General features: G+C 33.9%; 4 protein-coding genes across 4 annotated transcripts; 3 read left to right on the top strand and 1 right to left on the bottom strand.

Annotated features, from left to right (window-relative positions):
* Positions 1-25,996: 25,996 nt before the first annotated feature.
* On the top strand, positions 25,997-28,795 carry LOC145572451 (DNA polymerase epsilon subunit B-like). Its single transcript, XM_081631430.1, has 6 exons — positions 25,997-26,077; positions 26,582-26,677; positions 26,760-26,890; positions 26,993-27,087; positions 27,173-27,272; positions 28,127-28,795. Exons 2-6 carry the CDS (start codon positions 26,612-26,614, stop codon positions 28,176-28,178), a joined length of 444 nt encoding a protein of 147 aa, XP_081487556.1. The 5' UTR covers positions 25,997-26,077; positions 26,582-26,611; the 3' UTR covers positions 28,179-28,795.
* A 2,102-nt stretch (positions 28,796-30,897) lies between these two features.
* On the top strand, positions 30,898-34,715 carry LOC145572450 (ACT domain-containing protein ACR10-like). The gene is made up of 6 exons (XM_081631429.1): positions 30,898-31,284; positions 31,713-31,934; positions 32,712-32,817; positions 33,084-33,417; positions 33,737-34,021; positions 34,150-34,715. Exons 1-6 carry the CDS (start codon positions 31,131-31,133, stop codon positions 34,285-34,287), a joined length of 1,239 nt encoding a protein of 412 aa, XP_081487555.1. The 5' UTR covers positions 30,898-31,130; the 3' UTR covers positions 34,288-34,715.
* Positions 34,716-39,613: 4,898 nt separating this feature from the next.
* LOC145570549 (glycine-rich RNA-binding protein RZ1C-like) lies at positions 39,614-46,491 on the bottom strand. Its single transcript, XM_081629672.1, has 3 exons — positions 46,369-46,491; positions 46,061-46,184; positions 39,614-40,704 (listed from the first exon to the last, which is right to left on the bottom strand). Exons 2-3 carry the CDS (start codon positions 46,169-46,171, stop codon positions 40,021-40,023), a joined length of 795 nt encoding a protein of 264 aa, XP_081485798.1. The 5' UTR covers positions 46,172-46,184; positions 46,369-46,491; the 3' UTR covers positions 39,614-40,020.
* Positions 46,492-63,134: 16,643 nt separating this feature from the next.
* LOC145572449 (uncharacterized) lies at positions 63,135-66,303 on the top strand. Its single transcript, XM_081631428.1, has 3 exons — positions 63,135-63,842; positions 64,399-64,696; positions 66,065-66,303. Exons 1-3 carry the CDS (start codon positions 63,186-63,188, stop codon positions 66,130-66,132), a joined length of 1,023 nt encoding a protein of 340 aa, XP_081487554.1. The 5' UTR covers positions 63,135-63,185; the 3' UTR covers positions 66,133-66,303.
* Positions 66,304-72,089: the final 5,786 nt, after the last annotated feature.

Raw genomic sequence — 72,089 nt, 5'->3', positions numbered from 1 at the left:
CAAAAGTTCTAAAGACACTACCTTAGGATACTCTATCCTAGAATCAACCAAACATACTCTCAAATCGTGCACACCATTACCATTTAAGAAGAAAAGCATTCAACTATACAAGTCCAAAAGTATTATGTCCAAAGCAAGAATAAAACAAAACACATTGCAAATTTTCCTTGATAGAAATAAAAATCTTTTTGGAGTTTTTCAAAATAAAGAGCATGGAAATGCATATACAAATTTTCATGGCATGTATGAATCAAAATCCCACCAAACATGATAGAATACCCTCCCCGAAGCTTGAATAAGACAACATGCTCAAACATAAATCAAATAATCCATGGGAGGGGAAAAAGAAGTAATCAAACGACCAATGCTAACATATGTCCAACAAGTCACCAACCATTAGAGGAAGAGCAAGGAAAGATATTACCGAATGTTAGGTGGGTGTAAATACCCACAAATGACCCAATTCAACCTTTCAAAGACAATTTCCTTTAGAATTGAATTTCTCTTTCCATATGCTAGCAAATGTGGAGTCATACTTCCTTGAATCTTGATTCAAACCAATGCACCAAAGTATATCAATTCATGTACCAAGCAAAAGGCACACAAACATTTCCATGAGAGAATCTATTCTAAAAGGAAAAGAAAATGAAAACAATAAAACACGGGTTACTTCCCGAGAAAGGCTTGCTTAAGGTCCAAGCTTGACCACTCTTGAAAATAATATTGCAACGAACGCAAGAGCTTATCAAATGCACTACTACACATTTCATACGATAAAAGGTAGGCAAATGATGGGAAGAGGATGTGCAACAACCTTAGTGCACCCCCATGAGGAGAGACAAGCCAAGAAAAGGAAGAAAAATCAAAAGCAAATTCAACAAAATAAGAAGAACAAGAACAAGAACAAGAAGAAAAAGAAAAGGAAAAAGAAAAATAAGGCAAACTCTCCTCAAAATTTTTTTGGGTGGCATAATCACCCTTTTCCTCAATAGAAGACGAATGAGGGACATGAAAATCATCATAGACAAGGGGGTCTCCAATAGGCTCACTAACAAAGGAAGAGAGGGACATAGGAATGTAGGGGATGTGGTTAAATCTCCTTGAAAAAGGGACATGAGAAGAGGGAATAGGGGCTATGATCTCACAAATGAACTCTTTTTCACCACCATGCCTCAAATCACTAATAAGAGCATGGAAATCAATCATAGAATCCTCAAAAGAAGAACACTCATAATCTCCATCTCCCTCAAACATCCAACTTCCAAGAGGAACTACATAATCCCTTCCATCACAACAATGAACAACAACTCCCTCAACATCCTTAAAGCCCAAAGTCTCAAAATCATGCATGAATGGATGCAAATTCATTTCAAACTCATCTCTCTCTCATGAAGCATCCTTAGTGAACTCATTCAAAAGGCTATGGGTTTTCTTTTGACTCTCAAAGAACATATTGGACATAACCTCAAACAAGTCCAAATACTCATGGATAGAAGAATCACAATCACGCACATGAGACTTATCAAGATGAGAAGGAGGGTTAGGGTTTTCGAAATCAACACTCTCTACATTCTCAACTCCTTCACCATCACTCAAATGCTCACTAATGGGATTCTCACACTCTCTTTGTTGCTCAATATCATCATCATCATCTTCAACACACACATTGGGTTAGAATTTTCACAAACAAGCATCAAAGATGACAATTGGCTTTCTAGCTCTCCACCTCTCCTTCTTTCCTCCTCAAAACGCTCCTCACTCTTTTTCATCATCTCCAATTGACTTCTCATATAATTAAGAATCGACTCCTTACTAGACCCAAGCTCATCACTAAGCTCAATATGCCTAATTTGAGATTCAAAAATAGCAACAAGAGATTCAAAAGGTGTAGAAGGTTAAGTTTCAATAAAAGATGAAGGATCACAACCAAGATTGGAAGAATTGACATTAAAATCATGAGCATATACATCACATTGGGGAGTGGGGGCACAATCAAACACATGAGATTTGTTATTAAGGGAACGAAACACATCACAAGAAGGCTTGGTAAATAATAAAGAAAATTTAAACACACCATTAGCATCAACTTGAGCATGTACTTCATCATCATGAACAAAAGAGGAAGCAAAGTTTAAATCGTATGTTCTAGGTTCGATCATGGGATCATATGACAATTCATGGGAATTCATGCTAACATTAGAAGAATTAAGACATTGCACATCAATATTAGATACATGATTACCCCTATTATAGACATGCCAAGAAAACAAAACATAAAAATCCCAAGCATCATCAATCGACAATGCTCTAAATTCACCATTATGCATGCATTCAACTTCATCCCTCGTTTGCTCATTCAAACCAAAATAACAAATTTCACAAGCTTCCCAAAGATTACAACAATTATAATCAAGAAATCCCTCAAGTCTATTGAAATATTCACAAAAAGGCTCATTGTTATATTGAGGAAATGAGAGACATGCCCTTTTTTTTCAAAACAAGCAAAAATCAAATAAAAGAAAAGTATATACAAAGACCTAGACTCAAGTAATCAAAAACACTCAAACATAGACACCGCTCCCCGGCAACGGCGCCATTTTGACAAGGGGAAAACTAGGTCGTTAACTAATCCTCCCTAAGTCAAACTAAATTTATAAACACTTAACAAACCTAAATACAAGTATAGAGGTAAGTCAACGGTCTAACCCAAAGGAACGGTTATGTTCAAGTGCTTTCAATTTGGGCGCCTAAGCTAGGTCGAAGCCAAAGGTAAAGAGGTAACACTAATAACTAACAAAACAAACAACCAAACAAATAAAGCACTAGGAATGGGGATCAACAAGTAATCATGACAATTGCAACAACTTGGGACAAACATGCAAATCAATGGTTTTGAAGACTAATGATAAGAGCTATCAATTGGAATCAAAGAGCTATCTCCTAATCGTTAAGCTAGATGTCGCTACGAATAACAAACTAAGAGAATCACAATCCATCCCAATCGATAATTGCAATTCCTAAATCAATTGGTCGTGTTATTAGCAATTACAATGCAATCCAGCATAATTCTTAAGGCCTAATCGAATTACGCACATGCAAACTTACATTAATCACTTTAATCTCAAAAATCAATCAACACAATTCCCAAATCAATCACATTCAATCAATCATACAAGTTTCACCTAATACCTAGCCAAACAACTACTCAAGAATCATCATCTATCAACAAACAACTAAAGAAATCAAGAATCAACAAAATATGAAGAACAATTACACTAATGAAGATCAAACATCAAAATCAAACCAAACAAACATGAAATTAAACAAAGCAATAAAATGATATAGAGTTAGAAATTCTCATTGATTGATTGTGGTGATCTTCAACACAATTGTCACCTTAAATCTTCAATCTCTCAAATCCCCAATGAAATTCCTCACTTTCTCTCTCTAAATTTACTCCTAAAACTAACCCTAGATCTAGATAGAGAAGCTCTCAACTAATCTAAAATTATGATCAAAATAATGTCTAAAAACGTCTTACAAAAATCGGCTGAAAAAGGGTATTTATAAGAGGTGTGAAAACAAAATCAAGCAAAGCTGGAAAACAGGAAGGAGCGCCCACGCAGGCAGAGGCGCGCGCCGTGCATGAGCCACGCGCGCCCGTGCACAAGGGATGCGCACCCGTGCTCTTCTAGGTTTCTTCTGACTTTCTCGCCGCTTCGTGCGTTCGCAATTGAGGTCTTCGAGTGCACGCATATGATGATGATAGACACTAAGCATGGAAGACTCAAATGGACTCCATGGTGGGTTCAACACCACCTTTTATGAGAGCACGGCTTGAGAACGCAAGAGCTAGAACTTGGAGCATCCACTTCCTCGCATCTTGAGCTTTCCCAATGCTATGAGCTTACTCCAAAAGAATCTTCCAACTTAGAAAACCACCAATATCGAGACCCGAACCTCATTTAATACCTACAACCACGAAAAGAAAAGAAATAAAGGAGAAAACACAAGGAAAACCGTAAAAACACAAAACAAGAGAGAAAAAGAAAATAAAGAGAAAATGCATAAAACTAAGCATTTATTAAGAAAGAAAGCTATGAAAAGAAGGTAAAAACAACCTAAATACTCATCAAATGAGTGCCATAAATGGCACTCATCAGCTAATACCTTGATACTTATAATCGTTTGAAACTTTTTTAAGGCTTTCTTCTATGCGCTCAAACTGTCGTTGCTTGCTAGGATCGTTAACTTGAAGAATGAGGGCTTTCATCATCTCAGTTAGGTTATTCATGTTTTGCTTCAACTCATCAACTTCTTGTTGGGAAGCCATTAGTACGAACTTTTTTCGGTGTCTGATGGGTTTGTCAAAGAGTAGTACTTGAACGAAGGTGTTGTCTTTGATTAAGCACCCTTCTCTCCTTGACCAAGTGCCGTGAAAAGGGAAGTCATGGATACTTATTGTTAATTGTTTGAGTCAAATTTGATTTAACATGCGTAGATGGGAAGAGATCATGGAAGAATGTGGGAGTGGTATGCATGGATAAAGCATGTAGAGAGTGGAAGATGATGTAGATAGAGAGATATGAAAAAATTAGGAATGAAGTGGACCCCCAACTCAAATGACGGAAAGAGGGACTCATGCATGAACCTAAAACATGGTCATGGTGTGAAAAGTGTATGTACAAAGTGTGTGAATACTTGTGAGTGTAAGTGATGTGTTCAAGACTTGTGTCATGACCATGTGACTAGACTATGTGCCTAGACTCGAACAAAAACTAAGTTAAGACCTCACGTATGTGCACTAAACTGGACAAGCTGTAGTATTTTAGTCATAACTTTTGATGTGTGACTCCGAATCGGACGAAACCAACGCCAAATGAAAGATAAAACTCTGGGCTACAGATCCAAAGGTTGTACGACTCATAATTCTTTCTAGAACTCTGGTTATGACCAAAACAAGTTGATGCTTGTGTAGTATACGGGAATAAAAATCCGGGTTGACTTAAAGGAACTATGACTCTATTTTAGACATATTTATTAGCTCAAATTAATTAATCAATTAATTAAGAAAAGTCTTTTAGTCATTTGTTAGTTTGTTTAAGCATATTCATAATCACAAGTCAAACCAAACGGTTAGTTTAATCACATGTAAGTATGCACAAGTAGTCAAATAAGTACAATATGATGCAATGAGTTTGCAACCTAACCATGGCTCTAGTTCTCTAAATTTCAAGGATAAGGGTTATTCAAATAGGGTCCATGGTTATGAGTCCGAATGCATCGCATGGAAGCCTTACCATTGGAAGGGTTGGCGCGTATGGATAGGACCCCACAAGTTAAACTTGTTTCCATGGTTTGGTGAATTCACAAACTCGGATGTACCCTTCGTTGCAATAAGCGTTCGATTGGGTATATGGAGCGTGAATTCCCATAGAGTTATAGCCATATGTAGAACACATATGGGTTTAAAAAAGAGGGAAAAACTCAATCAGGAAGTAAAATCGTGCAAACAATACTAGAACTGGTCAAAGCAAGAAGGCATAGTTCTGACTCGGTATTGGAAGAACTTGGCGCGAGACAACAGGGACCATCGCGAGACAATAGCCCTGTCGTGCCGCGATATTGCTATCGCACCGCGACAGAGCCATCACACTGCGATGGGCACTGTTTTCTCAGCGCCAGTTCCTACATGCCTCAGCAGCTTCCTGTATTCTTAGAATTTTCCAGTTTTTGCGGCGTTTTTTCGATTATAGTTGTGAAATATATTTCCCAAATTTCCTACGTGTAAAAATCCTATGTTTTTTACGCATTGCATATGGTCTATCCAATGCGGACCTTTTTATGCTTATGCCAATAATGTCAATCAAAATTACGCACATGACTACATAGAACTTTTCGAGTCTCATCCACTCATTCTAAATTATTGCTAAAATAAATTTTAGAAATTAAAATAGAAATCCTCCCCAGTGGAGTCGCCAAAAAACTGTAGGGAATATTTCAAGCATCCCACACTTGAACCCCACTGTGATCATACACTTAAGCATGGTGGCGTCCAAAGGGAAGGAAGCTAGAGCAAAAGAGTCGCCAACAAGTTTTAGGAACTTGTAAGCCGTTCATAGGGTGAAGGTTACACCCCCTTACGATCCATGAGATCGCTAACTCCATAGTGGTTCGGAACCATGACTGGATATTCGAGGATGAACATACAAATCCAACCTAAAAGAGATTGAACCTGCCTTAAAAATAGGCCTCTACTTTAATCTATGTTGGTTGAACATTAATGCACAAACAAAACTATTATTAGCAATCACTTAAATTAAAATCATATTAGCCTAAATAAAATTATTAATTATCTTATTAAGCATGATTTCAAGTGCAAATTCCCTTTAAACCTGCAAGAGATGGCGTGATCAAGCAATAACAATAATATCAAGCAATAAGATAACAATATTGGCACAACAAATCATCATCATCATAATAATATCATCAAAGAATAATAATAATATTAGCAAGATCCTAGGCATGGTACTAACAAGATTAATAACAAATCCTAGCATGTCACTAAACAATAATGATCAAAGCTTTAACCCTAACATGATACTAACATGATAGAAGAAAATAGGAAGCAACCTAAGTATGATACTAGAAAGCATTGAATAATATCCTAACATGATACTAGGAATTAAAATAATCTAACATGCTTTCTACAAAGATATAGAGCAATAAAATAAAACTATTATTAGCGATCACTTGAATTAAAATCATATTATCCTAAATAAAATTATTAATTATCTTATTAAGCGTGATTTCAAGTACAAATTCCCTTTAAACTTGCAAGAGAGGGCGTGATCAAGCAATAACAATATCAAGCAACATAATAATATTGATACAACAAATCATCATAATAATAATCTCAATCACATCGAAGCATAATAATACTAGCAAGATCCTAGGCATGATACTAACATGATTAATAACAAATCCTAGCATGTCACTAAACAATAAAGATCAAAACTTTAGCCCTAACATGATACTAACATGATAGAAGAAATAGAAAGCAACCTAAACATGATAAAAGCAATAAATAACATCCTAACATGATACTAGGAATCAAAATAATCTAAGCATGCTTTCTAAAGATATATAACAATAAGACTACTTACTTTGTTGCCTCGTATCTCTTTCTATCAAAACAATACACACGTTAGTAACTTCAATAAATAAATCAAACAATTAATTTAAATAATTGAAATAGGGATTTGGGACCAAACCCTAAAAATTATCTACCTTTCACGTCTAGGACGAAGGCAACTTTGAGCTTGGCTATGTGTGTATAAGTCTCGTGATGGAGGAACAGTGTATTTTGAAAAGGGAAGGCTTAGAAAGAGGGAGAAAGAATAAGCTTCTAGCTTGTAGAGAGAAGAGAATAGAATTATATAATTGTTGATGATTGTTGGTGATTGAAAACGAGGAAGGGCGTATTAATCAGATTAAAATCAGATTAAAATATTTTGTAGAATAAAAGTTATGGCCGAAATAGTGGAAGGGTGTCAGTTTTGGATAGAGTTTCGTATTTCTTTCATATCTTTTTCGTTATATCTCGGAATTAATATTATAATATATCATTGGAAAGATAATTTCAAAATCTATCCAACCATATAAGATCTGGATAAAAATTATGAGGTACAAAAATAATATCTGAACATATTCCATTTCGCACAGAACAAGGACTCTCAAAAGAGAAGTTTTATTCAATTTCAAATTCTTTTTGATCTTATCTTTTCAAAAAAAAAAAAAGGATAATTAAAATCTCTTAGAAACTTATAGAAGCTTCTAATTAATCCTAATTGGTTTAGGAATATAATTAAGATTAGTGGACCCTCCATATGATCATTGGGTCGCACATAAAACTCGTTTAGACCCATTTTTAGTATTTTGACCATAACTTCCTCATTATTCTTCGGAATTGGGCTTATAATATATCGTTGGAAAGTTCTTTTCAAGCCCCATCCAACTACATAACTATTGGACCCTGATTATGGACTATACTAAACTAGATTGGACGTTTTTCATAAATAGGATACGAAAAGAAGTATTTTCAAAAACAGAATGAATTATTTTTATTAAAACATTTTAGAAAACAGAAGAATTCACAAGACTCTTCACATTTCACCTTGCTCGATATTCAATGACCTAAAAGGTACTCATCACTGGGTTTGATTTTTGGGGAGACACAATCAGGTGTCTACACTAACCTAACTAGGTTAAAAAAAATTATAAGTCCATTCAAAAGGGTTAATTTCAAACTATTATTAAAAATAATGCACTTTGGGAATTTATCAAGATTTGTCTACTATAGTATATATATACTATACATATTAGTGGTTACATGAGGATTGCTACTACTAATATTTATGTTTTTTGTTTAGCATGCGTTCCTTTTTTTTTTTTTTAGAGTGCATGTATTAAAATTAGTCAATACAAGGACAAATATACATATTCCAAAAAAAAAGACAAATTTAGAAACAACCAGAATATTAGCTAATATAGATTTACACTACTTCTAACACTTAATATAAAGTTACATTAATATAACACTTTATAACGAAAACATAATTGGAAAAAACACTAAATATGAACTAATATTGTATTTAGGACTTAACTAGGTAATATAAGTGCACGAAATTCATCCCGAATACCAATGCTTTCCATGGTAACCGAATAACGATTGGTGGTAATTGTGTATGGACGCCTAATCCCACGACCAGGTCCCCGTTCATATCTGAATTGAGGATCAAAAAAGTGCCTCCATTCCCAATTAGCCCTATAAGGGCTATCATGCACAAAGAATGGAATAAGTCTACCTTATTCCCTACAAGTGAGCATGACTTTGGACAGGGTTCTCTCGGACATTAAACCCCAAATTTAATCAATTATGTCCTGATTTTTCCATAAGCACGCGTCTGCCGGATTGAACGGTTCAATCTTATGAAAATTACACAACTGAAAGTACAAACACTTTGGCAATTGTCACCTCCACTTAGGGTCGGCGGCCACAGCCAAAATAAACTTAACACAAGAGCATTGATTAACATCACTATGAGGGTAAGACTTTTCCATCATCTCCTTTTTGAAGGCTTCCCTTTTAAATTCCATCTTGTACCAAGGCTGAAAATTGAAACAAAATTAATTCTATTCTGATTGAATATTGATACAAATTTATATTATGTCAGGGGATAAGAGCATTGTGGAAAAAGTTAAAGTGTAACATTTCATTTCTAGCAGTGGCGGAGCCAGAAAATTTTCTCTAGGAGGGCCAAAAATCAAATACGAAGTACTCCCTCCATCCCTTAATACAAAGCCTCTTTCTATCATTTATTACTCACATAATAAAGAGAAAGAGACTTTTAATTTAGGAACGGAGGGAGTATGTGTTTATTTCAACTCAACGCATTTTCTAATTCTCATTGGACCATACATGTAAGAATTTAAGCCTCCTCAAATATATGCAAAGTTAAAGTAATAGCAAAAAAAATTTAACAAATAAAAGTGTTTTTTTAAAAAAAAAGAATTAAAAAATTGTCAGCAACTAGACTCGAACCACTGACTTTCATCATTAATGAATTGAACAATATAACCTAAACCAACAGAGCTACAAACCACATTACTCTTCTTAGTATGAAATTTAACTTTATATAAAATCAAGGCGGTGGCCATGGCAGCCCCTTGGATTCCGCCCCTTATACCACACTTAGTTTAATGTTTCAAAACACAACATTGAGTAACTATTGTTTTAAGTAAAAAAAAATAATGTTTAAAGATAAGAAATTTGGATTAATACCGATTTTCTCCATTCGAGAAGCGCATTATTGTCCTTTTGTTGGTCCCTTAGCTGACATCATCTTAATGTAATTCAAAAATTAGGAGGATAAATTAATAAATTAACATAATTGTGTGAGAAAAGTTAATATAGATTAAATGGTTAACCATTTTTACAAAAAAAAATAACTTTATGTACTACGTAGTATAAAGATAAAGCAAGTCTATTTTATTTAAATCTATTATGTCATTTTTTAAGACGGGTCTATTTTCCAATCGAATAATGAGGATAAATATCTTGATGCCTAAAAATTTTAAACGAAAATACACCTTTTTCCGCTTTCCTTGATATGATGATCCAACGTCTTCCTCATCCCCTAAAGCTCGTTTTCTCTTATGATCAACATCCTAGCACAAGAAGAAAGATGAAAATAGAAGAACCAATAAAGACATATTAAAAAAATTATTGGCAATAAATTGTAATATTGTTTTTTCCATTTGTACTTTAAAAAAATAATAAAAATACAAAGAAAATGAACAAAACCAATTCGATTGCATGCTTATCATCGTCTTCCTCGTTGGTATGTGTTGGTTGTATATTAAGTTCCTAAAATTCATTTTATGATGAACACACAAAAAAAAAAAAAAAAAAAAAAAAAAAAAAGTTCAGATATGACACCACAATATTTACAAAAAGATGAACTTCAGTATCGTAGATAATTCTCGATAAGAAATACTTACACTTTCACCCAAAAATTATTACAGTTTTGTTTTATTTTACTCTAGTTTCTTTATAAGTTCTATTTAAGGATCAAAATTTACTATGTTTTTCTAATCATTGATCATCGTTTGTTCCAAACTCAATCAATGAGGGGCATTTTGTAGACACCAAATTTTGATCCCCTATTTTCCTTTTTTTTTTTTTTACTTTCAATTAACTAATAAATTTTTTGTAATTTCATAATTCTAATAACAAATTTAATTTTGCTAACGACAACCACAATAATTAGACATAAGAGACAAATTCAAGTAGTGTTTATTTATAATTTTGGAGTATACAAAACCCTTACAATTTGTACTCCTAATTTACGAACAAAACACGAGGTTAATTTGAAGCACAACTCGAACCTTGTACACTCCGTGCCAGAAACTTCAAGTCGTCATTTATTCATGATTATGAAAATCATTAACGCCATTAGTAGCACCACTAACGCCATAATCAAAGATAAATATAAATTTAATACTCAAAAATGCTCGTCGAATGGAGATGGAGCTTGACGGTTTTGGTTGAAGGGAGCCATGGAAACCGAAGATGAAAAGGTAAGGGGTGTATTTTTGGGTAGATAAGGGGGTGAATAGTGATTTCGGATAAGGGAAATCTGTTGGGGTTTGGTAAGTCCGACTTACCGTGGAAACAAACCCAAAAACAAGACCGCACTCGCAATAAATAAAACCATAAACATAATTAACTTAATGAAAAGATTCAGATAATAATTATACCTTTGACGCGTATTTCGCCCGACCTCAAGGGGCTCTTACTTCGAAAGCTAGCCTCGAAATTACGACGACCTCTAACGGAAGTCCACCCACAACTCGAACTCCGACAAGGGTCCAATGCCTTGGAGTTAGCAAGGCCCGACCTAAACCCGAGTAATTGAGTTCAAAGGTTTTCACAAATAGTGATGCCTTTTCCAACTCTTACTCAAGTGAACAATCCCAAGCCATGCCTTGGCTATTTATAAGGAAAGCTTCCTTGTGAATTCCACTCATCTTTCAATGTGGGACTTTTTCATAAAAGATCCCACATGGAAAGATTGATGAATTCAACCCTTAGTTAAATAAACCAAGGAACAAGTAACAAGTGTCACATGGTTAGGTGTGGACCACTTTCTCACTTGGTCCCCAAGGCAACTCACATGCATTGTGAGCTAACCATGTGTCACCCAACCTTGAGCCCCAAGTTGGGTTCGGTTGGGCCACTTTCTTTTGGCCCGTGTCTATGACCCGTCAACCGGGTCCACGGCCCCCTTTTTCCACATGTCGCTGCCACCGTGGCACGTTGCCAACCTGGCACGCTGCCACTTGGTGGCTGCCAAAATGGCTGCTGCCACTTGGAGGCTGCCAACGTGGCTTCCACATGGCGCTGCCACGTGTACTACCACATGGCGTGCTGACATGTTTGCTGCCACGTGGCACACTCCTATTTGGCGCGCTTCCCTAGCCTTTTTCGTGGCTAGGGTTTTACTTGTTACTTGAAGCATTTTCCCGTCTGGCCAAATCCTAAATTTTGGCTCGACATTTGAGATTTGATTCCGACACTCCAAGCTCAAATTTCCGACGTCTAAATATTAATTACTTGGTCGACTCATTAATTACTTCCGAATTAATTCATCGCTTCGGCTCGTTAGTTTCTTGGGTGTGACCCGAAGGGTTCAGTCAAGATTAAGCTGTAATATTAATTATGCACTAGTAATACTGATTGGAAGCGGCCTCCACCCAAGCATTTCGATCACTTGACCTCACTGAAAAATTAGCTTTCTAATAATTCCGAACCCCCTATCAGAATAATACACTTGTTCGAAGGACACCATTCCTTTCAATCTCCCACTTGTCTTTCCGGACAAGTGAGCTTTTAGTGTATAGCCCTTTTCCTATGTCGCTTAATGCCTCTTCATGAACTATAAGGTAAGATTTATTTGTCATCCTTATTACGTCCAGAAGTGTTTCTCGATTCCAAGTCCGACTGTCAATAAACAGATGATTTCTAAAATCCATCTGAGCACGGCCAAGCATTTTACAGTCTCGCTCTTCGAGAGGCCTTGTAAACAACAAAGACATCTTCCCTATTTTTAATAGGGGGACATTTCCAGTCTTGTAATGTAGCTTCTCTTACTAAGAGGACCTAGCCGCCCGAGTGTTGCCGTTATAATCCCCTATTATGGCAGACGTTTGACAATCATCAAAGCAGACTAGTACTCAAACAAAAAAGCTCACAATACTCATGGTCGAGGAAAAAGGTTCCGATAGCAATAATGAGAAGTATACTTATGACGATTTTTAATCTCTTAAAGTATTCTCATAGGTCGATCCAGTACGGTTCTAAACCAATACCTGTGTAAATGATTTATGACGATCATGTCCTTGTAGCACAAGAAACGGTGCTATAAATCAAACTACACACTACTCAAATGGTCATTAATCGTCCATCGCTTAAATAACCTCGATTAGGGATAATTTTCGATTATAATATTCAATGTTCACTTAATAGGTGTTTCCTTACCAAGACTAGTCTTGATACCCTATTTTGAATATTCCAAGAATCGAATGGACTCATTATTTAATTCTAAACCTCAATTAATAACAAACGGAGTGATAAAATTGCATGAAATTTTAAATTACTCCAAAACCTGAATGGTTCATCTTATGATAAATGGTTTTTCCGAATGTTTTAAGAGTAACACTCTTTATTAAACATTTATAGAAATCACACCCATATCTAATATACTTTATTTCTTTCATGCAATTATGAATGTTGTCGTTCACTTATTGCATAGGTTTAGTTATAATTACTTTGCTGATCTTAGCATCTTCATTACTGATCACTTTCATAATAAGATGATAAAATTTGAGAGTGCAATGGATTATATGTGATTTAGGATTTATTAACCAAGTGATGGCTCCCACTCATTTTTATGATTGAGATCTTCAACTTGACAACCTACAATCATTATCGTTCAAAAACGAACTTTTCATAGAATATCTTCTTTATTATCGCCTTTAAGGCAACAGTATTCTCAACATATATTTTAGTAGACTTCCTGATGATGCTTTGCTTGTGTTTCACACCAAACGACTCACAATGATTTAGGATACCCTAATCACTTGTGATCATGGAAATTTACTTTAAATTCCCGCACATTGCACATGGATGCACATCCATGTTACTATTCTCAAGCCACGACTCATTGTTAGCTCGTGCTTACAAAACGACTTCCTTGTTAAGGATCTAATCCTTATTAAGGTTTGTGCTTGCAAAATCAATTCTCAAATTGTATTTGTTTCCACAAGTCAAGAACTAATCCTGTCACTTATCCAAGTACTTTGGATGTTCTTGGCCATAATCTAACGATCTATTACATAGATTCAGGTTGATTGGTACTACATACATACTTCACATGCTCTAAGCAAGTAAGTCGTGTGACGATTCCATATCGTAGCGTACATGATGGATTTAATTATAGAATGATTCTCAGTCCTTTCCACCTACGTTACATTTTAGCTCATCCAGTTTAACTGAGTCTTGCTAAACTGTTTGCTATGTGATATGGTTGAAAGTCTCTACTAGAGTCTTTCTTGTTTGACTTAGTATTTAGCCTAGCTCACACTTAGTTCAAACATTTACTTAGTTTTATACATAAAGGTTGAAAGTCTTTCAAAGTCCTTCAATTCATGTTTAACACTGTAAATTCCTTTACACATTCAAACATTTTATTAAGTCTATACAATAGATCTTAATACCCAATATGTACTAAGTATCGTCTTTTGCTTGGTCCATTGTCGAAAATACTTTCTAATCTAAGCATTTAGTCTTTGACAGTTATTTCACAATAGAGTTCGTAAACTTTTCATTGGACCTTTATATAATTTACTTTTGCTCCCACTAAACTTCTTATTCATAAGAATTTCTATGTTTATCCATAAGCCAATCCTCTTATTAACTTCATGAGAAAACACGTTCCAATTCCTATATGCAATGCTTCCTTTAATCCCATGACGGATTCCTTGAGCTTGCTTTCAAATCTAGAATTATTTAGATTTTCAAATCCCTTAGAATATTTTATAGTCACTTCCAAAATCCTATTTTAGGAAGGCGGTTTTGCTATCTATTTTGCCATATTTCATATGTGCAATTTTGCTAGAATAACCATGAAAAGACTTGAGCATTCCGATTGGTGAGTAGGTTTTTATTAAAATCAACTCTGTGAATTTAATTATATCCTTTTCAACCAATCTAGCTATGTATGCATATACATTTCCACATTTGTTAGTTTTCTCCCTGAAAACTTATTTGCAATCGATGGGTCTTTCACCCTTCATGCAAATTAATCAAGTTTTAAACATGATTTTCAAACATGGAGTCTATTTCGGATCTTATGGCCTCTAACCATTATTTGGAATTTGGATTTGTCGTGGCTATCTTACAAGGCATTATTCCCTTAGTATCTAATAGTAAATAGTATGCTTGTAAGTCTTAGGTTTATTTATAACTTAATAGAAAATTTATAGGATTCAATCCAAGCCTTTGGTGAATTCTATACCTATACGGGGTTATTGCATCAAACACTGAGTTTCAAGGCGCTTCCAAAGCCCTTTAATTATCTTGCTCTTACTCCAACTTTTCAAAAGTTTTTTTTAAGTAATGAATTCTCTTTTAAGGCACTTATAAAGTCCTTTTGAGTATTCTTGATCAAGTATTCTTACGAAGCCCTTTTAAGGTCTTCCAAGATTCTCAGTTCTAGTTTGTTGCTAATCTCGATGGTCATCGAGTTCATTTTCCTCCCACTTGTCATTTTGGAAATGTGTTACTTTTCAGAATGACACCACATAGAGCAATAAAAATTATGTTCTCATTTAGGTTGTGGAGATAGTGCCCGTAGTCTCACTTGAAAGCTTACAAAGAGACATGTATATTGTCTTTGGGTAAAAGTTCGTTGATAAACAAACTGTTAGCTCCCACTTGAGCTATCTTAGCCTTAATGATCCATTAAGCTCCCGCTCAACCACCTAGCTCTTGCTAAGCCGGTGAGCTCCCACTGAGTCACTTAGCTCCCACTGGGCCAGTGAACTCCCACTGTGGCTAAGAGTTTTAGACATATACTTGAAAAGACGTTTAGAAGTTAATTCTATCCATAACTGAATATGGTGTCGTCCTTTCTTAGCTCCGACATTTTGTTTAGTGTAACATTAGTCCTTTGTGCAAATCTTAAGAACTTTATAGGAAAGGATGTGATCCGTCATTGTTCAAGTCATTTTTAAAAGGCATCGAGGTCTCCGTGAAGACACACTATGTTCTTTGTGGAGTTATTTATGAAAATTTCCATTCATAACTTTGAGATGGTCACGCTTGGCTCAAGCAAACATCGCTCGATCTAATCTAGACGTTTTGATATCTTGCCAAGTCGATTCTGTACTTCATTAAACTCTTGAACTATTCAAGGTCAAGTTTTGTTCACATTTGATGAATATAGCCATATTCTTTCAAATTCCTCGTGAAACATTGAAGTAATTTAAGCCTCTTTAGCTTTCGGAGTCAATTGTCTATACCAAGAACAATATCTTTTTACTTTGTCGGTTTCAACAAGTAAGACTTGATGGTCTTAGAACGATTCCAAATCGATCAACTATCAAGAGCCTATCTAATAGAGCCTTGAGTACGTTCTTGTCGATGTGACATTGCTAAAGATGTTCGGAACACAAATCATGCCCATAACTTTGAGCTTTTGCCAGTTTATCATGTTAAGAAAATGTTTGTTTATAATCAAGCATTATTGACTCATGGCTTGGATAACCATGCCATTCAAATAAATTTAGCAACTATTGCTCATTGCTTGAATGTGAGTCTTTCCGTGTGTAAACGGATTGTTTGCTGATTATGGAACACAATAACCATTTATTTGTTCCAGCCTTAGCTAAAAAGATCTTTAAACAAAGCATATGACCTTACAACTGATGTAGCACCACTTGCTTCATTCTGAGCTTGTAAGTCGATAACTTAGCTTATCTTCAATAGTTTGAGGTCACTTCTAAAGTGGAACACTCAAGCAGTATCTGATACTTGTGAAGATAATAATTTGCTAAGTTAATTAGAATAACATGAACTCTTTAGCAGAAAGGGAATCTTATTCCTTTTATTTGTTCCTTGATTCCTATAATTCTTATCATATTTTATCTCATAATCTTTCAGAATCACTTCTTTAAGAGTCTTTGACTTTTATACTTTATTAGGTATAATTAAGCATCTAATGCACCATATAACAAAGTTACATTTTTTCCTTTAATTCGTACTTGAATTAATACATCAACGAGTAATACTCACCAGCGTATAAAGCGAAAAGATATGTTGGTTGTCAAGCATTGACAATTTTGAGTTTTCAACTCAATACTTCAAGTTTTATCAAAACTACCTAGTATTTTGAATACATGATGTCCAACCGTCCTTTCGGACTTTGTTATAAAAGTCATTTATGAGAATTGTATTTTAGAAATGTTTTACCTTTCTTTGAGAACCATTCTCAAAGATTTCATTTACCAATCATGGAAAACAATATAGTTTGATTTGGAATTCTACAAATATAAGTGTAAAGTATAACCATTTATCAAGTAAATAACATAATAAGTTTGAAAATTAAGCGGTATTCATGCAAATTTTCAATCTTATTAAACGTTTTATCCACGCATTAAATTTGTCCCCATTTGGCGAGAATAAGTCGATTCCAAGATCCAAAGAAACAAAGAGTGGTTAAGCATGCTTTGGCTTGTCTTAACACTCAATCTCCTAAGGTAAGCAACGCTTTGCTAATGGATCTAAGCCACTCTTGGTTGAATAAATCGTCACATCCAATGCTCTCTCAACAATTTATTCACTTTGCCATGACATGTTAGGACTCCATCACTCATATCGTTGAGTACAACCAAAACCAACTTGTATGTGATGTCTTGCTTTGGCAAACCCATCCACATACCTTACGTATCCTAGGGAATAATAGTGATGTCTCGCTTTGGCGTAGCCCATCACTACTCTCAATAGGTCGATAAGTGTTGTTTTGGAATGGCAATTTCACTCAATATTTTAGGGACCTAGGGTTTTTATGTTGGTTGATTTAAGTGAACTTAATTAATCATCACAACATTCGAAATCCTAATCATGCATCTAACATATAATTCATATATAAATGATCATAAATATGTAAAGCATAAGCATTTTGATGCATATTGGCAACTAGCATGACCCCTTGAATTCTTCAAGTCTTTAAAAGGTCTTCTTTTGCAACTTCATGGCTTTGTCTTCCAAGAACCTCCGTCTTCAAGACTTGACCAAAATTATGCAACTACTGGTTTCTACGATTAGGACTAATCTAAACCTTAAGGTACAAAAATACTCAACGATACGCTAACCGTATTTAGATTTACAAAAATACATCACGGATTGCAGTCCGTATTTTCTATCCTTATCGGGCCCCACTAGTTGCCATTTTATAAAACCTGTGAGAGAATATACATTCCATTCATCCATTCACTATTTGTGAATGGCCCATGCATTTTACAATGATAAAACAAGTAACAATGCATAAACACGCGATAACTAGTTACTAATCTAGGTGGTTAATCCGATTAACATGCCTAATTAAAACTAGTCAAAGTTGTTTTAACCGATTATGTAAATAAGCGCAATTAATATTTGAAGCTCCCACTAAATTCCGCATCCAACTTAATTAATCCAATTAATTAAGCCAGTAAAACCCAATTATTTGCAAAATAGAATTTTGCAAATGCCGCTAAAAAACCGAGGCCTAGCCTCCAAAATTATTAAAATAATTACAACGGCAAAATAAACAAACACGAAGCCAACCGCACCCAAGTGGCTCACGCACTACATGCGTTTCATATGGAAGCCAAGGTCGTCTAGCAACCCCGGACTATGCGGCTTGGCGCATGTGCCTCCACCACCCCACGTAGCACTAGCTAGGTCGAGCCTAGTAGCGTTTGCTACGGCTTACCTGGTGCTAGGCACATGCCCACGGCTGCTTGCCCCTTTGCACCAAAGCACCAAGCATCAAGCATGCACTAGCCCACGACACACACATAGCCGCACCAAGCCTCGGCCAGCTCACTTGGCAGCCACATATGGGCTGCTATGCAGCCCGGCTAGCCAAGTGAGGCACTTGTCTCGGCTTGCGTGCCTTAGCTTCGGGTTTCCAACCTGATTTTTGCGTGACTTTGCCATTAATTCTAAATTAATTTTAGAACTAATTTAATGAGCAAAAATGAAAAATTAAACAAGTCCAACTTTAATTAAAATTTCACAAAAAGTGCAAACAACCAAAATTATTTCCAAGAACCATTCTTTAATAAAATTGGTTTAACTTGGTGCAATAAAATAATAAGGGCAATTACTCACTACTAATTTAATTAATTTAAATTAATCATGAGATTTTGACAAAATAAAAGGGAGTTGGAAACTTGAACACAAGTTCAATAAAAATTCCAAATTTAATACTTGTGAATCCTTGAAAAATTATATCTTCCAATATGAAGATAAAACAAATTTCTATCACAAGTTTCAAACTTTATGATTCCAATCAACTTAAAATGATTAAATTAACAAAGTTCAACAAAAAATCATGGAATTTAGTAACTCAAAGTTTCAATCACTTAGCATAATTAAAGATTAAATCTTTAGTACTTAGAAGCCTCAAAGAACAAAGATTTCACACTTAATGCAATTATTTTGTAATTATAAGAAAAATTAAAACCAAACTTTCAAACATAAATTACTACCAAGTAATCATGCCTAAAGAGGTTTAAAATTGCATATAAAATAAGGATTGAACCAATTACATAACCACCATAAATATGCAATTAATTTTCAAGGTTAGAAAGACTTAAAAATTTTCGTCAAAACGAAAAATCCCTTGAAAAGTGCATTTCTGGTCGTTTTTTGGCTAAAAACAGAGGCCTAAAAGAGTAAAACCATTTCCAGAACGCCTTTTCCACCCAAAATTCACTATTTTTGGGTCGAAATCTGGGTTCGGGAGCTACAGTCAGCTCTAATACGGGATTAAAATTGATAAACCGAGCTACTAATCTAATTAGCAACTTAAAACCAGAAAAATTAAGCCATAAAAACACCTTGAAAAATAATATGATTTTAAAAATAAACGAGCGAGGCTCCGATACCGCTGTTGGGGTTTGGTGAGTCCGACTCACTGCCGAAACAAACCCAAAAACAAGACCACAATCGCAATAAATAAAACCATAAACATAATTAACTTAATGACAAGATTAAGATAATAATTATACCTTTGACGCGTATTTCGCCCGACCTCAAGGGGCTCTTACTTCGAAAGCTAGCCTCGAAATTACGACGACCTCCAACGGAAGTCCACCCACAACTCGAACATCGACAAGGGTCCAATGCTTTGGAGTTAGCAAGGCCCAACCTTAACCTGAGTAATTGAGTTCAAAGGTTTTCATAATGGTGATGCCTTTTTCAACTCTTGAGTTCAAAGGTTTTCACAAATAGTGATGCCTTTTCCAACTCTTACTCAAGTGAACAATCCCAAGCCATGCCTTGGCTATTTATAAGGAAAGCTTCCTTGTGAATTCCACTCATCTTTCAATGTGGGACTTTTTCATAAAAGATCCCACATGGAAAGATTGATGAATTCAACCCTTAGTTAAATAAACCAAGGAACAAGTAACAAGTGTCACATGGTTAGGTGTGGACCACTTTCTCACTTGGTCCCCAAGGCAACTCACATGCATTGTGAGCTAACCATGTGTCACCCAACCTTGAGCCCCAAATTGGTTTCGGTTGGGCCACTTTCTTTTGGCCCGTGTCCATGACCCATCACCGGGTCCACGGCCCCCTTTTGCCACATGTCGCTACCACCGTGGCGCGCTGCCAACGTGGCACGCTGCCACTTGGTGGCTGCCAACGTGGCTTCCACATGGCGCTGCCACGTGTACTGCCACATGGCGTGCTGCCACGTGTGCTGCCACGTGGCACACTCCTATTTGGCACACTTTCCTAGCCTTTCGCGTGGCTAGGGTTTTACTTGTTACTTGAAGCATTTTCCCGTCTCGCCAAATCCTAAATTTTGGCTCGACATTTGAGATTTGATTCCGACACTCCAAGCTCGAATTTTCGACGTCTAAATATTAATTACTCGGTCGACTCATTAATTACTTCCGAATTAATTCGTCACTTCGGCTCATTAGTTGCTTGGGTGTGACCTGAAGGGTCAGTCAAGATTAAGCTGTAATATTAATTATGCATTAATATTACTGATTGGAAGCGGCCTCCACCCAGGCATTCCGATCACTTGACCTCACTGAAAAATTAGCTTTCTAATAATTCTGAACCCCCTATCGGAATAATACACTTGTTTGAAGGACACCATTCCTTTCAAAATCTCCCTTTTATAGGGAGTAAATCTTATCCGTATTTTTATCATATCCCAATCGAAAAATCGTCTAGTCTAATAATAGTAATGATGTTATCTTTTAAAAATGAAATAAAAACAATGTTATTACCACTGACGTATTTAACATTTATTCCGTTTGACATATCCTGGTCGAGAGTATCAAACATTGACCCTTTAATCTGCACAATTTTAAAATCGTGACCGTTTCTTTAGTATCACTTTCTAACCCCGGATAAAGTTTAGCACTACTGATTTCATGTATCCTATTGTTATTATTATTCTAATATTTTAATCACCTTTTAATACATAATAATAAAAAAATTAAAAAAAAATTTACAAGTGTGCATGAAATGTCTAAGAAACAATGACTAATAAACAAAGATGCATTGAAATGTGCATGAAAATGTGCTAACAAAGAGTAAAAGTCACGGCTTAAGTAACAATAATAAAATGACAATCACTAAGAAACAAAACATGCATGTAATGCATGCATGGTAATTGGTAATTGCAGTAAGTCACAGCTCCCCCTTTGCATGTTATTTTTATTTTATTTTATTTTTGTTTAACTTCCTTAATTATAACTTGTTTTAGTTCCACTAATTTCACTTTGTTAATAACGTAATACTACTACTCCATTTTTCATCTTCTTCCTTCCTTTCAAATCCTCACCAAAACACCATTACAGCTATGCAACGACTCATCTTTTCTCTGTTCCATACACTCAGAAATAACAAGTGTAAGTATGCATGCTATTTCTCTTCCTGGTTATTGCAATGACGACAATGTTTGACAGTGAAAGAGTGGCTCTAAGCAAAGATACCTCTTCCATTACCACTCATTTGATATGTCAAATCCCTACAGAAAAAGAAAATGGTAAGTCATGGTTGTAATTTAGCAACGAAAATTAGAAAATGATGTGATATGACAATACGTTGTATCACTGAGCTATGTTTCTTCCCAAACGGTAAGGTGATATGACTATCCACTGTCAACGACAAACAACATTTTTCTCCTTGATATTTTCTGATAAGCTGGTTTTGTAATAGTCTTATTCTGCTATGGTAAGTTTGAAATACGAAGAGTAAGTACACTCTTCAAAGGAAAGTAGTACCAATTAACAATTGTATTAAAATTATATTAGTACTTTTAATTATTTTTAGTCATTAATAATTTTGTCATTTGTTCAGTCTAATTAGTAATTAAGTTTTGCATGAAGTAGTAGGCTAATTCTATTTGTCCTCTACCTCATTAAGATGAATTTTGGTTACAATTTCTACCTAACTCTTGTATTCGTACGTATTTATTTCGTATAAGCAGTATATTCTTTGTATTTTGTATTTTAGCTCCCATTTGCTCCTATATATATACCACCCACTCTTCAAAAAAGAGGGGGATCGAGGAGAACTGCTAAAAAAGAAAACTCATAAAAGAATTCTAAATTATTTCGGCACTATAATTATATATATATATATATATATATATATATATATATATATATATATATATATATATATATAAAGTAATCAAAAAATTTTATTTTCAGTAAAAAAAAATATATGTAGAAGGACTTGGCCTCAAATTAAATCGATCATTTTGACACTACTTTTACTAATTCCTCAAGATAGCTACCCAAAGTCAAAGATAATATTTTATTTCTTTTTATTTGTGATTTCATATTATTTTTTACAAACATTTACTAACTTTTGTACTTTTGTGTGTTCCATAACCTCCTAGGGCACTATACGTGTCGGTTTCCTAATTTGGAAACCAAATAAAAATTGACCGACTGCGAGCGAGTTTGAGAGTGAGTATACATGGTTTGTTTGATTTTTTTTTTCCCTTGTATGTATCATCATTATGTAGAGTACGAAATGGAAGCAATGATAATTGTACAAAATGCATAAGGAAGCTCTAAAGAATGAATGATGGAATTCTAGCAAAATACCATTCTCGACCACTTTATTTTTTATTATGTAAAAAAATCGTTTTTATAATAAAATTAAGAAATAAAATTTTCACAGTAAGCTTATGTATTTAGGAGTGCATGAGATTTGGAATTTTCTAAAAATAAATTTTAACCAATCCATAAAAAATCAGACATTAAGGCTTAGTAACACCACAAATTTCTTACTACAGGTCTGTCCATTTTCCAATTTCGACCAATATCTTGTTTTAATAATAAAATTTGAATTTAATAATTAGAAGTAGATTCCTTAATATTTTTAAATTGGGGTCACACGTTCTCATAGGATGAATACTCTATTTTCTATGATTTTTACAAAACAAGGTATTAAAATATTAAACTGTTTTGAGGCTGTTTTTCCCAACCAAGAATACCTTTTTTATTTGGCACATCAAATGACTTCTAAAAAGGGAGAATTTCCTAAAGAGCATCTAAATGTTTGTCCTTAACACACCATTAAAAGGATCATGCCAATTTCGAAGTACTTTGACCATTATCACCCAATTCTCTATGAACGTCCCAAACTGGAGTGATTTTAAAGAAAATTCATTATATTTTAATTCAATCATTGGATGAATCCCAATTTTTGATATTTTATAGAAGACTTGTAGACCTTTCCAAAGACCTATCATATGCTCAAATCCGATCGTTATAACATGAGTTATGGCGTCCGAAAGATTAGAGAAACTTTAAACCCTTAAGAACTTTAAGGAAGAAAAAAATGAACATTATTATATAATTTGTGTCACCCTATTATATATATCTCTGGTAATTTTTTTCTTAAAATATTTTAAATTAAGTCATTTGAGAAAGCTATTAATTACTCATTTATCTCATATAATAAAGAGACACATATGTATCACTGTAAGACTAACTTTTTTTTTAGTCTTCTTCATATCCTATGGGTATATGAAAGGAGCATTATAAATAATTTATTTATTTTGGAATAAAATGTCTTATAATTTTTAAAGAACTTTTGTTTAAGTTTTAATTAAATCACCGTTCGGAAGAGCAAAATTTCCTTATGCATTTCTTAATAAAGAGACAACTAACTTTTAATTAAGTAAAATATGGCTTTGCATGCTTGTATCATTTTATTAATAAAATAAATCTTTTGAGTTATGGTTTACGACTTACATTTAAATAAGAGGGTAAAATTGAATATTCAATCATGACAGGTTACAAGATGATCTATTTGTCACAGAGAATAACAGTTTTAAAGTTTTATTATCTTTGATAGATCGCTTACGTAATCTAACATGATTAAGGTTTCCAATTCACTACCTATCATTTAGATTTAAGCCATATGAAATGTCCATTTTGCATAAGTCAATTTCATACAATCCAAATACATTTCCTTCGTGTTCTTCTCGGATTCATACCAAATAAAATGCCCTTTTTAGCACACTCAAATAAGCCCATACAATCTCTTTTTGGAAGTTGGTCAACCCTAAATAAAGTCGTTAATTGAGACACATTTTACAAAAAAAAATCATTCTCCCTAAAAAAACTCCTATGGTGTCGCTGATTCTAGTGACTTCCTCAACGTTGATAAATTGACCTCCATCCTGAAAGCAAGATTGCTCAGCCTCATTCAAAAAACCTTATACGGATCGACCACCCCTCCCAAAAAGTAAACCTTCTTGAAACCTCATATGAAATTTTTGACCATGTATAAATGGATGTTCGTAAGAACTACGTAAGGTTTTGATCCGGGAGTGGATTCAAATCCCACAATGAACGATACGTAGGGCAACTTTAATGCTCGAACCCACCATATATCGTAAGGTTTATTTCACTTTTATTTTAAATTTTTGAGTGTGATTGACAATGTGAAAACTTTCGTGTTTTTATGCATTAGTTTAAGGAAAAGTATGTGAATAACCATAACCAATTAACAACGTACTAGTAAGAGCCTGTTCGTTAGAACAGAGGAAGAGACGAGTTCCAAAGATCTTCCTAACTTATATCCCGTACCTAGATCTCTAATTTTCCTAAGACCATACTTATAAAGTGCCTCACCTAATGGAGTCAATGTCATTTTCTAATTGAAAACGATCATAAACAAAAAGACTTTGTCACTAAGGACAATCCTTAGTGACAAATTATAAGGATTGTCGTAGTGCATTTGGTAGGAATTTTTTTTTATAAGAGAGTGACAAATATACAGTTTGGGGGAGAGGATGATGTCAACAGTTTTCTATTTTAGTAATAGTTAATAGATTTGTAACAAGGTTAATTTCGATAGTAAAAAAAATCTATTAGTATCGGAATGTTTCTGATACTACTATGTCATTAGTATCAGATAAAAAAGTTTCCGGCACTATAATAAAGTATAATATTGAGATTGATTCAAACCCCAAGAAGTAGTGTCAGAAAAAAGTTATCTGATACTAATGAATCTTTTAGTATCGAAAATATTTACCGATACTAAAGACCCTTTTTCTAGTAGTGATTCTCTCTCCTCCCTTTTGTAACAATGAATCTTGGGGTACGAGTTGGCACTACAAGAAAAAGGTGAATTAGCAACGGAATTTTGCGACTACCATAATAATTAGTTGCAAAAATAATTTTAGCGACTGAAAAAGACGAGTAGTCGCAAATTTTGCAACCGAATTTGCAGTAGTTGCTATGCGGTCGTTAATTAGCGACTGATTTTTGCGACTACTATAATAATTAGTTGCAAAAAATATTTTTGCGACAGAATAAGACGAGTAGTCACAAAATTTGCAACCGAATTTATAATAGTTGCTATGCGGTCGCTAATCTGCAACGCTCTTGTAATAATTTGCAACTAACACAGTAGTCGCTACTATTATTTTTAATATTTATTAAAAAGAAATAAAAAAAACCCTTAGTATAATTTTAAAAAAAAAAACCCTTATTCCTAAAAAAAAAAAAGAAAAAAAAAGGTTATTGTCGCCAAAAAAAACAAGAATTATCAATTAGTCTTATACTCTTATTCACCGTCAAAAACAAGAACTATCATACTCTTCCTCAAAAAAAAAAAAAAGGTTCAGAACTTCAAATCAAGCATCACCGTCGTCTTCCTCTGCTACCGTTGCGCCACCACTACTTCACCCAGGTAAGTACGCGTTCTTCCCCTTCCTACCTTCCATTTAATCTTTCTCTTACTGCATTATGTCAATTGCAAATTTTAGGGTTATCTTTGAGTTTTTTGTCCAATTTTTGATTTTAATTGGGTTTCTATTGCGAATTGATATTAATCTGATTATTGATTGAATTGCAAATTGGTTTAATCTGATAATATCATAGATGCGAGAATTATTCTTGAAAGTAACTAGAATTAGGAATTAGTATTTCTCGATTATGTTTATGGGTTATAAGGGGTTATTCTTAAAAATAATACATAGTAAGTAACTAGAATTAGGAATTGCGAATTTTAGGGTTATCATTGAGTTTTTTTTGTTCAATTTTTTTATTTTAATTTGGTTTCTATTGCCAATTGCGAATCCAGAAATATTGTTTTTTGTTTTTTTTTTACATATTGTCTTCACATTAGAGTTACAATTAAGCTTAGGTCTAATTCAGTTCATCTCTCCTCCTCTCAATGGCATGTGTACATCAGGAACAATGCAAATATTGGTTCACAGATGATATGGAAAGAAAAGCAGTTAATGACATGTTTGTGGTACTTTCTGACATATGGCTAGATGATGAAGAGGTAATGGGATATTAACACTTCTACTAGTTTCCTGTTTTCTTTCTTTATCAGTTTAATGAAGCTCGATTATCCCTGTTCTTAGACTATGGTAAAGCTGAAAGAAGTTCTGGAGGGATATGAAGCTGTGGAGGTGGTTCCTTCTTTGTTCATATTCATGGGGAGTTTCTGCTCTTCCCCATGTAATCTATCATTTCATTCTTTTGCTTCGCTTAGGTAAGGAGTTAATGCTTATCCCTGTTCCTTTCTCTCTTTTAACTTATAATTTATAGGATACTAATGCATTTACAACTTTGAATGACAAAATTTTGCACAAAGATCGCAGTTTGGGAATCTTGGTAAAATGATTGCTGAATATCCTCGAATACTAGAGCAAAGCCGGTTTTTATTTATTCCTAGCATTGATGATGCAGGTGATTTCTGTTTATTGACTTATGTTGCTTGTATATATATCATTATCCAATGTCCATTCTTATGTTATAGTGTTATTACTATCAGGCCCCTCGTCTGTTCTCCCAAGGTGTGCTCTTCCAAAGTATCTAACAGAAGAACTTCAGAAAGAAATACCAAATGCCCTTTTTATGAGCAATCCTTGCAGGTATATTGGTACAGTTAATCGTATCTGCAGTTGCTTCATGATGTGAGGCAGCTTTGCCAAAGCTATTGTGTTTTTTTTTTATAAGACAGTAATTACTTTTATCAATTTTTCTATATTTTTGGAAATTCAGCTTCCTTTTTAATGCTATGCTATTATAGTAACCATCTGATGGAGCTTTTTAAGCATGTAGAATGAGAGTATAATGTACTTTATGACTATTCCTGACTAGAATTCCTGGTTTGGAAAACAGAATAAAGTATTACTCTCAAGAAATTGTAATTTTTCGACGGGACCTCTTGTATAGAATGCGGCGTTCATGCTTGATTCCCCCTTCATCTGCTGAAACCAGTGATCCTTTTGCTCATGTGAGCTTATCATTCTACTTGTTCTGACGGTCTTTATATCTACTGGTCATTTTTTGTTTACTCACATAAATTATTGTTTTGATGTTAACGAGCACGAGCTTATCATGCTTGATTCCCCCTTCATCTGCTGAAACCAATGATCCTTTTGCTCATGTGAGCTTATCATTCTACTTGTTCTGACCGTCTTTATATCTGCTGGTCATTTTTTGTTTACTCACATAATTTCATCCTATTTTGCAATTAGGTTTTTTTATAATTAAATAGCAGTCTTAAACTAATGATATGTATTAAAAATTACCGTCCATGGCACGGGACTTAACCAATATTTGCTTACATAAATTATTTTGCTATAAGTGTTGCATTTTTTATTTTAACTTCTTTTTTATTTTGTTTTTTTTGTTTATTTTGTTTTTTTTTTTTTTTGATGTTTTTAGTCTTTTTAAGTTTTAACATTTGAGATCATAGTTACTAATACATATCTTAATGCAGGGAGAATATATGGAAAAACTTGAGGAAATTAAGAACAAAGGAATTGAGATAAACCCCAACAAAGTCTATTTGGAGGTTGTAGGTGGGCAAAAGAAAGGAAAAGTCTACGGTTTAGGGAGTGCTTCACAAATGTATTACAAGAGCGATCCTGCTTCTCAACTTACGGCATCATCTTCTACTCCTTCCATGATTTCTCAATTAAGCTCTCAAGTTGAAGAATTAAAGAAGATGGCAGAAGAAAACCATAATAAGGTAGAAGAAAGCCAAAAAATAGTGGCGGAGAGCTTAAAATATGCTAAGGAATTCGTCGAAAATCATGAGATCGAAAAAGCTACATGGAAGAAGGAAAAATTAGCTATGCAAAAAACATTGCAGGAAATGGTATCACTTGTCAAACAAGGTTACCGTCCTTGTAAGCCTCCTACGCCTACAGTCACCCGCTCTCGTGATGCAACTAAGTGATTTTTATTTTCTTGGTGGTAATTTTGTGAACAACTGATTTTTTTTTACATCGTCATTATTGGTTCTTATTTGAAGTAGCTTTCTTTATATGGGATGTGACTTTTGAAACAATTAGTCATATGAGTTAAATATTGTTTTTTAATACATTGATACAAATTTGATGATGTTTTGGATATTTGAATAAAATTAACATTTTGGTTATTTGAATTTATGCGTGGGTACCTTTTTTTTGTGATTGATATTGGTTGTCGCTAAATTATGGTCTCAAATATTGATCGTCAGTCGCAAATATTTAGCGACTGCAAATTTGGTTTAGAGACTGATTGGTTAGTTGCAAAATCATTAGTCTCAGTAGTCGCTAATTTGTCACAAATAATTAGTTTTGTAGTCGCAAAAATTTGTTTCGTAAGTAGTTGCTAATCCGTCGCAAATATTTTACAACGGACAATAATTTAGTTGCTAAAATTTGAAAGTTAGTCGCTAAATGGTAGTTGCAAAGGCGTTGCAAATCCGTCACTAATTTGCGACTGTCCAAAAATTAGTCGCAAAAATGGATTTGCGACGAGGTCTTTGGCAACGAACCAAAGTAGTTGCAAATCCGTCGCAAATCCATTTTTGCGACGGATTTGCGACTACTTTGGCCGTCGCTAATTACCGTTTTTCTTGTAGTGTGGTTAGGTGGGTTTTTGGGTGGTGGTGCTGGGGTTTTAGATCTTAGTATAAGATTAAATGATGATTTTATGAAACAGATGTAGTAATAAAAGAAAAAAAAATATTCAACATGAAACAACAAAATCCATCATTTTAATAAGGGTGAAGTTTATATTTTAATTGTAAATTTTGGTGAACTCGTTCCTGCGACTAAATTTAAAGATAAAAGTGACTAGGATGAAGATCGAAGTTGTTGTAAATGCACCTTCGAGAATGATGATGTTTCCTTATACTACCTCGCACATGGGTAATTGTCGTGGTGATGATACAACAAAAGAAATTTTTGTTACTAATTAAACATAAAACTTTTCACTGTATTCAAGGACTCTAGAAGCATTAAAATTTTGCAAATCCAATTACGTATTAAACTCATGATTTCTCATCAACTATTGTATTCATGTGTTTTCAAATTTCACAGACTGTTGATGTAATTGTATATTCACGAAATTTAAATAACAAACTATAACACGAATAGCAGATTAAGTTTAAAAAAAATAAATAATAAAAAAAAATATTCAATATGAAATAAGAAATTCCAACATTTTAATATGGGTGAAATGGGTCAAGTTTATATTTGATTGTTGATTATTGTGAACTCGTTTCTGCGACTAAAATCTAAGATTAAAAGTAAATATCGAACTTGTTGTAAATGTACCTCGCACATATTTGATTTTTTTGGTCGCCAGAAAGTTACCGGAGTTCATGGTTGATTTCTCTTCTGTTGTCTTCATCGGTGTTCATGTGTATGTGCTTTTTTTTAATTAAAAATGTAAAGTTTATTGAAACTAGAGCCCAAATTTGATGGGAGGATGGCACCAAGTATTTTCCCGGTAATTCTCCCGCTTAATTACCTTAATGGCACCAGTTTCCCCAGCTCAGAACATGTAAGTATGTAATAGTGTTTGTTAAGGATATATCTTCTTGGAAATTCAAACATCTTAATTACTTCGCATTTGCAATATGCTCATATTAATTTAAAATATTTTATCACGGAGAACTAACTAGTATGTAGTATAGCGTGATACCTAAGGTTACTCCCCTTGTATTTTATTAACATGATCCATTTGCACTTATTGTCCTATTTATTTGACTTTAATGTTTGCAATTTATATATAAGTAAAATATAGTTTTGTGGGTACTTATTGAAATCGTCTTAATAAATAGATTATTACTCCGTAATTTTCAATTGTTATAATATATTTATTGATGATTAAAGATGTTACTGATCAAAGATTTGCATCGGTATAGTATACGTGCTCAGGAGAAATAAAGCAAGTATTACGTGATAAAATATGGATGGAGTATTACTACATTATAACCAAATAATTTTTGACATGCAAAACAAGACATTTTAGGACGGAAGGAATATTTACTACCAACTTTATACATTTTCCAATCAACCTCAATTTTAGCATCATACTATCATAGCATCACTTTCCAAAATGAATGAATATAATATAATATTCAAATTTTGAAAATGGAACAACACTAATTCAAGTAAACATAAAGAGTGTCACAATCAAGCAAGCTTCAAAGATTAAACTAAGTAAATTACAAGAAAAAGTAGCAGCCCACTTTCTGCCTTTCTCTTTCTCTTCTCTATCCCCCTACAAGTTTACAGCACATGTTTGTTTCCTCATTTGCAGCCCCCTCTCTCTTAGGCTAATAGGCTTCTCTCAAAATAGAGTAATAGACAACTTTTATGTTATCTTCTCTATCTTTTATCTTAATTAAGTTTTTGGTTAATTAGGTATTAACCCATTAATTAAGAAATTTCTATTTTTTTGCTGTAATACTTGATAATTTAATTTTTAAGTAGTGAGAGAAAATTATGGGTATATTACAAGATGATGTTGTGATTTTTAAGGCACCAGAGAAAGAAGGAGACCCAACTATAATTACTGTTAATTGCCCTGATAAACTTGGTTTAGGTTGTGATCTTTGCCGCATCCTCCTCTTCTTTGGATTCTGTATTACTAGAGTTGGTGAGTCCTTAAAACCTGAATAAAAATGAAGGGATTTTTTTTTTTTTTTTAATGTTTTATAATCTTTAATATTGTCTTAAGTTGGTTAAATCTTGTGGTTTTTGGATCATATTTAGTAAATTGCTTCATGGGTAATTTATAGTTTGATTTTTTTGGGGGGGAATTTTGTATTTTTATTTAGAAAAAAAAAAAAAAAAAAATTGAGACTTTTTTCAGTTTGTATGTTTTGAAATGTCAAATAAATACATTGCATGTTGGGTATTTCTGATTCAGAAAATGAATATTTCTAATTTCTAATTAAATAGTGCAAATGAATATTTTTTAGGGGTTTTTATTAGAAAATGTTAATATGTTGTTTTTTTTTGTTGCTAGATCAATCAAAGTTTTATTTTGGGTTTCTAATTAATCTTTAATATTTTTTGATGAAGATTTTGCAACAGATGGAAAATGGTGCTACATAGTGTTATGGGTGATGGGGAAACCAACAACAAAGTGGGGTTTGGTGAAGAAGAGATTGGTTGCAGCATGCCCTTCTTGTTTTTCAGCTTCTGGGATTTCTTATTACAGAGCTGAGTTGTTGCAGCCTCCTAAACCTCCTGATGTTTTCTTATTGAAGTTATGCTGCCATGATAGAAGAGGGCTTTTACATGGTACATCATATTTTGCTTCGTCTAATGTCGCAATTTATTGGTAATATAGTCTGATGTTGCTGGACGTATCGCTTTGCAGCAATTTTTTTCCGCTTTTATTCTGTTTCCTTGTAAATTTTGTGATATGTTTGTGTAATTGTGTTGTTGCTAGGGTGGATCATGGATAGAGTCATGGGTCCTTGCTTTGTATTATCTACATATGCTTGAGATTTAGAGCAAAAAAAGCGATGATCACGGCCTTTTAAGATATTTTTGCTCTAACACAATATAGGAGTCCTGATTTTCAATTTGGGGATCAATGGTCCAGTTGGTCAAGTATTTCAGTTTAAGTTGGATTCTTGGTTTCCAACCTTACTTCTTGAATTTGTTGCATTAAAATGCATAGTATGAGCTTTTCCATAAGGCACAATGTCTAATCAATATGGATTCTAGAGGTCATAGGCTTATGAGGTATTGGCCTAGTGGGAAAGGCTGAAGACTTGTGTACGATAGGTGGTAGGTTTAAATCCCCACTCCCCCATATGTTATTTGTAATGCCCTTGTGGCTCTGGTATAGAGATACTTGTAGGGAAGGGAAGTTGTGGGTAAATTTCATGAAAGCGATTATTATTATTATTTGTTGTGTAAATGTGCACATACAGTATAATAGATGTCTACTTAAAAGTGTTCGTTCAACGGTGTTGTCACTATTCTGAATTTCTGATGGTAAATGGAATTATTGTTCTGTCGTAAGTGGTGCTATTCTCTGACATTTGTATCTTATTTGTTTCATGGAAGATGTCACTGAGGTTTTGTGTGAGCTCGAGCTCAATATACTGAGAGTAAAGGTATCCACAACTCCAGATGGGAAAGTGTTGGACCTCTTTTTTATTACAGATACCAGGTTTGGAAGACTTCACTTCATTTTGTGTGATTTTAGTGTGTACTCTGCCTAAATAATCTTACAGTTCATAAATTATCTGCTGTTGTTTTTACTGATTTATTACTTAATAACTACCATTATTCTACTCATCTACTGACATTATTATAACTACCATTATAATAACTACCATTATTATAACATATGTTTAAAAGCTAGTGACTATCTTGTTTATCTGTTATTTGGAGCTCAAGTAATCAAAGCAAACTTTATTGTAAACAAATGTACAGGGAACTACTGCATACCAAAAAGAGACAAGAGGATACCAAAGAGCATTTAAGAGAGATTCTTGGAGATGATGTGATGTGTGACATAGAAAAGGTCGGCTTAGAAGTTACTGCCTGCTCACAAGCATCTCCGCTTCTTCCTTCTGCAATCACAGACGACACTTTTAACTCTGAGATACCCGATAAATACTGTAATGGAACTGGTCTTTCCAACTGTGCATCCGTCACAATAGATAATACTCTTAGTCCTTCTCACACTCTTGTCCAAATTGCTTGCCAAGATTATAGAGGTCTTCTTTATGACCTGATGCGTACATTCAAGGATTATAACATTCAGGTAAAACAAATGCTTCTTACTCCTTGTAAATAAATATTGTGAGTTGAGACAACTTGGCTAACTTTTCTCAATTCATATTATATGTTATATAGAGATATTAACATGCTATAATTTTGTTTTAAGTATGCAATATTGCTGATATATCTTTTAAATCTAAATAAAAGATTTAGTGTCTGTTATTTCTTTTAAACAACAGATATAGATCATGCATTGGACTGCAGGGAGTATATACGAAGTAACAAATTGGATTGGAGCTAGAGTAATTTTGAAAATTAGTGATTGGATGTATGACAGTATAATTTATTATTTTGGTTAATAGATCTCTTATGGGCGAGGCACCATGAAGCAGAAAAAGAACTGCGAGATTGATTTATTCATCATGCAAGCTGATGGAAAGAAGATAGTTGACCCTAGCAAGCAAAACGCTTTGCGCTCTCGTCTATTAATAGAACTAGCTCGACCACTTAGAGTTACTGTTGTCAGCCGTGGCCCTGATACGGAGTTACTGGTTGCAAATCCAGTGGAGATATCTGGAAGGGGGAGACCTGGAGTCTTCTATGATGTCACCCTTGCTCTGAAAATGCTGAATTTATGCATCTTCTCGGTACTCACTTTGATTATATTAATTTCTTGTTCATACATCTTTAAGTTTATAGCAAAAGGTTCTCAACACTTCTGTTTTCTTCATATACCATATTCAGAACTGACAAGCATTTACTTGCAATTTTCCAGGCTGAGATCGTGAGGCACGTCATTGAACATCGTGAATGTGAAGTATACCGGTTCTTGCTTCAGGAAGGGGACTGCTTATCAGTTTCTAGGAATAAAATTGAAGAGAGGGTATGGAACACATTAATGGGCTGGGAATGATGAGTACCATCATCTTTTTGCCTAAAGGCATGCCTCGGAATCTGTACATATACACTAGACAACTGTATTTTACATGTAAAGTGTTACCATTACCTACTGAGTTCTGACTTGATGTATAGTTCATGTAAGCTTAATTAGCAGGGAAGAAGAAAGCTACGGACGGATGAAGCCGTGAAGGAGATAGAGATAGAGAGCAGAGACGATTAGGATTAGTCAATTAGCCTCAGAGAAAGTACTTTCATATGTAAAGGTAGGAGAGGGGGGAAGATGTAGTGCCATTGCTCAAGATAGTATGTTTCTTTTTCTTCTCTTTTTTGGCTGGAGAGGTAGAAAGGTTCTTGGCCAAAGGCATGCATCTTGCTGACTATGCTTTGCTTGTATATGGTTTTGTTGTGCCTGGAATATATGGGGAAAATGATGTTTTTACATGTTTGTCTTCAAATTCTTTGTTGTTTTCGTGTACCTAATACCTATGAAGGATTTTTTTCTTTTTTTTTTTATCCGTTTTATTAGTTTTGTTCATTTAATATTCTTCTAGCGAGCAAAACTAATAAAATGAACGTTAAAATTTCTTAACGTACACGGAACAAGATAGGTGTTATCATATTGAGGAAATAGTATTTAAGTCCTATCAATTCAGATTTTTATGACTTTTGATAGTGATATGCTGATGATGCAAATTATGAAGCGCACTTCTGAAAACCCAAAAGGAAAAGAGAGGAGTGAGATTTTCAGTGTGAATGAGGAATCTCCTTTTTGTTGGCCCCAAAAAAACATTATTATTAAAAAAAAAATTGGGGGTTGGATCCTGTTGACTATAGAAGGTCAATCCTTGAGATCAAGTGTAATTATGCAAAGATTCCAGGGGCACAACTGTAATCTTACTCCCTTAGTTTCTTGACTAGTCTACATGAATGCATTTCTTGATTACCAAATCAATGCAAAGTCACTACCACCAAAAGTTGTTACAATCGGGGTCTTACATGGGAACAGTGAGAAGGTATTACAAAATTGAGAGGAATAGTAACAAAAATGATACAATATGATTATATACTAGACTTTCAATCTATACGAACTTTAGACATATTCGCAAACGTGTATCAATAGTACGTAGTATTACAATGTATAAAGTCAAAATTACAATGTAGATAGTCGCAAGTTCGAGCCCTACTAACTACGAGATGTTTGGGAGTAGTGGGATTTCCTTACCTCCCCTTCTATTCTCAAGTGTCGACCTGCGGAGCAGGACTGGCTAAATCTATGAGAGGTAAAATGGTTTTACAATTATTAAACACTTCCATAGTTCGACAAAAATATGAAAATCTATAAAAGCAACATAACCACAATTATCATCATCAACATGATTGAAGCTTTCTAATTTTGTTAGCCGCCCCATGCCCATTCCATTAGCTATTAATCTATGAAAAGCAATCTAGTGGCTTCTAGTTTATGTAATACTAGTAGAAAGATCATCTAGTCACTGGACAATTTTTCCGTACAAGTAAAAAGCTCTCAACAATATAATTGATTGTGTACACAAATCGATTATAAGTGATCCTTAACTTATTTATTTATAAGCGATCTTGAATGGTTTTCTACTGATTCCACTTAGGGTCTTTTCTGATAAACTGAATTGAGCTGAACAAAATTAAACTGATTGGAGTTGAACTAAACTAAACTAATTGGAGTTAAACTGAACTGAACTGAACTGAGCTGAATTGAATTGAATTGAGATGAACTAAACTGAACTAAACTAATTGGAGCTGAACTGAATTGTTTATGAGAAAAGGTTATTAAAAACTAAACTGAACTAATTGGAGCTGAACTGAAGTGAACTGAAATTAAGCTGAAGAGAACAGGCCCTTAGACTACAATTTTACATGAGATCTAGATCATTAAGTAAAGTTGGATACGAATCATACGATCTAGATAATGATTTTAACAACGTTTCTATCACTACCGAAAATTGTGACCACAGATGTGTCATAAACATTGGGACTCATTACTCCTATGAATGTCATGACATGTAAATCAGGAAAGAGAAAAAATACTCCAAACTTGAGTTAAGCATACATTAAGGACCTGAACTTTTGAGTTTTTCACCCTTAAGAACCTCATATTTTTGTTTTCACCTTTAAGGACCTAAGGTTAGCATTTCGGGCACTTAACTCACCATTAACCAAAGGTTGACTGTCAACCATAAGTTACATTTTTTTTTCGAAAGAACCATATGTTACTTGAGTTCACTAAATTATCAGAATTTAAACTACATTAACAAAAATCATATTCAGTGTAAAAATACACCGTAATTTTTAATAAAATTACATAATTGTTTTCACTTTTTATTTCCCAAAAAATTCTTACCCTGCTTTTGCAAAGAATTATCAACAAAATTACCCAAATTATAATCATCTTCTTCGACCTTCCTAACTATGCACCCCTGATTTCCTAAAGGGAAAAAAAGGAAGATTGATGAAATGTGAATAAGAAGTTGCTGTGAGTAGATTAAGTTGCTTAAGATTGATCAACCACATCAATTAATTTAAAGTTTTATGTCAAAATAAATAAATAAATAAATAAATAAAAAGTTAAGGAATTTGATATGTACCTAACTTATGTTAATTGAAGATTAAACCAGTCTTGCAGTTGTTCTCAATACCAATATGATTAAATTTTGGAGGAAGATAAGTTGCGTCAATCTTGCATTTTGGGGGTAAGTATAATTAAATTTTGTTTTCTCCAAAAAAAATTTAAGTCAATTGCCATATATATAAATTTTATAATAATAAAGTATTAAAGTTTAACTATAAGGGACCCATTAAATTAGCTAGTGTGATTAAGTTTCACCAGTAAAGTGTCAATAGGTCCTTAACGGTGAAAATAAAAATAAGAGGTAATTAACGGTGAAAATAAAAATAAGAGGTAATTAACGGTGAAAAAAAGTAAAAGTTAAAGTTCTTTGTACATGCTTGCTTATTAAATGTTGGATTTGTGAGTGACATACTTGTTAATACACGTGACATGCACGGACACCCATACATATTATACATACGAACACACCCACCACTCACGTGGAAAGAGGAAATGATTCCAAAAAATCTTTAGGAGATCCCATTTTAAGAAGTCAAACGTAAGTCAAGGTGTGATAGTACAATTGTATCGCTTTCAGATCCTAACTCTTACCTACCAACCCTAAATTCAAGGAGGATAGACGGTGAGGGTCATATTCTTACCATGTGAATGTTGACCAAAAAAAGAAAAAATACGTAAAAGACAAATGGCTAGAAAAAGCAAAGCATTGTTAGCAAAGAAGAGAGAGAAAAGTGTATTAGGGGTGCTTGGTTCAAACAATGGTATGGGTTTGAAATGAGGAATGAAACCTGGGTGGTATGTAGCTGGAACTTGATACTTGATTTTATGTGTTTGGTTTTTATCTAAGAATGATAGTTTTTCTTTTAATTTTAAACCTAAAGGTATGGGTATGAGCCATACCCACCTCCTCCTTGGATTGCAAAAATCCATACCTTGGGGGTTTGAGGTATGGGTTTGAAAAATAAAATTTCTAAAAACAAACACAAGGTATAGGTTTTAGTCATTCTAAACCTACACCTTTTTGCCTAATATGCTTGAGTCAAACACATCTTTCATGAGATGATTTATTCTCATAACTCAATTTAGCTTGAGTTAATAGGCTAGACACTTTTAGGGTGAGAGTAAAGGAATACCATTCTTAAATTATTCCTAGTAGAAATTGAACCTAGCATTACATATTTTGGTTTAGAAAGAGATTATATTTTATAAAGATACAGGTCATAGAGGGGTGAGAATATGAGATGAAAGCGGGACGAGAGATGACCCTAGCCATCCCTACTTTCAGTTCCACACCGCCCCAAGTGTGTTATACAACTTTGTATGCATTTCTTGAAGGATGAAAGAATCAAATATACTCTGTGTCTTTATTATTTTGCCCCATTATAAATAATGAGGTCAAATTTCAAAAACTTTGAACAATTATCAATAATCGATAAGAGATAATAGATATGTGAGGTCTTGTTGGGTTCATCTCATTGTATATTTTATTAATATCAAATTTTTATAATTTTTGTGAGTGTAGAAATAAAATTATTTACGTTATAAGACGCATTTTAGAGACCGTACAAAATCTAATGGGACATAAAAAAAAAATTAGGGACAGAGGAGAGTAAAGTATATGATCTATAAGCTCGAGTAAAATTGAGTACCAAGTCACCAATTGACGGCGCCTAAACATTGATACTTGCCCATAAATTAATTGGGTCATTACGACATTATATCACACCTGTGTTCTAGAGGGACATTTAGATTGTTGAATATAAGAACACACACAAAGCTGCTTAATGTGCTACTTGAAGAAGCTCCAAAAAATTGATCTATGCCCGTCAAAAGAAATCAAACTGATCTATGTGCAACTCATCTTGTTGAAGTCTCCCTGTAAATACTCCTACAGGTCTACTAATAAGGTCTACATATTATTGATCCCAAACACAAAAAGGGTCTCAGCTTCTAGGGTTATAAAAGAGCAATTTGCAAAAAAGGCCTCAGGATTGTTTCGGACCCGAAAGGAAGGCTCTATAACTGCTGCTTCTCAGCAACGATATTCCTAACTCAAAATTCATGGCACCACTGAATGCAACGAACCAAGCTTTTCAATCAAATGCTTAATAGGTCGGCCAAAATAAGAAACAGAACAAGCAGCTGCCTGTCCCCTGCAGCTACCATTCTAAACTCCACAAATCTTATGCTGCCTTCCATCCCCAGAAAAAGCCTAAGGGTCACTCTCCAACTCAGAACCAGGGACGTCATAGATAGCTGCTACTCTTACCTTTCTCTGATGCAAGAACATCCAAATTCATAACCTCAACACCAATCCTCCTCATGTCACATTGAGAGCAGTATTTACTTCTAGTCTATCTCAATTCCCAGATCTTATCAGCGGCCATTTCCTCCCGTGACATTAGAAAATTAGCAAAAAATAAGGCCAGTATGCAAATTTGCCACTGATGAGTGACTAGCCGAATAATGAGGGTAATGAAGGCCAAAAAGGTGAAAAACAAACTATCAGAGAGGATTTCATCAGCTCAGCTGCACAAAAGCTTCACGTATATACTCGTTGAAAAACAAATAAAGCAAAAGCCTGCCAAAACCTCTGCCTCCACTCCGATTGGCAGCAGCAATGACAATACTGAACCACAGCCATCACCTTCAGAAAATGTTGTTTGTAGCAACTATGAGCTAATACTTCGCCACCATATAACATAACCAGAACAGGAATAGTTGCAACTTCAAATTCAAAAGACAGCCACTCATGCATACTATAGAAACAGCAATTCAAAGAAGAAACAAAACAGTCTCAACTATCTCAGACACTCCTGATGCAGAATATCCAGTCATGGGCAGAAATACTACATTAATTGTGTTTTACCAGTCAATGCTGACAGCTAGAAGTGTTGGAAGTACACTCAACCACTTCCATATGTTGCATCTTTGCTATCAAATGCTGCTGAATTATCCAAAAACGTCGAAAAAAAACTCTGCAGAACACACAGCTTATCTAGGCAGAATCTGAACAGATGCAAGCCAAGCATAGGAAACGATATCCAACATTTCTGCAGCTACTTAGGAAACAAAGCTCTAAACTGAGTAGTTCAGATAAATAACAGTTTGCACAGCATTTGAGCAAAACCAACAATGATATCAACGCCGGCTGTTTCTCCGAGGAGCATCATAAGGGTGAGCCCGGTCTCTAAAGCTTCCTTTGTCATAGCGAGTTGGTCCACCAGCAGCATACCTATCACCACCTCTAACACCTCCATCCCTTTCATAATCCCTATCCCGACCATATCCATTTTGGGGATATCGATCCATATATCTATCGCTTCCAAAACGATCACCAGCAGGTGGGTACCTTTCAGTGCTGTAGCGATCACGGGACCCATACCCATCTCTGTTCTCCAGACGATCTCTACTGTCATAGCGCCCCCCAGCAGCACGATCATAATAACGATCATAATCACGATCTCCCTGCAGACCAGATCTACCAAATTCAGATTGTGAAGAATACCTTCCGCCACCACCACCACTCGACGGGCAATCCCTAGCCCAGTGCCCTGCACGACCACACTTAAAGCACTCGTCAGATCGATCCCCTAGTCTATCTCCTCCTCTGTAGCTCTCCCTAACACCTGATCTACGATCTCCACCATAAGCATCATAGGGATCTTCAGCTCCCAATCGTGGCTCTGCTTTGTTCACTGAGATAACCCGGCCATCCAACTCTCTACCATGCATACCCCTTATGGCATCTTCCATGGCTCTGCGGTCAGCATATGTTATGAATCCAAATCCACGAGGACGGCCAGTCTCCCTGTCCACCATCACCTAAAATGACAATGTATTTATCATATTACGAACAATACAAAATGGTTATTGTAGTTAACCTAAGTATTTTTTAGAAAATAACACCACAAAAAAAAACTCAAAAATTTGATTTCACCACCTTGTAACAGATTTTTGGATGGAATCCATTAGTGGGGCCATAACTAACACGTGTCAAATGCCTATTGGTTTAAAAAAATTATTAAAAAAAATAAAAAGAAAAAAACCCCAAACCTAAACCCAAACCCAGCTCCACCCCCGGCACCACCTTTCCCCAGCCGCACCGACAACCTAACCCAAGCCGCCGGCACATCCAGCCCCCACCAAAATCGCCGAAACCAACCTTTACTCTCTTCCCCCTCCCCGAAAACCACCCCGGCTCCGCCTAGCATCACATCTCCAACCACAAATTCGCACCGAGCAACCTCGCAACCACCTCTGCCACTGCACAAAACCAATTCCCACCCCTTTGAACCACCGCAAATATCGATTCGCACCAAGCAGGTGAATTGTGGTTGGTATTTGCGGTGGATCGAAGGTGATGGGGTTCGAATTGGTTGTGATTGTGGTTGGTGTTTGCGGCGGTTCAAAGGTGCTAGGGTTTCAATTTGGCGGTTGGGGTTTCGACGAGGAAGTTGTTGTTGCTAAGGGATGTGGTGATTTGCAGTGGGTAGGTGGTGATTTGCGGTGGGTTTTGCCGGTTTTGGTGGGGCAGGAGTGCCGGCGGCTTGGGTAAGGCAGTCGGCGGTGGGGGACAGGTAGTACTGGTGGTGGGGTTTGGCTGGGTTAGGCTGTCAAGGGTTTCTTTTTTCTTTTTTCCTTTTTTTCTTATTTTTATTAATTTTTTAAAACCACACGTGTCTATTGTGGGCCTCACTAACGGATTCCATCCAAAAATCCCATTAAGTGGTGGTGAAATCAATTTTTTGGGGTTTTTTGTTGTGTTATAATAAAAGTTTTTTATTTTGTGGTGTTATAATCAAATTTTGTGTTATTGTGGTGTTATTTTCTAAAAAATCCTTAACCTAAATATTTGGAATAAAGTGGAAACATGGGAAAACTTAGGTTTGCCAGCATCTTGATAACATTCAAGTTTTATAGTTATGCTAATTTAATTATAAAGTCATCAATAAGATTAAAGCATGGGACACATAAAAATGACTATGCATAAACATAATAAAAACAAAAATAAAAAAGAGGGTATTTTTAATTAGAAGGCAAAAGATTTGCAATGCTAAAAGTCATAAAGCTTGTATCATATGTCAATGAAGTGATGGACAAAGGTCAAAAGACAAGCACAAAATCTACAATCCCCCAAAATCGAAGAGCTTCAAGTCGATCAAACAGAGACCAGAACCACCCAATATTCTTGGATCTCTGCACATAACCCATTCACACATAAATTTATGCCTATTGAAGAAGTCAAGAGTCAAAATATAATACATCTTTAACATCCATATAGTGCATTTTTCTATCAAATAAAAGTATATTAGCAAAAATAAAAGGGAAAATTGCCCAGAATAATCCCATCCCACCTTTAGGGCATCCATTGAAAATAATCACAACTTTAGATTTTTTTTAAATAATCCGACCTTTATACTGCTCTAAATGGTCCCAAATGACTTATAACCGGTTAAGTAGGGTTTTTTTTTTTTAATTAAGTCTAATTTACACATGTTACTACGTGATTGGTAAATTAATAAGTTTTAAATTTAATTTTTTTTAGAAATGATGATTATTACTAATTAACATTAATTAATTATTTTAAAAATAATTTAACAACCACCACCAGCCCCAGCCATCTCTACGCCGCCACCATCATCGCCGCTCACCGACCGCCTGTCGCCGCTCCTCCCTCTACCCCCGTCCGACGTCTTTAAACCACCCCCACCCATTCCCATTGGCCGAAATTGATGGCGAAGGTTGGGGAAGGGGATTGGGTCGAAATCGACGGGGGAGGGGACTGGGTCGAAATTGACAGAGGAGAGGAAGGGGATTGGGTCGAAATCGACGGAGGAGGGGGCCGAAAAAGGGACATGGGAAGGAGAGGAGGCCGCCAGGCAGACATGTGGTGGGGGAAGGGACGCTTTCTGGGATTTCGTGGGGGAGGGAGGAAAGTTGGTGGTTCAGGGAGGGGGATCGGGAGCGGCCGGAGCCACTTGATTGATCGCCAGCGCTGGGGTTGGGTTCTGGTGGCCAGCGCCGTATTTTTTCTTTAAAAAAAATTATCTTTTTGTTAAAAATTATTTTTTTTTTTTTATTTTTTGACCAATCACAGGTCGCCACGTGTCAAGTAACTTGTTATAACAAGTTACATGACCGGTTGGGACCATTTAGAGCGAATTGGGTATAAAAGCCGGATTATTTTAAAATAACCCAAAGGTGGGATTATTTTTAGCGGATGCCTCAAAGGTGGGATAATTGCGGGCAATTTTTCCAAAATATAATTGTCAGCATCTAATCTAATCTAATGAAATTTAGGCACACGACAGAAGATGAGATTGCCTCTAATGCACTCAAAGTGCTTGAGCATTAAAATTACAGTCACTTTATTTCTTTATGAAACAAGAAATCAGAATTTGCATGACTGGAAGATTCAGTGACAGTTTATAGACATATAAAAGTTCTGAGACTGTATTCTAAACTATTCCTATAATATCAGGTCAATAATTGCACTTTCTCTTACCTCTACAAGCATCTTTATTTTCTAGAACTCGTAATATACTGAAAAGGAAAGGAAAAAAATTCATACCACCCTGATTTGACATAATTAAAGATATAGCATAGTTTATTTTGTAATAAATAAGATAAAAATAAAAATTCTTCAAAATAGTTGAGCCATACTTAATCGGGGGATTTTTGTTCAAAAAAAAAAGGGAGGGTGACAACCATGACAGCTCAACTTATTAAATGGGCTACAATTTTCAAAAAGTGAAGTTTTTTTTAATTTTTTTTACATATGCCCTTTGTACTCCCACATCTCTCAGAATGAAGGTTAAAAAACACACACACATTTCTTGACATGCTCAATCAGTTTATTTTTTGAATAATTCCATAAGTATTGAAAAATGAATTTATTTGTCATGCATAAGTGCATAGTAGAAACAATTATTTTTAAAGGAAAAATAAATACTTTTATGGTGGGAAAAAAATTTGCACCAGGCACACACGCATGCGCACGCGCGCGCGCGCACACACATACACAGAGAAATGTGTGCTATGTGACAAAAGAAAAAACCATGGTTCTCTGTTTTTTTTTTTTTAAGTCCCACTTGGTTCTATTTTATAACACCCATTTGATGAATGATGAAGCACTGATAGCCAATGGTTCAATATCTTATGTGTAAAAAGGGGTATACTAGACACATAATAATAAAAGAGCCAAGATATGCAAATGTCAAAGTAATAGTTTGATGTCTAAGAGAAGAGTCACCAATGTAGAGGTTTATTCTGCATTGGTTCACATATATTTACAAATAAATGAGAACTTAACTCATTGACAACCAGCCTGTACTACCTAACACTCAAAAAGTCAAAAGTAAAATCAAACAGCAAGTCCAAATATACAGTACGAATAACAAACTATCTAATGAAGGGACCACAATCCATTGATATATCATGCTACATATATCCAAAGATTTCAGATTTAAATGTAGCCCATTCAAGATGATCAAAGACAAGTTAAGATATATTTCAAATCAAATCCCACATTAATGTCAAAGCATAATTCACTAGTTACATGAGCATCAGGTTCACACATTACCATAAATCACATCTTACGGATTTAAAAATAATGAAGGGGTGTTTTATAATTTGAAACATACTGATTGTCGCTTTACCAACCCACTTGGTTCCTTTATATCATACCTTAAGGATTTAAAGATAATGAATAGGTGTTTATAATTTGAAACAGAACTGATTGTCGCTTAACCAAACCATCTTTTTCCTTTTCTTTGAAAACCATATTGAAGTATCTATGAGATTAATATCATAAACCATTTATAAAATAAAATTATCACTTGACAGTTCTGTATAAAAACATAAGGCAACAAAGACATGAAATCTTAGACAGCATTAGGAGACAAGAGTCACAAACTCACAACTATAATGATAAGTAAATGACCTGTAACATCTATCTAATATTCTCGTCTACAAACAAGCATAACATACTCTATGCTAGTAAAATTAACCCCACAAATGCTCAATTATTTTCATCTTAAAAAGGGGTAAATTCAAATGAAGATTACCATGTTCAATTCAAAATTGAAGATAGGTTCAGATTAGGTAGAGGGTTTTCACGTAAAAAGAACAAAGGTTGGTTCCCATTCATTTTCTCACAAGCCTCAAAGTATAGTATAGGAACTGAACCAATACCAAAAGTTACTTATTGGAACCAGCAAAATTCTTGTGCAAACTACAAAGTATCAGAAAAAAATTCAGTCATAAGATCATAGTTCGGTTCAACAATCTAATTTCATTGTACTAAAATATAACAAAAGGCAAATGACTTAACAAATTCTACATATACATGAACAATTGGACCCTTCTACATCAACTGGTCACCCTGCTTTTATAGTATCTATCTATGTTATGCTTCAACTTCTATATGCAACTTAAATCACAAATTAGCATTTTTGGAGCTATTATATTCTCATTTCAGAAGATAAACTAATAAATATCAGAAAATTTCAATTAATATTAGACATACATCTAATGCAATGCATCAGTTACTTGTACTTACAAAAAAGCCCAAACGAAAAATACCGATGCATTTACCTACATAAACTAAACGAAAAGCCTACTTTCCAAAATTAAATCAACCAAAATCAGAACATAGTCTCCCTCATATCCAAGTATTCTCACATAGACCTTAGCTTGTACCAATGAAAATCTTTCCAACAGCTTGTAAAAAGTTTTAAAATTTGAAAACTATTTCTAGTAAGTACGTCCAAAGTGGATTTTTTTGCGGTTTGGACAAACAAAACTTAACAACAGTTGAATTTCAATCACTACTCCACCAACCCGACTGATAGAAGGATTATCCTCACCAATTTGACATAAATTTGTGTAATCAACCAACCAACAATATGCCTAAAACTCGTGTTCGAGTCTCATAAGTCATAACCCGATATTAATCTAAAGTTTCTAGCCCAAATAAGTTCATACATCCACTAATTTACAATTATCAACCACAATATGCTGAACATAATGAACAATGAAACAATAATTGAGGTTAACAAATAATTAAAAATCGCAATTGCAAGGCGAAATTGCTAATAAACAATTACAATCAAACAATTTTTTTTATAAAATAAAAAATAAATAAATAAATAAAAAAAAGCGAGTTCTTAGCAATTACCAAACAATCAAGGATTTTTCCATAACGAATAAATGCATCTTCTAAGTGCCTTTGCGATGTATTCCAACCTAAGCCTCCAATAAATATACGATAACCATCTCTTGCAGCCATTTTTTTCAATTTCCTACAAAATTTCAGCCGAAAAACTAGGAATTAAGATGAAAATTACAGATAAAGAGGTGTAATTCGTATAGTTTGAGAAATTAGAGGTTGATTTGGGGAAAAAATTGGTGAAATTGAGAGGGTTTTACAAACCCTAATAGAGTGGTTAAGCACAGAGTAAGGAAGTTCACCAACTTCGAACTTACCACAGTTAAGCCAGTTGCTAGTATGTAGTATGCTGCCCGCAACTGGGAGGTTCTCAGCCTTTAGCAACTAGAGACATAAATGTCCTAGGACCCTTTAGCAAAGACAAAAAAATAAATTAGAATAGATGCAAAAAAAAAAAAAAAAAAAAAAAAAAAGGGAAAATAAGAGAGATAAAGAGCTAGTCCAAGAGAGAGAAATAATCTAAGGGTGAGAAAGGAAGAAAAAAAAGTCAGTTCTTCATTATCAATTGAAGCACCAAAAAGAAGGAAAAAATAGCTAAAAAATTTCTACATTTCCGATAATAACAGGATGGATACATTCATCAATTTGTTGAAGATAGAAGAGGAGGAGGAGCATCAATCGAAGGAGCAGGATGAAGCATTCAACTACATCTTGTAAGTTATAGTATATATTTGACTTCATTTTTTAGGGAATTGACATCCTAAATTGTAGATTAATAATAATGAAAATTGTAAGTAGTCACTAAAATCGATGGCCGGGAAGAAATACATGTTGTAATTGAAGTGAAAATATGTATATGTGTGTAGGGAATATTTCAAGCATCCCACACTTGAGCCCCACTGTGATCATACACTTAAGCATGGTGGCGTCCAAAGGGAAGGAAGCTAGAGTAAAAGAGTCGCCAACAAGTTTTAGGAACTTGTAAACCGTTCACAGGGTGAAAGTTACACCCCTTCACGATCCATGAGATCGCTAACTCCATAAGTCCGGAACCATGACTGGATATTCGGGGATGAAGGTACAAATCCAACCTAAAAGAGACTGAACCCGCCTTAAATAGGCCTCTACTTTATTCTTCTCATATTCATGTGCGCTTTCTGACTAACATACAATCAATATGTTAACCCTAAACCTGTTTATCTATGTTGATTGAATATTATTGCACAAACAAATCTATTATTGGCGATCACTTGAATTATAATCATATTAGCCTAAATAAGATTATTAATTATCTTATTAAGCGTGATTACAAGTACAAATTCTCTTTAAACATGCATAAAAGACGTGATCAAGCAATAACAATAATATATAATATCAAGCAACATAATATAAATCGACAACAATCATCATCATCATATTAATAATAATAATCTCAATCTCAAAGCAATAATAATATTAGCAAGATCCTAGGCATGATACTAACAAGATTAATAACAAATCCTAGCATGTCACTAAACCATAAAGATCAAAGCTTTATCCCTAACATGATACTAACATGATATAAAGAAAGAATAGGTATCATCCCACAGAAACATACATGATATTAGAAATCTTAGTTATTACCCTAAACATAATATTAGAAATCATAAAGACATCCTAACATGATACTAGGAATTAAAGTAATCAAAGCATGATTTCTATATAACAATTAAATTACAAACTTGGATGCCTCGTATCTCTTTCTAATAACAAAATACACGCGTTAGTAACTTCAAGGAAAATAATAAACAGTTAAATTAAATAATTGAAATAGGATTTGGGACCACACCCTCAGAAACTATCAACCTTTCACGTCTAGAGCGAGGCAACTTCGAACTTGGCTAGGTGTGTCTACAACTTGTGAATGTGGAATTTTGTAAAAGGGGAAGTTTAGAAAAAGAATAGAGGGAGAATAAGCTTCTAGCTTTTAGAGAGAGAGAAAGAGATGATTGTTGATGATTAAAAACGGGGAGATACGACCCCTATTTATAGGAAAATAGTCCGAAAACGATAGAAAAGAGTTCGAGTCCCATTCGGAATAAAAGACCTCCTGTCGCAAACGACAGGAGTTAGTGCCAGACGACAGGTATTAGCGTCAGGCGACAGACTCTGTCGTTTGGCGCTGGGATAGTTTTTTGCGGATTTTGTTTTTATCATATCTTTTGATCCAGAAGTCCAAATAATTCATATAATATGTCGTTGAAAAGCTCTTGAAGTCTACTTTTCAACTCAATTAGAATCAGATTAAAATCTTTTGTAGATAAAAAAATATGGCCGAAATAGTGGAAGGGTGTCAGTTTTGAATAGAGTTTCTTATTTCTTTAATATTTTTTCGTTATAGCTCGAATTTATTATTATAATATATCATTGGAAAGATAATTTCAAGATATATCCAACCAAATAAGATTTGGATAAAAAGTATAAGGCACGAAAATAATATCTGACCATCTTCCATTTCGCACAGAACAAGGACTCTCAAAAAGAGAAGTTTTATTCAATTTCGAATTCTTTGATCTTATCTTTTTTAAAAAGGATAATTAAGATCTTTTAGAAACTTATAGAAGCTTATAATAAACCCTAATTTGTTTAGGAATGCGATTAAACCTTTGGAACCTCCACATGATCATTGGGTCGTAGGTAAAATCTGGTTTGGGCCCAGATTAGTATTTTGGCCATAACTTCCTCGTTATTTATCGAAATTGGGCTTATAATATATCGTTGGAAAGCTCTTTTCGAGCCCAATCCAACTACACTATTATTGGACCCTTATCACGGACCATCCTAAATTGGACTGGCTATTTTCATAAATAAAGTGTAAAAAGAAATATTTTCAAAAACAGAAAGAGAGATATTTTAATAAAAACAACCGTATCACAAGACTTTTCACATTTTCACTTCGTTCGATAATCAAATGACGTGAAAGGTATTCATCACTGGGTTTGGTTTTGGGAAGACACATTTGGGTGTCTACAATGTGCTTACAGGAATTATATTCTTCTTTTATGGAGATCCAATTTTGAATTGAACAATTATATTTTTCCTTTGTGGAGATCTAATTGAACAATCATATTCTTCTTTTGTACATGGAGATCTAATTGTGAAGATAAAAATAGGTAACAAATTAAACTACGATTGACTTGATGCTCATTGTTGATCATCTATGAATTGAACAATTATATTCATCTTTTGTGGAGATCTAATCGTGAAAGTTAAATTGCGTGACGAATTAAATAGCGATTGACTTGACGTTCAGTGTTGGTCTACAATTGATGTTTGTTGGTATGAAGCTCGTTTTATGAATTAAAAGGTATACATTTGTTGTATGTTGGTATAAATATGTAATCAAAGTATTTTAACATATTAATTTTGAGCTTTAAGGTGCTAAGTGTAATTTTATAAATATTTAATTATTTAATTGTGGAATAATTAGCGGTAATAAGAATACAATAAAATGGTTATTTTTTTTTGAAATAAAATTGATTCATAAATAAGTCATACGACATCTACAAAGAGATTTAGATCTAACAATTACATAATAGTTTAATCAAATAAAAACATTCCGTAAGCAAAGCTACGATCGTTGTTGCAAATCGTAACATTCTTTATACCCTCTTTCATATCGATGTGAATTACAGCCTTCTTTGGCGAGGGGGTCTATCAATCTATTGTAGCCGTATAGAAAATTTCCGTCTGATTCGTTAGATTGTTGTCGAAATATTAACCTCTTTTTCAATCCCGCACAAAATTTTACCTATGAAACAACTCCATAGCAATCCATGAAATAAAAAAGCAAATCTTCCCTCAAAAGAGAGAAGAAAAATCCGGTCTTTCGAAGGAGCCAAATCCTCCTAAAGAAGAAGAAAAACCCTGTCTTTCGAGGGAGAAATATTCTTCCTTAGAAAAGGAAGAGTTATTATAAACCTAAAACAAGAAAAAAAAAGCACACAAAAACAACGATTGGGGCTTTCCACAGGTAAAAACCGATGGAAGCCCCTTCAAAATTCAACAATGGGGGTTAGGGTTTTAGAGAGAGGAGAGAGAAGAGAGGAGAGAAAGGCTAGCAATAAAATGGTTAATCACTATTGGTTAAAATTGTTGTTGGTGTTTAATTATGATGTAATTGGAAAAAAAATATATAAGAAATTTCGAAGTACTATTTTCATATCTTATGAACCAAACTTTATGTACAAGCATGTGTGTATGTTGGGGATCGATGAATTGAACAATTATATTCTTCTTTTGTGGAGATCTAATTGTGAAAGTAAAATTGTGTAACGAATTAAATTGTGATTGACTTGATGCTCAGTGTTGGTCTACAATTGATGTTTGTTGGTATGAAGTTGGTTTTACGAATTAAAAGGTATGCATTTGTTATATGTTGGTATAAATATGTAATCAAAGTATTTTAATATATTGATTTTGAGCTTTAAGAAAGTACAATGTATTAATTTTAAGTAATTGAGAAAGTATAATGTGTAATGTATGCATAATAATATAATGGTGTGAAAAATGATAACCTCTTGGTTTCAAAATAAATGTCCATTTAACATTTTTTGCGCTATTCACAAAATTCACGTTGACTAATGTTAGTGATTCATATATATATATATATATATATATATATATATATATATATATATATATATATATATATATATATATATATATATATATATATATATATATATATATATAATTATTTAGGTGCTTGTTTGAACCGTCTTAATATATACGAAGTAGTTTCTAGATATTAATTTTTTTTAATTTATATTTACTAATTATCAATGATATCTTTCATCAAAGTTTTGTGTTATCATATATGTGCTTAGTTTAATTGAGACATTTATTTTAAAATAGAGGGAGCATAGATTTAGGCGAAAATGCATATATTATATATATGGATAATTATGATTTGGGTTTGGATGATAATCGTTCTATAACACATCATGATACATTTTATGTTACAGGTTTGTTCATTGAGTGTGAATGTGGATTCCAATCTACTAGTTTAGAATCCGTGATTTTATTGGCATCCTCTTTCTAGTTTCTATATAACACAAGTTTTGTGACATCATTCTAAAATATCAGCACAACGGATATCAACACTTATTAGTCACGTATTATTATTAAAATTGTAACTTATTTAGGAATTCGTTTATAATGAGTGTGATTGTTAAATTATGGAATTGATAGCATTCCAACATGGCATTGTATTATACCAACAAAATTTTATTCGGTTTTAGTTACTGGTATTTTGGTATTAATTGACAATACCAACCAAAGAATAAAAATTAATTTGTTTTGTTTTTTATTTTGACCCGAATCGGGTGAAAAGGACTAAATAAAACCAAATTTGATCTCTTTTAATACCCCCTCCCCCAAATTCCTCTTTACACATATACTAGAATAAAAAGTATAAAATACAATATAGATCGAGAAATTTGGGCAATCGTTTCGTGATTGGGTAAGACTATCTTGACCATTGTTGTGGAGTACTCAAATATAATCAACTAAACTCTTAAATAAACTTAAAATACATAAGTGAATCAACATGAACTCCCGATGCGCATAATAGATACCATATTTGAAATCACGACTACTTGCAAAAAATAGCAAACATCACCACTAGAAAAATGGTCTTTGGTATAAGATTTTAATCGATGCTAAAGGTCTGCTTTCCGATACCAAAAGTCATTAGTATCGGAATTTCCAACACTCAATCGATACCAAATCTAGGAAATATCATCAAAACAATGGCCAACACCAAAAGAAACATTGAATATGTGAATCCAATTTAACAAACTGATAATACTCAAGTATTCGAAATTTCAGATGCTATTTAAAGACTATTTAGTATCAAATTCTCCAGTATCATTGTTAACTAAAGAACCTTGTTCAATTAATTTATGCATGGTTCCAAAATGAATACATATTCAAGTACTTGTACAAAAAATAACTCCCTCCGTTTCATAATATTAAACTCATATTGAATCAATCACATAAAATAAGAAAAGAAGAATGATGCAAAAGATAACAAATGCCCCGAGGGCGTTGGATAAGCTAGCTAAAAGTAGAAAGATTAAATTAAATAAACATTAATTACACCGATTGACGCGTGATTTTGTCATGCTTTCCCAAATTAATACCACTTTAGGTAATATTTTAAATGCTTATCCAACGCCCTGGGGGCGTTCGTTAGCAAGATCCATATTTGAAATGTAACATTAAAGTACAAAATAATTCATAACTAATTTACCTTATTTAAATTTTTTTTTTTTTTTTGGAAAGCATAAGTCATAATGCATAATTCAACGTAGAGATTTACTTACTTAGAGCCATGTCATCAATCAACAACCAATTAATTCCAAAAATATTAAGTTAAAAATGAAACATATTCAATATGAGTAGATTTTTTTAAAACGCCCAAAATAGTATATCAGACTAACATTATGAAACGAAGGGAGTATTATTTTTATATGTGTACACAATTTTACATGAAAGTAGTTATAGTACAAAAACTTGATGTATACATGCTTGTAACATAATTTATTCTTAACAAAAGTATACAATAGTTACTTGATTTCCAAAAACATATACTCGTAGTGAAAACCATTGCCTAACATAAAAAAATGTTGCCTTGTAGCTAAAACAACACATATGATGTGTAGTTTATGCCCCCGTTGTCTATTCATAAGGCAACACTACATTTTTTTTCAAAGACAACACTTTAAAAAGCCAAGGTAAAATGATACCTAAGGCAACAATTTTACAAAGGCAACAAGTAAAAACTGTTGCAACATTAGAAAACAATTTAAAACTATCTTCTTATACGTAGTATGATACTATTTTTTTAAAAGGTATGAAGAAAGACCCTACTGAGCCGGCACCTCTCACAGGTTTAGCCAGCCCAGCTCCGCAGGTCATCGCTTGAGGGTAGAGGGGGGAGGCAAGGGAATCCCTCTACTTCCAAGCATTTTGTAGTTGGTGGGGCTCAAACTCGTAACCTCAAAGTCACAAGGTGAGTTCCCCACCAACTCTATCAAGCTTTGCTTGGTACATAGTATGATAATATACAAACACCTTTTCATTTGTTGTATTTTGGTAGTAATAATACAAAAGTGTTACCAAATATTTTAAAGACAATAGTTTAATGGAAAGCTGCACATCAATATAGACGTAAATTGATGTATAACATTATGCAAGGGAACTCTAAAAAATTCATACTAATGATATAAAATGAAATATCACTATACAATATATCTACCCTTAGGAATCCTACATAGTTTCACGATCTACACTATTAATACCACTAATTGTTTTTATCTAATACAGACACTAGGGTGGATTGTAACTTCTAAAGAATAGACAATCTAAAGCTCCAATGGATCAACCCTTTGTCTCTATCTTCAATATATATCTTACCTCCATGTACGTTACCTGTAATACCAATTCAATAATAAAATTAAGGAATTAAATAGTTTTTCAAAAACTAAGAAAAATAATTGAAAACTCTAAACAAAGATAAATAATAAAAAAACTTTAGCTAGTATATCATGCAAAACAGAAAATATCAAGATTCATACATCATTTTTACATTCATCTAACACCAAGGGATTTTGTAGACAAACACCACCCATTAGTGATATAATACCTTATAGCAATATTTATACCTCAGTTACTGTATTCTAAAATAAACACCATCCAAATTGCATTCTCAAATAAACCCATATAACAAAAACTTACCCAAATTGCTCAAAAAATAAATAGGTCACAACTTAAAGCAGTAGATCAAATTAAATATGACATCAAAATTTGAAACCAAGAACATTATTTATACCTTAGTAATAAGGGCATTTTTGTACAAGGCTTTTTTTTTTCTTTTTTGTTCATTCCTCTTGCTACAATCTAATACATACATAATAACTTATAATTTGCTTGTAATCATCATTCACTCTCAACCTAAACTTCTTCAATCAGACGTTGAAAAATTATAGTTTAGATTTGTAGAGAATAATTGTTTGCCATTTTTTATGTTAAAATTTTAGTGTTAAAAAAACAATAATTTTTTTGAATTAAAATGGCATGAATTTGTTGTGGAAGAGTTGAATTAATTGAATTATCCTCAAAGTAGTGAAGTATGATTACATAAAAGGTGATATATTAGATTCAAACTAATCCTTGATCTTTATTTAGGATAACTGTTCTTATTTATCAATATTAATTTAGCCAAACATTACTACATAAAATTTGAGAGATTACATTCAAACTAATCCTGAAAGGAGTGAAGTATGATTACATAAAAAATTAGCCATACATTTCTATTTCCCGCATTACTGGTTTTTTAGCAAGCCTATGGCCTATGGAATAAGATGGCCTTTACCTTTATTGGGGGTACAACTCAGTTTTTAAAATCTATCCTACATCAGTACCTGTTTGATTTCAAATTTGCACAACTGACTTGATCTGCCATCAAGTCTTCAAATCCAGTAACATAAAAAATCCTTCCAGTGGAACACTATAAAAGGTATATGGTACCATAATTTCATTTGGTCGAACCCTGTAGACCTTCTATAGAGTTCAATAAAATTCTATTTGTATTGTAAGTGTCCTCACTTGAATTACTAATTTCGAACAATGTCAATGTTTATGCATTATTAGACACTCTTATCACCATCATCTATGAGTCAAAGATCAATTAGGCGACACTTATGAACATCTTTATAATCCAATTGAAATGGCAACCTCTAAAGTGAAACCCTTGATCTCTAAAGTTAAATGGCTACATTTGTTACCTCTAAAGTGAAATGATCATTTATGAACATCTACTAAAGTAAAACGTTCATCGTAATCATGATCTCTAAAGTGAAATGGCTACATATGTTACCTCTAAAGTGAAATGATCATTTATATATGAACATCTACTGAAGTGAAATGTTTGACTTTAGTAGATGTTCAAGGGAGCGCCCAATTGGGGCACAAAACAAGGGAGTAAATCAAACTAAAAGTGAAATGATCATTTATGAACATCTACTAAAGTGAAACGTTCATCGTAATCATGAATACTAGAAGGGTATATGGTACCCTAATTACTTTCAATTGTACCCTTATGAATTCTATAGTGGTACCCTAGAAAGGGTATATGGTATCCTTCATAGTTTCAACGGTACCCCTTATGAATTCTTTAGTGGTACCCTAACTAGTTTCAATGGTACGGTACTCTGACTTGATTGGATCGAAGCCCAATTGGATAATTGGATAATTACCTTAGACCTTAACTACCTTAATACCTTAGACCTTAGGCCTTACCTACCTTAATTCCTTAGACCTTAGACCTTAACTACTTTAATTTCAAAAAAGGATCTTTAAACCCATAGTCTAAGTTCTACAAGTTTAACTTCTATAATAGCAATGTCAATGGTCTTCATTAATGGCCTTATCATGTATTATTAGAGGATGCCAAAGTTATACTGAAACAACATCCAGGCAAAGTCTTATGTTGACCACTAGAAAGACAAATTCATTATCCCAGAATTAGTGAATGAATTTGACTTTCATTTTCTCAATCGATTCAATGAGCTATGTGTGAATGAATTCGACTTTCACCTATTTCAATTGATTTAATTAGCTATGTGTGAATGAATTCAAATTTCATCTCATTCAATTGATTCAATTAGCTCTTTGTGAATGAATTTGACTTTTATCTATTTCAATTGATTCAATTACCTATATATATGAATGAATTTGACTATCATATTACTCGATTGATTTAATTAGCTATGTGTGAATGAATTCGACTTTCGTCTCATTCAATTGATTCAATTAGCTCTTTGTGAATGAATTTGAATTTCATCTATTTCAATTGATTCAATTACCTATGTGTGAATGAATTTGACTATCATATTACTCAATTGATTTAATGAGCTATGTGTGAATGAATTTGACTTCCACCTTATTCAATTGATTCAATTAGCTCTTCGTGGATGAATTTGACTTTCATCTATTTCAATCGATTCAATTAGTTATGTGTGAATGAATTCGACTATTTCAATTGATTCAAGTAGCTATGTGTGAATGAATTTGACTTTCATCTTATTCAATTGATTCAATTAACTCTTTGTGAATGAATTTGACTTCCATCTATTTCAATTGATTCAATTACCCATGTGTGAATGAATTTGACTTTCATCTCATTCAATTGATTCAAGTAGCTCTTTGTGAAAAAATTTGACTTCCATCTATTTCAATTGATTCAATTAGCTATGTGTGAATGAATTTGACTTTCATCTCATTCAATTGGTTCAATTAGCTCTTTGTGAATGAATTTGACTTTCATCTATTTCAATTGATTCAATTACCTGAATTTGACTTTCTTCTATTTCAATTGATTCAAATACCTATGTTTTAGTGTATTTCACTTTCATCTGACAAAAGATACAAATGTATTCCATTAATGAAAGGATAGAGTCGAGTCTATAATTGTACAACTTGAAGGAGAGGTTACCTCCATGGTCGTACAATTGGAAAAGACGAACGATCTTCAATACATGCTATGTGATAAACTACACTATTGCTTGGCTATTAAGCCAAGGATAACTACGAAAGCTAAGAAGAAAGCTTAAAAGAGATGAAATCCTTGTTGTTGAGTTATTTGCTGATGTCCTTTCAAGGAAAAGTATTGGCGCATAGTGCCTATATGTTTTAGAAACGCATAGGATGACAAATTGTACCACTACAGCCTAATAAGTGACAGGTGGTATTTTAGGAGAAAATAATCAACGACATAGGATAAGAAAAAGTACCACTACATGCATAATAGTACACAAAAAGTACTATTAATACAACTTATACTTTTTTTTTGAAGGGAAAGTAATAATGTCATTAAATAATAGCCATACGGCATCTACAATATTCTCTCTGTGTTTTAATAAGTGTTACAGTTTGACCAAACACACATGCCGAGACACGACTTTGACCATTAATTTATCTAATCATATGTTAAGAAAATTATAGGAAAATTGATATTATGAAAGTATGCATTATAACAACTTCAACAATGTATTATACAATAACTTTTATGTTTTATATATTAGTAAATTAATCAAGTCAAACCATTATGTGAATAGTGAAAAAAGTCAAACAGTAACACTTATTAAAATAAGGGAGTAATAAAGATCTGTAAACCCAGATAATAGAAAAAGTATCATAACTTTTACAATCAAAATCATAACTAATTTGCATATTTGGCATAGCTCATACTCCATCGCTTCAAGCTTGACGGAGCAATGATTTTCGATGTCTTTGCATCTTTCCAAGTTGAGACCTCCGCAATCCGCGCTGATGGGTGATTGACCAGTTGATGACAAATCCCATACCCATAGGAATTCAAATCACCTTCCCAATTATTATAAGAACCCTTAAAATAAAATTCCCACCCATGGATGAGAATCAAAATCCCAAAAATTTGGAAAAAAACCCTGAAAATTGGAACAGACTCTCACAGATGGAGAGAACAAAACAAAACAAAACAAACAAACCAAAACGTAAAACAAAACAAAAAACTAAATTGAATTAAAGAAAAAGGGTCGGAAATAGTCTAATTTCCGAAGAAATTAGACTATTTCTAGCCTAAACGGCCAGAAAAACTAAAACCCTAGAAGAGAGAGAAGGGAGGAGAGAGAAAAAGAAAAAAGGGGCGGCTTACACTTGTTTTTTTGTGCAATTATTCAATTAATACAACTTATACTTTAATGGTACATTATAGTACACAAAAATGTACCACTGTAGAAAAACATCAAATGAAAAAAATAAATAAATAAAACCCCATAATGTCCCCCTATATGCATGCTTAACCTATAGGTGCTATGGGCCTATATGCACTCGTTCTTTTAGACCCTGCATTTCTATTCATAGGCAAAATGGAGCGGTTATGGATGACTCTCATAAATGTTGTACAGTTATGCTTTAGCGCCAACTCTATTTTGAAAATTAAAATCACCCATTAGCCTTCAAATTCGGTCTATATCTATAATTGGGCCCTATTGTGATATCAACCCAATTGTTGTTATGTTTTAATCAAACAAGCCCAAAGACCCTTCACTGACTCTATGACTTCTCAACTTGGTCAAAGTCAGGAAAGTAAATCAAAAGTTAAAAATCAGATTTTTGGGTGAAACAGATCGACCTCATGCTTATTATACTTTAATTTAAACCGTTATTCCAATGGCACATCTCATGTCTATTATGTTTTGTTAAAAAAAGACTTAATCTTATTCATAAACTTGAACTTCAACGAAAAACATTAATAATTTTAGATACTAGATATTAGATAATATACTTTGATGTTCAATAATAATTTGGAAAATATATGTAGTACGAGTAATGAAGTAAATGCAACTATTTCAATCTATATTTATACGTAGTATAATATTTCATTGCATAATTTTTATGATAAAAACTATTTCAACGAAAAAGTTTTATGGAACTATCATTGAATTTTCCGTTATTGTTGGTTTTACTTTGTTATGTTGCTGGTATTTCATAAAAGACTGACGAAATAGTACTAGACTTTGCAATTTTCAACAGTGGCGGATCCAGAATTAATATTTAACGGGGTCAAAATGCATTTGATAAATATTAATGGGGTCCTTCGGTTAAAAATATAGGTAATTTTTAAATATAAAAAAATTAAAAGGATTTTTTTTTTAATATTCAAGTGGGGTCAAGGGACCCCACTAAATGCCCCTCAATCCGCCACTGATTTTCAAGGCATTGTACTACAAAAGTAGGTGACGTAAGTGACAATGTGACATTGTACTGCAAAAGTGGTTGGCAAAAAGCAAATTTTTTTTAATTTTTTTTTATTAGAGTCACGTGACTTTTTATTTTTTTATTTTTACAATTCTATTTCCCTTTTTTTTTACATCTATTTTTATTTATAGATTGGTCCTTTGCTGGAGACATTAAAGTCTCTAATTGCTAGAGGCGGAGACATTCCCCCCGCGACTTCGATTCGATTGCCCTTTAATTTATACCACCGTTCCTTTTTTTTTTTTTTGGGAGTCAATAGTGATTTTCAAAGATATTGTAAGAGAACATTTCTATGAAGTACAAAAGGATTGTGCTTTCAAAAAAAATAGTACAAAAGGTTTGTCACGTTAGCGTTTTAAGTATTTACGATGTATATGTACAATAATCTCTTGATTGGGAATTATAATTAATCTCTCTATCTGTCTATTTCATAATAATTAACCTAATTAAATTTAAAATGCTTGTTGATTGCATGATGAAAGTACAAAGATTATAAAGGATTAATTAAAAATAAGTATAACTTAGCTTTGATGGATAATGGTAAGTAAGAAGCGGTAGGTTTAGGTTCAAAGAGATGTATAAAGGAAGCTATAAATTAATACAATATATTTCCCGTCAAAAAAAAAATAATAATACAAGATATTGCTTGATTCAACTATAAGTAACCCAATATGGTTGGTGATTTGCAGTAATTGAATGTGAAAAGATTTGATATTATATATGATGTGCAATTAGTTACTTAGTTTATGCATGCATCTCGAACATTTCACTTGTTGGTTGTTAAGCTGTATGAAGTATATACTCGCAAGATGCTTCAGACTTTGAAATATAGCTATACCCTTCAAAGAATATATTCATTATGATTGCATACTTAGACGCAAATTGGGCAAGTTGCCTTAATAGCTGTCGTTTTTCAAGGATTTTGCTATTTATCTCGAGGACAATCTTATTTCCTGGCGCTCAAAGAAACAATCCATAGTTTCTAAGTTTTCCACAAAAGTGTAGTATCATGCTGTTGCATACACGGTATTGGACACTAATTAGATTTGTTGCATGCTAGTTGAGTTAGGACATGTCATATATATTGTAATCATGTTTTGTGTCTTATTTTGCGATGTTACCTAGTTGATCAAAACATGCATATTAAAATTGATTACCGTTTTGTCAGGGAACATATATGTAGAGCATTAATTATTGAGTCAAGTGGAGGTTATTAGTTATTTTGACTCAAAATCAGGATCACTTGTAAAGATAATAAGAGCAATTGAGACACCTACATCTAGTTCATGTAGAAGGGGCAAGAATTAAATCCCACCCCCCCTAACAACAAAACAGTCAAATGGATGACCTTGAAGCATGCGAGGACTCAAAAGTGCAAGATAGATCAAGTTTTGGGATGAAGGTTCTTCAAGATTGTGGACCTCAAGAGCAAAAGTTGAAGGAGGAAGAGTTTTTGGGAGTGGAAAAGTCATGATATCTTGCCACCGTAGAAGAAGATTCCAAAGAAGGAAGCTAATTCCCTCTATTCTCTCTAACCTTGACTAGACCTGGTAATTCTGACCCAGATCCGATGACCTGACCCGAATGACCCGATCCATGACCCGAAATCAACCCGAAAATAGTGACCCGAAATTGACCTAAAACCCGAATCAACGCGACCCGACCCAAAGTGGAATTGACCCGACCTTAACCCGAAACCCGAAATGACCCGACCCAAAACGACCCGACCCGAGACCCGAAATGACCCGACCCGAAGTGACCCGAGACCCGAAGTTGACCCGATACCCAAAGTGACCCGACCTTTAACTTGAATTAATTGACCCAAATAGACTCGAAACCCAAAGTGACTCGAACCAAAATTATCTTATACCTTAAATGACCAGAATCTATTTAAGCTAAAGACTTGACTTGAGCAAACCGAAATGGAAAAAAACCGCAATCAAACTGACTTAATTTTTTTTATTAATTTGTAATGAGTAACAGTATAAGTAATTTACATATTTTGAGCATTACTTTTCTCGATTTCTTCGGCCTTTTATCTCTATAAGTTATTAAAAAATCGTAAAAAGATTGAAATTTAACGACTATTCTACGGAGTTTGTCCATAAGATTAAAAAAATTAACTAAAGCTCGAAATAAAAGTCACAATTCTCACAAGTCTAGAAAAAAAAAAGTACAATAATATTGTGTACATAACATAATGTTCAATACCAAATGAAATTACAAAATAATCTAAAGTCAAACAATTACTGTATTCCATGAAAAAAGTAGCGTTAATAAATATAGTGAGTTTCTCGTCAAAAAATATACAAATATATACTACCTCTGTTTCATATTATTTTCAACGATTAGACATTTTTCCTCTTTAGTTTATGTCAAATCGTTGCAAATAATATGAAATGGAGGTAATATATAGAGTTGAATTTAACCCAATGCATTGACCTGAATATGACCCGACCCGAAGTTGACCCGAAAATTGGACTCGAAGATTGACCCGACCCGAACTGACCCGATCCAAACTTGACCCGACCCGAACTCGACCCGAAATGTTGACCCGAAACTAGACCCGACCCGATTATCAGTTGACTCGAAATCAACCCGAAATGACCCGACCCGACCCGAAATGACCCGACCCATACCCGACCCGAATGACCTATTTGCCAGGTCTAACCTTGACCGGCTGCAAGTTCTGAGTTGGTGTTTTTGACTTTCCTTATCCTTCCTTTACCTTGACAAAACACGCATGTTAGACACGACTTTGACCATTAATTTTCCTAATCATATATTAATAAAATTATAGGAAAATTGATACTATGATAATATACGTTATAACGAATCTAACAATGTATTATACAATTACATTTGTTTTTTTATACATAAGTAAATTAATCAAGTCAAACCCATTAAATAAATAGTGAAAAAAGTCAAAATGTAACACTTATTAAAACAAAAACACGGAGGGAGTATAAATAGCTTACATTTTTACAAAAGGTTTGTCTGGTCAGTTTTTTAAGTTTTTCTGATTCATGTGCACACCGTTTCTTGTGCATAAATTGAGGAATATACTATAGGACACCAAGAGTATACTAATAATTTTACTTGTACACATTGTATAGATTTAACCCACGAAGTATATTAGAGTAAAACATATACATAGTAATTAGGGATGGCAATCCAATCCGGATCCGACTCTCCTCCGCCCCGATTTGAGGTAAAAATTCGCTCCGAGTCCAAGAAAAAAGTAATTCGATTTCGACTCTGTTAAAATAATCCGACTCCGAGTCGAAGGAGGGTCGGAGTCGGATCCTACAAAAAATCCGAGAAAAAAATCCGACTCCAACAAATGTCCGACTCTGATGGATTATTCGACTCAGACTCCGATAGATAGTGGATTTTTGTGTGGGTCATGGTGGCATTGGTTGTGGGTTGTAAGGCCTAAATAGTCCAATTTCTCAAAGTATATCGAATAACAAAAAAAAAAAAAAAAACTCGGAGTCGGGTCGGATCAGAGTCGGAGTCGGAATCGGAGTCTCGGAGTCGGATGTCGGAGTCGGATTTAGCCTCCAACTTCCTGTAGGATCGGAGTCGGATTTAGCATAATCCGCTCCGATTCCGGCCCGTTGCCATCCCTAATAGTAATTATATCCGCAAATACATTTTGAATATAAGTTAAAATCAAACCACAACCAAATCAAATCCCATATTATACTTATTGAACCAAATTGCCACCTCGATCTACTTAATGATGATTAATGAATATTTATTCTTTTATTTATTACTACTCCCTCCGTCCTTAAAAGAATGACCCTTTTGGCCTAATTTTAGTCCCAAAATGTTCATCCCATTTGCATTAAAATACCCTTTATTTTGCAATAATATTTGTGCAAAATTAGTTTTTCTGGGTAAATTTTGATTTTTCCATATAATTTTATTATTTTATCTTTCTACTTTTTTACAATTCTCATATAAATCTATCTTTTCAATGTATTTTTATTAGCTTTCCCATAACTTTGTACTTCCCACTTAAATTTCTTAAGACCGGTGAAAAATGTTCAAATAAATCGTTTTTTAAGGGACGGAAGAAACATTATTTTATTTTAAAATATAGAGGGAATTAGGTTTTTGGGTCAACTGGTCAAGCTTTTCAACTTTCAAAATTTCAAGCCCTTTGAGGCATAAACCCTGAATTAGGGGTTTTAGAACAACTCTTCCTTCCCCTTTCCCCTGCACTCTGTCAACACCCACAATAAACTCACCGGCAGCTGGCACATAGCACGCATCGCTAACAATGTCTCTAATCGCTGGCTCCTATGAAAAATTCATCTGGGGCTACAAACTCCGACAACCCAAATCCACCTCATCCGACCAAACCCTAACCCTAAACCCCCAATTCTCCTACGCCGCCCACCTTTCCCCCATCAAATCCGTCGCCGTCTCCGGCGTTGTCGCCGCCTCTTCCGCCGGCGACGACACCGTCAAACTCTACGACCTCGCAACATCCTCCGAACTCGGCTCCCTCCTTCTCGAAACTTCCGTTACTTCTCTCTCCTTCTTCACCCCTCCTTCTCTCTCCTCTTTCCCTCGCAATCTCTTCACTGCTGCCGATGATGGGTCCTTCTCGATCTTCGATGTCGACCCTTTTGTTCTTCTCAAGACGATTCAGGTTCATAAGAAAGGGATCAATGATTTGTGTATTCATCCTTCTGGGAAATTGGGGTTGACTGTTGGTAGAGATTTTTGCTTGGCAATGGTTAATTTGGTTAGAGGAAGGAGGAGTTTTATTTGTAGGTTAGAGAAGGAAGCTAATATTGTTGAGTATTGTTCTGGTGGGGGTAGGTTTTTTATGGTTTCTGATGAGAAAATTACTCTTCATGAGGCTGAAGATGCCAAGATTGTTGGGGAATATGAGAGTGCTAAGCGTGTTCTTTGTGCCGCCCCCGGCGAGGTTTGTGTTTCTCCCCTGTTTAAAGTTCAAATTTTGAGCTGCTTTGTGGTGTTAGTATTGCTTTAAAGTTGATAAATTCTTTCTATTTATCTAAATGTGGACCTTAACTCTGAAAGAATGTGTGTTTTGGATGCAAATTTTCAATTTTTGTGCTGTTTTATTTGTGTTGAGGTGGGGGAGTTGGAAAGTTGATTAAAAAGAATCAATATTTAGTGGCTTTATCTGTTCAAATATTTGTGATTGCATTTTATGTGTTTGGATTCAGTTGAATTTGGGTTATTGGTAATAGAACCAAGCTCAAAACCAAATATTTCATATCAAATTTGGGTTCCAAGTCCTTGCTTTTGTCATTTCTGAAGTTACATTAGTGTTCTATCTAAATTTTGATCCAGCAACTAGGGAAAAATGGAATTTTGTTTTGGGAGGGCTTTAGTTGTAGTATAAGCATAGCATAGGGGCGATAGGGCTTAATTTATAATTATTTGTATTTTTTTTTTTTTTTTTTTTGTGATTGTGGGAATACTTTTGATTGATGGCTTCAAATTAATTGTTGCAGAACGGACTTATTTTTACTGGTGGGGAAGACCGTGCACTCACAGCATGGGACACAGTTAGCGGGAAGGTTGCCTACAGCATAGAGGATGCGCACAAGTCTCGTGTAAAAGGAATTGTTGTGCTCTCTAGGGATGGAAATTCTGGTGCTACTGAAAATCCTTATTTATTGGCTTCTGCATCTTCCGATGGAGTGATCCGTGTCTGGGATGTACGTGCTACCAACAAAGAAAAGTCAAAGCCATTGTCTGAGGCCAATACAAAGTCACGACTAACATGTCTAGCTGGATCATTTATTAAATGTGAGTTTTATGTCTAATTTTTTTTTTCCCTCGTGCTTTATACTTGCTTATTTTCTAGTAGTTTGTTTGCTGCTAACTTCCTGTCTCCCTGGCTTTGTCTCATACACCTAGCCACCTAGGTATATCGTGTCAGTTTCTTTTATGCTCCTATTGTCAAAATAATTAAATCGTAGGTTGGAAATATGTTTTCTATTTTGGATGATACAGATTAATTTCTTAAGGAGTATGTAGTATTTTGTAAGAATGTAATCATGAGTTTAGACCAAAATGCCATCAGAAAGATGTAACTTGAAACTTGCATAGCCTGTACCAAACATTAAGATTTCTAAAGAGATTCTTGATTTGTTTCCTGGGAAGGTTTGCTAGGGAGCCAACTGTCATGTGTTTGAGTTGAGTATAATATTAGTCTTGTTACAAAATAACTGAGTAATATGACAACTTGACAAGAGCTGAATGGAGAAAAAGAATGCTCCAAAGGAAAAAAGAATCCCTCTTGGCTTGTTATTCTGCAGTTCATAAAGATTAAAACCACCTGCTGCTCAGGTCAACACATTCTGATCAAATTTATTTCAAAATGAAAATCTAAAGCTCAATGATGCTGGAAGCCATCCATTTGGTACTGGAAGAGATTATGTTTGTAGCACTGTAGATTTAGCTGCTTTTAACTTAGTTGTCTGACCCCTGTGGTGCTCTAGTGAATGATATAATGTCTGGCAGCGGTTGTTGATACCAAAGGCTTTTTCAGCCTGAAGCTGATGCATACCTCTAAATCTATCAACAGTTCACAATTACTTTATGAGTAAAACCTTCATGGTATCAGTATCATCTCAACTATTTTTGGTAAATACTGGGGATTACTGTTTAGGTTCATTATATCTGGTGGTCAGGAATCAGGATAATTCAATGTTTAATCTATTTTTTTTGTCATTGATATTGGAGATTAAATAAATTATATTTACCCTTAGTAGTCTTTTTCCTTCTTTATGGCTCTATGCACACATTGGCATGTATATCTTTTTATATCCACATTGTAATGGAGTCATTTTTTGGCATGTTTATTTGAAATTGAAGCAAAAATTAAACGGCTGCTTAAACTGGATATGGTGGCACATAATTTAGCAATTTCTTTTTCCTAGCTTGAATTGGAGATTAAATTACTCGAAGCTGTAACTGAAAATGTGAAGTGTTTGTTAGTTAAACCAATAAATGTTCATCTCAAATTCAGGCACAATTAATAGTGTCGAAATTTTTCTGTAATGTAACCTACTAGAATGTATTTGAAGATTTGGCACAATTTTTGCGTATTGGTCATACTTTCTGAATCTTCATGCTTTCTTCAAATTAAAGTTTTCTTGTTATACTTTTCAGCTTTGAAAAAATCACAGTTGACAAAAGATTCTCCTGAGAAGAATGCTGTAGAAATGGAAGAATCATAGTGTGGCATAATGGTGGTGAGCTGATTAGCTTTGTTACTTTATAAGTCTAAATTTGTGTAAGTATTATATAATCTGTAGAGCTGCAGAACATGATCAGATGTGCTCATCGATCCAATTTTGAGTGGAAACAATTATGGCATTTTGGAATTCAGGAATTTTGCATTTGGATTAATTTTTGAACTCTTTTGTGAGCTCTTTTAGAGCTTTAGTTTAAATGCTCTAACTTAGTTATAGAATGTATGTCTTTCTTAGCAATAGCTGCTTTGATAAAATCTTATGATTTTGTAATTGAATTGTGTTAATTTATGGATTGAGTGCTTGATAGTTGATACTTTGTTGGTCGACCTTGTTCCTTAGATCTGTGTTAATTTATGGATCGAGTGCTCGATTGTTAACTTTGTTGGTCGACCTTGTTCCTTAGATCTTATCAATTAGCATCACTGAATTACTTTTTATAACACCGAATCATGAAATCAAATGTTGCTTTTCAAGCTGAACTTTTCCTATTCATTTTGGATATCACAGTTTTATGTTAGCTAATGGTGAAAATTTTGCCGAAAATTGCATTGAAATCTTTAGAATGACATGGTGATGGCTCTCCAACCTGTCAATTGAGACCCAAAATAGTTTACTGAGACTCGAGCAGTATTCCGAAGCTAGGTAAATTAACCAATGTTCAATTTTTCAAATGAATCCGAAGAAAAAACCTCAACTTTATGATCAAAATAGATCATTTTCCCAACATTTAAAGAAATCAATTGTCGCAACTTGTTTTGAATTCTTACTGTACCTGATAGAACTGAGTCTGAGCGAAAAGCTGATTGACTTAGGGCTTGTTCACATTTACTTAATTTCAGTTCAGTTCAGCTCCAATCACTTCATTTCAGCTCTTAATTTCCCTTTCTCATAAAATATTCATTTCAGTTCACCTCAGCTCCAATCAGTTCAGTTCAGCTCAGTTCAATAAATATGACCCTTAGAGTATATAGCCAAAACTTCATAATTTCATATATGAAAACACTATCTTCGAATGACTTTACAGCATAGAAATCTAAAACTGATCTGAAATTACTAAATTTATACATTTTTTTTTTATCTACTTCTATCATGTAAATTCTAGGAACTCGTAATCCTCAGGTGACAATGCATCGAGAGAGAAAATAAAGGGTAAAAAGTGAAATGAATACAGGTTAAAGATAAACAACTCCATTAGGCATATAACCATCAATAGCGTCTTCCTCGAAGATGGTCTCCAGTTTAGGAGGACATGAACACTTCCTGTTTCTTCTTCGACTTGTTGGAACCACCTCAATGCGTTTTTGCATATGCCTCATCACTGAACTTACTGTGTGTTCCTCGACTCGAGCTTTTTCTTACTCAGATAATTTGCCAAACCGATAATAAGACTAGACTCGGAGAACTGAAGAGATTGATGGATGGATGAGTTTGCTTGGAAAACTAGTTTATGTGGTTAGGGGTATATAAAGTGGTGAGGAGTATTGTAGGAAGAAAGTGATGGTTATAATTTATGCACAATTATAAAGTGTATGAATTATTGAGAAGCAACAACAGCGTGAGCAAATTGCTTAACCGAGTGAAATGAAATGGTTGCTTAAATTGATGGTTTTGTTTTATGCAATTATTGGTGACAAAACTGCCAAATGAGATTTAAATTATGAATTTAATTCAATAAAAGGAAATGTTGGTTAGCTATGTAACAAATCTGTTGCCAATCTTTGGTGGGGTGAATGACTGAAGTTGATTGTTTTAACACGTGGATCTGAATTCTGAATCCGCGTCAGGAAGATCACTACAGTGTATGTACTGTATGCAGGCGTGTAGTGTCAGGTACTGACAAATGACAACCTATCATTTGCTATTATTGTCTTTTTGTCGTCTCGTTGTTTTTTATTCAGATTAGTCGAAATCTAATACAATACGTGAACAAACTAATAATAGTTTAGTCAGGATCTAATATGATATGTGAATGAATTAATGATAAATGAAGTTAATTATCGGTTGCTTTTACACTTGATTACATTTGTCTGACCATCCTTCTGGCTTCTGCCACCGACACATAGAAAATTTTCATAATTTGGTTCTTTAATGTCATTCCTGCTTGAAATCAGATAAAACAGTAACATGGACTTAATGGAGCTTGCTGCAATTTTTACATATGGGAAACTTGCACCTTGATTATTGATTACTAATATTGTTTTAGGAAGTTTCTATTTTGATGGTGTTATTTTGTTATAAGATTGTTGTTAATTTTAGTATTCAGTACTTCGGTTGGGAAATTATGGCATTGGCAAGGGGCTTGGAGAATGGAGATGGCCAGGTCTTGTTACTGTGGCCTGTAGGGGAGTCATGCACTAATTTGATTTTTTCGTGCTGCAGATTGGCTATGAGTCCGCAGAGTAAAGCTAACATAAGTAGAAGCAATTTTCTTCATGTTAAAAGGATTTGCCTTGCCATATTTTGTAAAATACGAGTAGGAGTACTTACTTAAGCAAGCTTTTAAGTTAAGAAATACAGTAAGAAAAAAAGGTGGAAAGTTGAGATGGAACACATATTTTTTTATATACACATTATAGCATTAGTACAACATTGGTTAAGATCATCCTATATCTATGACATAAACTTACAGTTTACAGAACAGAAATCAACATCGATTTGGAATTTTCTAAAATTTCAAGTCATTTCTACATCAAAATACAACCATATAAAATCTAACCCCTTGAAAGTTAAAACCCTCAAGATGATAATAAAAATGTAAAAGTGACAAGTGAAATCTAAACAGGTATTCGTACAAGATAAACAGCTCCTTTAGGCATATCAACAAAAAGAGCAGTATCTTCCTCAAAAATGGTCTCTAACTTTGGAGGACTTGAACACTTCCTCTGTCCCGAACATCAGAAGCCGGTGTCGGAATGACCTCGATACATCTTTGCATATACCTCATCTTGCAGATTCTTAGATTTTGAAGTACTTAGAGGAGTAAGAGTTTTAGAGAGTGATTATAGAGAGTGGTTTAGGCTGTAACTTTGATGAAAAAAAATGAATGTGTTTTTTTGGTTTATAAAGTGGTGAATAATGCAGGAAAGAAAGTGGGTGGAAATTGGTGGTTTTACGAGTAATTTGTAATTTTGTTAGTAAGATACAAAATTGTGATTAAATATTTGAGAAAGCATGAACAACGTGGCCGTAAAAGTCAAATTTGTGGTGTTGGTTTTTGCAATTATTGGCAACAAATTATTAAATTAAAGTATTACATTAAAGTTTGCAAAATTAGATCAATTAATAAATAAGTAAAGTTAGTAAATGCCTAATAATATTAAGTGGGGTGGGACCGGCAGGCGGGTGACGGCTGACGGCACTTGTGTTTGGTTAACAGCTTAACACGTAGAGCCGACCCACGTCATGGAAATTCACTAGTGATAGTGTACACCATACCTTAGGTTTAATATGATTTCATCAAACAAATAAATTATATGCAACAATTAGAGCTTAAATAATGGAGGGTTCTTAAGGAGAGAAATTTTGAGAGCTTAATTCTTATGAAAGAAATGAGAGTGTTTAATTTAGAGTTTGTAAATGGAGCTTCTAAAATAAGAGATAGTTTCTCTCTAAGAGCTAGTGATGTGTCACCCCAAATTTAATATGGATTCTACTTGTGTATGTTTGCTTTAATTTAATAAAAGATAAAATAGCAGAAGAGGAGGGAGATTAAAAAATATGGCTCAAGAGAGTGTATTTATTTGATTATAAGAAGGATGATTCGTAGGGCCTGTTCTCTTTAACTTAATTTCAGTTCAATTCATCTTAGCTCCAATCAATTCGGTTCAATTCAGTCCCTAATTTCCTTCTCTCATAAAAATTCATTTCATTTCACTTCAGTTTATTTCAGCTCAGTTCAGTAAATCAGAATGACCCTTAGTAGGAGTTGATGATGATACAGAATAGGAGAAAGATTAAGAACTCCTTTTAAGAAACTTCCTATTATTGATACAGTTGAGGGTTTTGAGGGTGGGGGCCGGGGGGAAGGGGAGGGGGCGGTTGAGAGTTTCGAGCGACCGGGGAAGGGTTTTTAAAGATTTATTTCGTGGGGGAGGGGTTTATGAGAAAGAGGAAAGGAGAGGGGCTCGAGGGATGGGGCTGGGGGAGGGGTGCTGCGGTGTGTGTGCGTGGGGGGGGGGGTGATGTGGGAGGCGGTGGGGTAGGTGGCCAAGGTGGGTGGTAGGAGTCTTCATGGCTTCCGAAATAAGAGAGAAAGAGAAGTGAACAAAGAGGTGGTTGCATGGTGGTTGTATGGTGGCACTCATTCCCTTTGTTATTTAAAACAAACAACTTACGCGTTTGTTTGGCAATATTTTTTGTTTTTTAAAACCAAAAATTGGAAACAAGAAAAAAGTGTTTTTACTTTTCAGTTGTCAGTTTTCAAAATTATCATAATTTTAATAAGTTTGAGTAGTTTTTTTTATTTATTATACGACATATATTATATGATTTAGAAAAAAAAAAATCCAAAAAACAGAAAACAGAAAACCATAGTGATGCCAAACGAAAATATAAGGGATTTCTATTCCATTTAATTTATTTCCCTTTCTTGAGCTCATTCCTTTACCCTTAGGCCTTAGTTGAACCAAACTTCCCCTAAGAGGTAAGTGAGGATAATTAGGGTATTAGTCTTATATAAGGCAGACGTACGTTAATTTTATTGAAAAAGGGTCAAAAAGGTAAGTAACTTTTTTTTTAAAACCATTTTCATGGTAACTTTATCCCCTTAAAGGATAACTTTTAATTTGTGATGGGTTTAATTTATTTTAATGTGTATTTTTAATGAATACATGTTATAAAAGTTAATGCTAGTATTATTAATCTAATATATTATACGAAGTAAGTGCTTTTCTAAAAGTAAAATTTATGTTAGGAAAACGGTAACTTTTATATTTTATAAGGGTAACTTTTAAGATAACTTTAATCCGTCTTACAATAACTTAATGTAAGTTCGCCTTAAATAATAATTTGTATAAAAATTTATAATAAGATGTGGAGTTAGTACTTTATTAAAAAGTAAGGGATGTGAGAGGGAAATAAATGATAAAGAAAATAAGTAGATCTGATTGGAAATCATGAGAGAAAATATAAATAGTATTATTATCTAGTTTTTTATTTAATTTTTTTTTTACCAAAAATATAAGTGTAACAGTTTAAAAATACAGCCATATTTAATAAGTGTAACAATTAAAAAAAAAAAAAAAACAGAGAGAGAGGATCAATAGAATAAATCTTTAACTTTAAAAATCAATAACTTTAATTTATTAAAGAACAAATACTCCCTTTGTGTTTTATTAAGTGTTACAATACGACCATGTTTTAATAAGTGTTGCACTTTTTTTTTTTTTTTGAAAAAAAAATTATATTTTAATACTCTTATATATCTCTCCTCTCATGGTCCCGACCTAAACCCACAACTTTTATTTATCATTATTTTTTTTCTCTCTCACTTTCATTACTTTTCAATAAATTATTAACCCACTATCTTTCTTTTACAATTTTCATAATACTTTAACTATATCACTTATCTCTTATTTTATTTAATTCAATTAAATTGTCTAATACCCCGTAATTTTGATAATTTATTTAAGTATTTTATCTAATAAATATTTAATAAAATGGTAGTATAGTAAATTAACCTTTTTTCTTGGCATGGTATAGTAAATTAACTTCACTAGGTTAGATCCCGTGCCATGCACAATAATTTTCAATATTTATCATTAGTTATTCATTCCATTTGAATGATTGTAGTTAAGAGTCTAAAAAGAATTTTGTATGCACGTCCCGTGGAATTGTACGCTCCAAGCCTCCAACATTAAATCCAACTCTGAAATTCAAAATATTTTAACTTATCCCTTTGCTATATTATTCTGAAATCTCATAAGCAAGAACTTTTTTAT

The sequence above is a fragment of the Chenopodium album genome, chromosome 12 (genome assembly GCF_948465745.1).
Source record: "Chenopodium album chromosome 12, dcCheAlbu1.1, whole genome shotgun sequence".
Classification (NCBI taxonomy): domain Eukaryota; kingdom Viridiplantae; phylum Streptophyta; class Magnoliopsida; order Caryophyllales; family Amaranthaceae; genus Chenopodium; species Chenopodium album.
Note: the sequence above shows the minus strand (reverse complement) of the source record. Positions and strands in the feature narration are given on the sequence as shown.

Excerpts from the sequence above, each read along its gene's own strand:
- LOC145572451 (XM_081631430.1), top strand. The coding sequence starts at position 26,612 with ATGGAAAGAAAAGCAGTTAATGACATGTTTGTGGTACTTTCTGACATA. Across the intron at positions 27,088-27,172 it reads TCCTAGCATTGATGATGCAG|GCCCCTCGTCTGTTCTCCCA; the intron begins GTGATTTCTGTT and ends TATTACTATCAG. Across the intron at positions 27,273-28,126 it reads TTTATGAGCAATCCTTGCAG|GGAGAATATATGGAAAAACT; the intron begins GTATATTGGTAC and ends ATCTTAATGCAG.
- LOC145572450 (XM_081631429.1), top strand. The coding sequence starts at position 31,131 with ATGGGTATATTACAAGATGATGTTGTGATTTTTAAGGCACCAGAGAAA. Across the intron at positions 31,285-31,712 it reads ATTCTGTATTACTAGAGTTG|ATTTTGCAACAGATGGAAAA; the intron begins GTGAGTCCTTAA and ends TTTTTGATGAAG. Across the intron at positions 33,418-33,736 it reads TCAAGGATTATAACATTCAG|ATCTCTTATGGGCGAGGCAC; the intron begins GTAAAACAAATG and ends TTTGGTTAATAG.
- LOC145570549 (XM_081629672.1), bottom strand. The coding sequence starts at position 46,171 with ATGGCTGCAAGAGATGGTTATCGTATATTTATTGGAGGCTTAGGTTGG. Across the intron at positions 40,705-46,060 it reads GAAAAATCCTTGATTGTTTG|GTGATGGTGGACAGGGAGAC; the intron begins GTAATTGCTAAG and ends TTGTCATTTTAG.
- LOC145572449 (XM_081631428.1), top strand. The coding sequence starts at position 63,186 with ATGTCTCTAATCGCTGGCTCCTATGAAAAATTCATCTGGGGCTACAAA. Across the intron at positions 63,843-64,398 it reads TTTGTGCCGCCCCCGGCGAG|AACGGACTTATTTTTACTGG; the intron begins GTTTGTGTTTCT and ends TAATTGTTGCAG. Across the intron at positions 64,697-66,064 it reads AGCTGGATCATTTATTAAAT|CTTTGAAAAAATCACAGTTG; the intron begins GTGAGTTTTATG and ends TATACTTTTCAG.